This window comes from Telmatherina bonti, assembly GCF_933228915.1.
Source record: "Telmatherina bonti genome assembly, chromosome: 14".
Taxonomy (NCBI): Eukaryota; Metazoa; Chordata; class Actinopteri; order Atheriniformes; family Telmatherinidae; genus Telmatherina; species Telmatherina bonti.
The window spans coordinates 32,693,284-32,765,372 of record NC_136612.1 but is presented as its reverse complement, the minus strand read 5'-3'; the positions used below and the strand labels follow the sequence as shown (position 1 = coordinate 32,765,372).

Below are 72,089 nucleotides of genomic sequence, written 5' to 3'. Positions count from 1 at the left end.
ACATTTAAGATCACAATATTAAGCAACTCTGTCTGCGCTCATGAGGATATTTTAAAAGAATGTTAATATTTCTAACCAAATGTGTCTGTTTTACCTTTGTTTATTAATGTGTGTTGACAGTTATGGTTATTATCAGGATCTTGTGTCAACAACTGTCTGAGTTTAGAAACTTATTAGTCATGGATAAAATTTTTAAGGATACTGTCTTGCCAGTTTGTCAACTAAGATAGCATCCTTACACTAGTAAACCTTTAAAATTATGTGGTAACTGAACACAAGCAAAAGAAGCAACATTTCAGTTTCTTCATGCAAAAAAATGTTTTTAGACAAATTAAAAAGAAAAGTTGCTTTTTTCCATTATTGAATGTTCTGTGCCTTTTTTTGTTTGAATCTGTTATATTTCAGTTGCTTTCTTTTTTTATTTATTTATCTTTTTTACATGAAACTGACAGACTTGTGGGATTAGAAGTTGCTCATCAGCCCAAAGCAGCTCAGTGGAGAGATAACAATAATGCTGTTGTCAGTACTGAAAATGAAAATAATGCCTCATTTCTTTTCATTTGTCTTTTGGACAACTTCGAGATATTCCACTCATTCAGACAGAGTTTGGTAGCTCTTGGCAACCATTCATGTCAAGACCTGGTTGGCATAATTTAAGTTCTTGTGTGGATTTGATTGGTTTGGCATGCCATCAAGTCAAAAAATGAAACATCTGAATTCTTATGCAGCTTCATTGTGAATGAGAAACCCAACAAAACATAGCAACGTATCAGATGCTGAACCTGACACATTTTACCATTTCATTTAAAATATGAACTTATTTCAACAAAAGCAACAAAAAGCTGGAAAAGTAACTTGTACAAATTAAAGGGAAATAACTGGATGAGCATTTGACAGCTAATTAGGTTAACTAGCAACAGGTCAGTAATATGACTGGGAGTAAAGTGAGCATTTCAGAGAGGTAGAGCCTCTCAGGTGTAAAAACGGACTGCTGAACTAGCAGCAGTTTAGTACATTACACTAGGAGTTCATGCTTGTAACATATCAGCATCAATAATGAAACAGAATTATGTATCGTTCTGCACCTCATAACCTGACGGGACACTCCAGCTTGTGAAAGATGTTAAAATTTTCACATTTGTGTTTTTCTGCAGTTTCAGTAGCAATAATAACATACTGACCCAGCGAGGGGCCACACAGTTGTTTGTGTTTAATTAGAGCACTACTAGATAGAAGTAATTCTCACACACTGGAGCTTTAAGTAGAATAATGTAATGGTAATTCCATCTTTCAAAACTATTTACAAACACAAAAGCTTACACCAGTGGTGGGTAAACCACAACATAATACAGGAATGTGCCAGGAACTAGTCCTGTATGACAAGGAAGGCTGTTTACATACAAGCTGTCAACCAAAACATTTACCTGGATCACATTTATTTTGTGTGTGCGGTCAATCAACATACTGTTGTCCAATAAACACTTGATGTTATTTATGTAAAATGCGAACAGCTGTGGGCCCAGGATGGAGCCCTGTGGCACTCCATTTCTGTAACTGCACATGTGCACTGAAAAGTTGTACATGTGCATTCAAAAGTTTAGAGAACGTCAAATCAAGTTCATCTTTAAAGGTTTTTGTGTATTTCAGGTACTTTCTTTCATCATACAAAAAGAATATCCCTAACCTAATGTAAAAAGTGTACTTCTTTATGACACAAAAACATCCTTTTATCTCTGAACCATTTATAACAAAAGCATGGTCAGCTGTCACCAACCTCTTAAACACTTTTATCTAAAAACAATCCCAAAATTTAAGCTACATAGTAGCAGAAAAAACAGAATTCAGATCTTTCTGCATGTAACTGCATCTATTACACATCAGTTCATTTTTTGTGGATGAAACTCTGATAATCCAAACATGACCATTTGTCCCTCTCTGATCGACAAGAGTGAAAATTCTGCCTTTAGAGGAAACATAATTCATTCTAATGGGAATATTTGATGTTACAGAGAGATATCAGTGTTCTGGTGTGCAGTTTCATGGATTCTTGTAAGCGAGCCAAGAGGACATGAGATTGCATGTGCAGTTCAGTTAAAAGTTATGAAATGAAGCTCTGCCTTACTTAAACAGCTTCCAAAGAGTTTTTCCTTTTTATAATTGAAAATCTGTTAAATTCCCACAGTTAAAGTCGTCACTGGGCTCACCGTGGGCTTCAGCAATGAGCAAACTTCTGGGGTTTTAAAGGAAAAAAGGAGAAATGACTCAATATTTCAACCTGATATGAGGGAAAGGAGAGTTTTATGTGTCTAAAAATCATCTCAAAGTTTAATTAGATGTTCTGATTTTGCTACACTGAAACAGCCAGGAGGGGCTTATGTAAAGGAAACCAGAAAAGATGGTGATGGAGGCATTTAAGAGCTAAATTCTTTGACAAAGATTCAGTCAGTGGACATATAAAGAAAAAAAAAGACAAGAACTAGAAGCCTTCCACACAATGCACAGGGCAGGCCATACCAGGAAGAAATAAGAATTATTACTTTGTGTTTATCCGGCAGAAGGCGAGTCACAGAGAAAACATAACTTCCTCCAAGGAAATGAAAACGCTCCTTGTTTGTCAGTAAGGAAACATTGTTCAGACCTCAGTGAAATCTGGCAGATGGTTCAGGCGAGGATCAGCTTCTCATACCAAGCCAGAATGTCAAAAGCAACATTATAAATTCAATTTCAGTTAGTCCTTACCTAATCTGGTGAGATTACAATCTCTCCTTTCAGCAGACTTTTAAAGAGGAGAAAATATTAACAGGAACACGACAACATGAGAAAGAGAATAAAACTCTTCGGACTTTGTCTCAAACCTGAAAAAGGTTTCAATTTCAGCTTCGAACAGCAGTTCTGCTCGTATCTGTGCTGACAAGGGAACATGGACATCTGTGGTTCAGAAGCTGCTGGATTTTATGCTGCAGTTCTGAGTCTGAAATGATGGAAAAAACGATGTGAGGTAATTTAAAGAGGAGTTATAAAACATGAATGAGATTCTTTATCTTTGTTATCAGGAGGTTTATTCATCCATCTGACTGTGATGTTATTCAGAGTAGAACTGCATGATGGCACACAACACCTCTATCAAGGCCAGACGTGAAGGCTTGCTGCACGGAGTTTGATGCTTGGAGCAGGAGTCGATGGTTAACGGAGGGAAAATGGCCATGTTTACATGGGAGTTTTAATTCCTGTTTAATTCCGAAGTTAATTCTGCTTTAAACTTGTGAAAAATCATCATGTAAGCAGCTATTTCTGAATAAAAAAGGGAATTTGGAAGTAAACTTATTCAGCTCTAAATGAATCCCGATCGTTCTGCGCATGCTCCCCAAGACGCACATATTCCGCACGTTGTTTTGCCTCCTGTGTTTGGTAGTCTATCTCCCTTCTCCTTCTCAGTTAATGAAAAAAAGCGAAAATTATGCTCAAGTCGAGCTGCTGCTTTAAAATTACCATCAAAATAATGGCAAAACTGGTACTTATTATGTAGTTTTCTGTGTGACAACTGAAAAGATGACAAGCAGGAGGTAAACTTTGTTTATTTCCTGTAAACTTAGGTACGTCACGTCGTCTGTCCAATCAGAACCCTTCCCAACCCGCTGATCTAAAGCAGAATTAAAAAATATCATGTAACTGCTCCCAGACTTCTCTGTGCTCAGCAACATATGACATATTCAAATCAATTTTTTGTTGGAAAATCTTTTTTTTTTTTTTTTTTTTTTAAAATAAATAAATATAGTCCATTATAAAATTTTTGTCATTTTTATTGTTTTTATTGAACTTTTTACTTGTCTTCTTGAGCATTATAGCAGCAGAATGATGGTCCGGCCTATTTGTGTTGTTTTTTTTTCTAATTGAAATCAAGAAAAATGATGTTCAAAAATAAGGTTTGATACATTTTTCTTTTAAATCCACAAATATTAACAATATCAAAGAATTATGAGAATCGCTATTTAAATTGAATTGGCACCTAAAAAGTCGGAATCGAATCGAATCGGGACAAAAGCATATCGTCACAGCCCTACTGTTTTAATAATATGTAAAGCACTTTGTGTTATATTTTATTGCATGAAAAGTGCTTTATACAGATTGATTTGATCTGATTTAAGGTATTTTATGTTATCTGCATTTCTAAAACCAGCCTATGATGAAGGAGTGTTTTTGGGGTAGTAAGTAGCTAAGGCATAACGAACAATTTCCACATGGTCAGAGTGTGCCGCGGTGTGACACCTCGCACCAGGACCATGTTACACACAATACAACATGCCCGCAGGTGTGGACTGCACAACTGCATCTGCGAAATGATAAAATCCCATTTTCTTTAAATAAATATCACTAAATGGCTCTTTTCAGACCGCCTCCTTGTCCAGATGGGTATTATGCATTAAAAAGAACATACTTTTATATTATTCAGTATGTTAAAGTCACCCCAGAACTGTTTAAATGTAAATCGGAGTAATCAGCAAATAAATGTGTTATTTGTGTAAAATGTAAACAACTGCTGGCCTAGGATAGAGCCCTGTGGCACTTCATTTATCTTTTTGCCTTGCCTGATTTAGTTATTTCTTTATTAAAGCTGTAAAAGAGTTAATGCATATTAATGAACATGAAACTGTAAATATGCCAGAATTAGCAAGTGGCTACTTTCTATCTGTAGTCCTTGCAGACAAAGAAAATGTGCGTCAGAAGCAGAGTACAGCCGTAATGACAGAGTCAAAGTGTGGCTTCTGTTTGAGATGTAGGAGTGGAAGCACATTCAAATCCTAAAATAAAAATAAATAAATAATTACAATATTTTTTTAATGTTCAACATTCTGCTCATCTGGCTGAATGTGTAGTTACAACATCACACAGCAAAGTAGAAGCTAAACACTTGTATTTGCCACAAAATGTTTCAATTAAAAAAAAAATTAAAAAAAAAGAAACTATAACAAACTAACAAGAAACTACAATCAACTAAAGATTTTATTAGATGTTCACCACGACGCATCACATAGGTCTAAACATGTGAGAGGGATCTCATCCTAAAGATAATCATCAGTGAGACTGACTTCCTGTCATCCGTAGGGACACAAGCTACAGCGCATCACACACCAGACCTGCTCTGAAGACTATGTATGTGTTTTCATTCTGAGCAACTCGGCTACAAAGGGACCGCAGCTTTGTGATGTCATGGCAACAGGTGTGATGTGTGAGTTATAAGGTGTGAAATGGAGGATGATGGGTACGGCAAAGCAAAGGACTCTACAAGCAGCATCAGTAAAGAGGTCGAAGCATCTTTATCTGTCTCAGGTGTGTGAAAGGAAGTGTGACTTTAGGTGTGATAGAACTAGAAAGGAAATCAATTTCTATATACATTATAGTGGTTGCACTCAGTTTGGGAGTAATTGTGTGTGTTTTCATAATTAAATTGAAAAAATGATATATTTCTCATTTGTATGTCTGTATACTGTCAGTTCTTGCTGTAAATATAGAATATAAAACAATCTGTGAGAATTTTTTTTCTTATATTTTACTGTTAATGAAATTTTTCTCATACCCTACCATCTAAGTTACTCCAGTCAGTCCTATATTTATCAACCACTCTGTCCTGTGTGATTTAAAATTTGATTTCAGATTAATTCCCAATCACACACAAAGTTGATGATGTCATAAATGATGGTTTGTGTATGATCTATTTGAATTAATTAAAATGTGAATCATTTTATCTCACACTGTCGTTAAGAGCAAACAACAAAACCAACACCAACAGTCACAGTATAAATTACATTACCTGCACCCTGCTGTTTCACATAATCTGTAATCATAGAGGTTAATAAAGAGATTAGACCACAGGAACACTTTAACTACTGGAGGTAGTTATTTGGTTTTAAATCAACACTGCATGAAGTACATTTTCTGAGCAGGAACTTGGCTTGAGAAATGCAGATGCACAACAATTAAACTAAAACAATGCCGTGGTGTGAATAGTGGTTGAGCACACAAGCAAGGAAACCTGGTACTTTACAGGAATTAGGGTATAATTTTCACCAGTTTAACACCTGTTGACTGGTTATTACATCATCTGGGAGTTCCTCCAATTCAACCAGAAAAAAAAGAAAAACATGAAGATTTGCTGTCATTCAGGAGGAACTTCTGTGCTCATAATAAGTCTTCAAACCCGATTGGTCCAAATGTGCCTGGGACCCCGCTGAAGGCACTAGTAGGCTCCCTTACATATGTAAATTGGGACGTTTGTTTCAAACGTTGTTGTACATTCATATTTCCGCACACGTTTTACGTTCCCATTGTTGTGAACTCAGTTCATCCACTAGTGGGCAGTGCTGAGTTCAGAGTTTACTTCCATGTTTTAACAGTAGTTGGTAGCAGTAAACATGGATACAACCATCCAAAAACACCACAAGTAGAAGAATAAAACCAGGAAGAATTTTTTTTTACCATGCTCCACCTGTTCTTCTTCTTCCTCTCTGGTTTGTTCTTTTCGCCGTTTGCATGTCAGCTATCCAGCTCCACACTGCCTCAACCATTTCCGAGTATTTCTTTGCTTTTTCTGTCAAGTGGACCAAATCACACGCGTAATTGTTGTCAGAAGTCGGACAACATGTGCTTATCCGTCCTGGAATCACCGTAGCCGATGATGAAAAACCAGATCAACACACCTTGATTTCTCTCCAATACTCTGATGCCGTGTACATGTACGCATGTAAACCCGATTTGTTTTTTTCCGAAAATACAAAAGAAAAGCAAAAAAGCACTTGGAGAGCACAAACCTCCGCCAAGGCCTATAAAAAGTTCCTGGATACAAACGGTGATCCGAATCACCACCTAAAATAAATCTTCTTTACATTTTCAACAACTCTTGAAAAATTCATGAAAATCCGTCCATAACTTTTTGAGCTATGTTGCACACAAACAAACAAACAAACAAACAGACAAACAGCAGTAAAAACATAACCTGCTTGGCAGAGGTAATGACAGTAAAGTGAAGTAGTTGGAAGTCAGAGTAGAAACAAAGTGAAGCATTTGCAGCTGGTCTGTTCTGCAGCTTATGCTAAAGCTGAAACTGGTCAGGTTGTCATCAAAACCCTGTCCAGAGTCCATAACTTAAACAGCAACTTACTGAAGAATTGGTCTGAGCACCAAAAATGGAGTTAAATGGACTAAACTTTTCAAATACTGAGACTTTGTTGAGTCAACAAGGCAGTGGAAAAAAGAGGAGTACCCTCTCTGCAAGGAAGCGTCCTGTTCTCACCTCCTGGCGAAAACAAACTGTTTAGCATAGTCGTTGTTTGGAGGGAGTGGAGTAAAATACGCCCTCTCAGTCTGCCGGGCGTGTTCGGGAAAGTCTGTAAAAGCCTCAGTGGTCAGATAAACCTGCTGCTCTCCCTCTAAGGTGCCTCTCATTTGGATCCAAGAGGATCTTGTGATGTTTTCAAAACTCCTCATGACCCCGAGGCGCAGCTTGGCTGAGGCCCTCACACCTGCAGCAGACGAGTGAAGAAGCAGAAGCACCTCAAACTGTCAAGTGTTTTTTTTTTTTCCATCCTATTAGCATGCATCATCATCATCAGCAGGGTCTCTGTGTGCTGAGGCCTCTCAGTGAAATGCCTCTGAGTGCTCTCAGCATCCATTTGCAGCCGCTGCTGTTAGAGAGCTTTTAAAATCGCTGAGATTTGTGGGAGTGCTGCATGTTTGAGGGCTTTGGGATCTGCTCCAGGCCAGGTGTGGAGCAGCTGTTAGCCAGGGTGAAAGTCTCCACAGCGGGTCACGGACGACTCGGCTCATCCCGGCGCCCCGTTGCCGGAATTAAACACCCACACAGCCTTCTAGTGTAACGCATCCATCCTCTCTGCTCAGAACCACCCACCCACATGTCCCTCTCCCAGCTTGTCTGTGTTATTTTTGCTCTCCCACTCTGTCTCCATCTCACTCTCATGCATCTCTGTCTTCGTCCCATCGGCAGTAATGGCTGCCCAGCAGCTGCCGCCGGCTGTTGGGGCAGATGAGAGGATGCAAGAGGCAAAGGTGTCGCCTCTGCTGTGCTGTGTTGGCAACACTGATATCTGGTCCTTCACTTGTGATTACTGTTGTGTGTGTGTGCGTGTGCAGGAGTGTGTACATGCCGGATGGCATGCTTTGCTCTGCGCTGCCATCATGTGGTCACCAGCAGTGTGAATGTGTGAGAAGGAGCAGAATAAAGTGACTTTTTAACATATTTTCATTAACATTTTCCTGACCTCCACTTTTAACATAACTAAGGAAACAGTCTGTTGAAAGCTGTTCAGTGAAGAAGAATCTCACGTCTCTTGACCAATTTTACATGCAACACCATCGTTGGAGTAAAAAGGAGAAAGTTTTATGCAGGAAAATACTGCTTTCTTTCATTTTTTTTTTTTGTTTCGGTTGGAAGAAAAGCAGCTTATTTTCTCCAAAGACAGACCAGAAGATGGAAAACACTGCAACTTCCACTGAATTTAAACAACATTCAAACTGCTGTGAAACTGCAAAATAACTGTTTACACAAAAAGTTTCATCAAGAATTGGATTGTTCTTTGTAACACAGAAAACAAAAAAGACCAAATAAAGACATAAAAAAATCTTTGTGGGTTTTTTTTCCAACAAGACCAAATTACATGGTTACTTTCTCCAGGTGGGAATTTGTCTTTCACTGCTGAAGACACTAAATGCACCTTTATAGTAAAACCAATGAGAACAAATACAGAACTGGATCATTATGGACAGCGATGTTTCAACACTGGTTGAAATGTCGATGCTGCCTTGCAGCATCACTACACCGGTCCACAGTCCTCTTCGTTAGGCCATCTTAGGTACCTCACGATTTTATCAGGATGCTGCAATTTGATCATTAAACAATTATCAGAATTTTTATTTGATCTTTTTCCTCATTGAGGTTTTTTTCCACAAAATGGCAACATTTATTCTACTTTATACTCCATTCAGCATAAATATAAGTAACCAAACAAATTTATCTCCACTCTCATTTATTTATGTCAAATTAAAACTAAATTTGTTTGATAAAACACATCAAAACAGGTTTTTCATATGGTTTTTAAATCTTTCCATGAATTTCCAGGAAAAATAGTTTGGAACAACAAGCGCCTCTAACTGGGCTGGAACGTAGCTGCAGTCATATGTTTGTAGTAATCCTATTAGATTTTATTTTTGCTATAAAAAACATCCATGTGCAGTAAGTTTCATTTAGGTCTTGCATATTCTCACGTCCATAACAACCTAAATGTTTCAAAATGCTGCCTTCAACCTGATAAGCTAATGTAACGGCAGCTAATGTAACAGCAGCTGTAACAGCAGTTTCACAGCTGGACGGACACCCAGCAGCAACTCCTGTTTATCAGAGCTGAAGCAGCACTGATCAAACTCATCTGCAGATGCTGCCAGATAAATTAAATGTCATTTTAAAACCAAAAATATTTATTGTTCCATTTAGATAAAACTAATTTTTATTCATTAGAAATTAGGAGCTGATGCTGTTGTTGGTATTTATCTGTCTGTTGTTGTTACTTTTGCGAAGGATTTTCACGTGTTTCTGAGAACTGGTCTTGGTCTAACTCAGATGTTGTGAAGGATTCTTCCTCATTGTGAGATAGGACCTTTCAGTATATCTGCATATAAATCCATGATAAATGAGGAGGAAATCCAGAAGAAGTTCCCAACAGCTTTTCCAGGATATCAAAGATGGATGAGGGTCCTGGAAACATTCTGGTTACTACCATCCAGAACAGGATAAAACATTCTGGATACACCATCTAGAACAGGAACAACGTTGTGGATACAGGCATCCAGAATAGGAACCACATTCTAGATACTACCATCCAGAACAGGAACAACGTTCTGGATACTACCATCCAGAATAGGAACAACGTTCTGGATACTACCATCCAGAATAGGAACAACGTTCTAGATACTACCATCCAGAACAGGAACAACGTTCTGGATACTACCATCCAGAACAGGATAAAACATTCTGGATACACCATCTAGAACAGGAACAACGTTGTGGATACTACCATCCAGAACAGGAACAACATTCTGGATACCACCATCCAGAACAGGAACAACGTTCTGGATACTACCATTCAGAACAGGAACAACGTTCTGGATACTACCATCCAGAACAGGAACAACATTCTGGATACTACCATTCAGAACAGGAACAACATTCTGGATACTACCATTCAGAACAGGAACAACGTTCTGGATACTACCATCCAGAATAGGAACAACGTTCTGGATACTACCATCCAGAATAGGAACAACATTCTGGATACTACCATCCAGAACAGGAACAACGTTCTGGATACTACCATCCAGAATAGGAACAACGTTCTGGATACTACCATCTAGAACAGGAACAACGTTGTGGATACAGGCATCCAGAATAGGAACCACATTCTAGATACTACCATTCAGAACAGGAACAACATTCTAGATACACCATCTAGAACAGGAAAAACGTTGTGGATACTACCATCCAGAATAGGAACAACGTTCTGGATACTACCATCCAGAATAGGAACAATGTTCTGGATACTACCATTCAGAACAGGAACAACATTCTAGATACACCATCTAGAACAGGAAAAACGTTGTGGATACAGGCATCCAGAATAGGAACCACATTCTAGATACTACCATTCAGAACAGGAACAACATTCTGGATACTACCGTCCAGAACAGGAACAACTTTTCATCACTGCAAGAAAACAAACATGGAACAAACCCCACAATATAACCAAGACACCATGGATTCATGATCAATAGATCTACAATCTGATAGTGGATCCATATAAGATAAATGTAGGATGAGGACGCAGATTGGAAATTACAATCAGCTTGGTGAAAATTTGTGCTTTCTGAATGCTCTTTTACTATTATTTATTTCTTTCAGGATTAATTTAATGGTCATAGCCAATCATATGGTGATGAAATAAATCTTGGATTTTCTTATGATTTTAACATGATGTTCCTCCGAGCTAAGGACAAGCTGCAGCCCTGACTGAAACCTTGGATGGATGGATAGGAAAATAGACATTATGAAATACTAAAACCAATAATATTAGGGATTAAACACTACTCAATTTAGTACTAATGTATTTGTTCTAATCTGGCCAAAAACGAGGGAAACGGTGACAGTGGAAGCTGGAGAGCAGCTTTTCTGCTCCGGTTGGAACTTCCTGGGTATAAACTTGTTTCTGGGATGCTGAAAGACTGAAAGGCTTGTTGTTTTTCCTGTTATGTCAAGACAAGGAATGCAATAATTACCAAATAATTAGATTTAGCCTCTTTAAATAGAGGGATCACAAGAAAAAAAAAAAAAGCCACGTGGAAAGAGGATTTCGCTGAAGCACTCAGCCCAGATTGGATCTCTTCATTGTGTGTTTTCCTCCGTGTGATGGAAGAGCCATTCCCGCTTTGTGTGCACTCACGTCTGCGTTGCACGCAGAACACAGATATTACCAGAGGATTAAAGTCCTGCAGAAGGTTTTGTCTGGGAACAAAAACAGTCAGCGAGCCCCTGACCCCCAGAGACAAGCCAATAACAAACATCAGGCTCCAGTTTGGGGTGTTTTTCCTCATCTTTGATCATTAAAACATTAAAAATGGACTCCAAGAAGAATTTTCATGAACACAAATCATTCAGGTCTTTAGTAGCTTTGTGGGCAGACGGCTCACTTTTCGTCATCTCTCTAAAGCCTCTCCAGCTTCCAGAGTATCAACACTCGATACAGCCAGTCGCAACAAGCTCTGGTTGCTATGGAGACGCCGCCTACACAGCCAGCAGCAGAGGCAACACAAATGTGTTCATAATGCCAGTCTTCACCCACCCTTCCCAGAATTTTAAATGCTGCTGCTGCTGCCTCCTTGTCTCCACATCGTTAGTCACCTTCCCCTGGTGTGTGCAGCACGCTGAATGCTTACACACACACACACACACACACACACACTCCATGTCCTTCCTGTCTGGAGGATCACCAGCCCACCAGACTCGTTAGTCTTACAAGCGTTACGTAACTTCTTTCAAAAAGTTTGACAATAATGAGCATCCTCTGCTGGAGGTGAAACCTTACGGAGTTAAAAGGGAGATTTTAAATGTTTCGCTGGACTTCCTTTGCATAATTTAACTTTAATTGATTTCTGGAATGTTGATGGGCACGTTGAGAGTTAGTCTTCATGTTTTGTTGACATGGAGGAAGGTTGTGTCTTTCAGGGAGTCCTGCAGGTAGTTTTTCAGTAAGAGCTGGGTGATCCTGCAAATTATGGTAAAAGTCCCATAGCAAGAAAACCCAGGTCAAGCATGGCTGATACCGATACCTTTCACCTTGAAATTTCACATTTAATGATTTTGCCTTTCTTTAATGACAATAATATTATTGAATAAGTACAAATATTTTTATGAAATAAAACTTTTTTAACAAAATAAATTTTAGTTTATGCTTGTTTGTAAACAATGTAACAAAATAAGAAAGAATAATGTTATTCCTTTTTTAATCACATAAATGTTTGAGAATAATGAGGTCAAAAGCAAAACCTACTATTATTAGTTCTTATTTACATTTTGTGGCTTTTTGCCACCAAACCTCCCTGCAAGAAGAGTACTGATCTCATCTTGCTGGTATTGACTGATACCAATACTAGCCCTGGTATCAATACTTGGGTTGAGTTTCAGCAGCAATATTTCAGGTCTGGTAAAACTGATTTCAATGCAAAATACGACACTCTAATTTTATTTCTTTCTCTAGTCCACTCTTCATTGCTTCTGGACTAAAATAAATAAATAAATGGACTGAACTTTGAACAAATTCAATATTCATCAATGCAAGAGGTCTCTGGCACCAACAAGCTTGAGAACTAGTGATGTGTTACTCAATGCTGATATATTGATACCTCCAATGCCTGTTGATCATGTTCTGAAATCGATTTTCTTATCAAAATATCCATATTTCAGTGAAGAGTACATCAGTAGATCTGAAATTTTCTAATGCACTAACACACAACAAAAATATCACTTATGTTACTTTAAAAAATGATTGGAACGAGAAGTTGACTTTGGCCATATAGGTGTTTTGTCTTGAGGCTTTTTTCGGCACCACATCGCTGCATTACAACCTCCAGCAAAACAGTCGTCGCTGCATGTATGTGATGTCTGATTGTGGCCAGAGCAGGATGGAAGGAGGCTGCTTTCCTCTCACATCAAAACCTTTGTTTTGTATCAAACTCATGAATATTTATTACTTTTTAAACAGGAAAAAAAGCAAAACAAACATTAAAAGTTTACTCTGCTGTCAGTTTAGTGCTTTATCATACAAATAAGGGATCATTTTAAAGACCCAGTTCACCCAGTCCACTTATCTTTTCACAAACACATTTTTTTTCTTCCCATTTTTGATCTCATAATTTAATAAAAGACTCTCAACACACACCGAGGTCTTCCACTTATAACCTGAGGGCATGAAGAGATGTAGTTGTTAATGAGAGCAGAGGCCTTTGGGGTTAACCTGTGGCTTTCCATACAATCATACTGGTTTACTTCTGACTGAAGTTAATCACCACGGTCACTTACAGTGAATGGCTAACTTGCTCCGGAGCAGGGTATGCTCTGCTTAACAGATCAACGAGTATAATGGCATCACCTCATGACCAATCAGTCTTCTTGAAGGCAATGCTCACATGTGGTAGAACTGAAGCACAACTACTGGTGCCGTCACGGCGAAGAGGACCAGTGATTGGATGACAAGTAGCATTTTCAGTCACCAGTAATGGATTGGATGTCAGTGGGTTTCCAAAACAAAAGGTGCTCACTTGCACGTGCACACACGTGCATGGCTGAGCCTTGGATGATCTGAGTGGGAACATAAAGCAAAGGACGGAAAGTTTGAGTCCTAATAAAGTAAAACCAAGTGATCAGATCGTTGTTTGTTTGGCTTTACAGATGAATTAATATCGTGTAATATCGCAAATTTACACATTAACAGAATCTGCTATTTAATGCCAGCATTCCTTACTTGCTGTTGCTGTGGCAACAGTGTTGTCTTTGGCCTGTAGGATGTATTTGAATTCTTTGTATTATGGAAGAAGAGTTGTCTGCTCCTCCATGATGGAGTTGCTGCTCTGCAGGGTTTCTCCACGTCTGCGATTGGTCAGACGCTGGAAACTCCATAATAAAAACCTTGGGTTGATCTCCCGCCTTGAAAACGTATCCTAGGTATGTTAATCCTGCTTCATAGTGCAGGCCTCTGCTGACATGCCAGCGTTTATTTCATAGACCGTATATGAAAGATGGATGGACCCTCCAGCGGTTAAAAGTGAAGTCTATGTGGAAGTGCATAAAACTGCAGTTCCCCCCTCATCCACTAGGGGCTCCAAAACAAAGCGAATCTCCAAAGACTCCCATGTTAAAAAGACCAACTTCCTGGCAGAAATAAACATGTTTACAGCCTGGTTCAAAAATCCATTTCCTGTTTAATAGGTCAGGTTTACCTTCATGACAACTGTGGGGGGAGTGAATTTTTTTTTCTAACTCGCCCGTTTAAGTCTTTTATTGTCAAAGTTTGGCATATTTAGGGACGTGTCCTTTTGATTGACAGGTATCCGATCTCCGGCTTCAAGTCAGAAGAACGCAGACCAACTGTGGTTTTTAGCCAGTTAACAACATGACTTAGCTTTAGCCCGCTTGCCTCCATTAGCTGGTTGACTCGGAGCTACAGAAAGCTCAAAGTTCGCTTAATGTCAATCATCCACCATGATGCTAACAGCCCCCCTCTTAGCTCCACCTCTTTGCCCATATTTGTATTTTCCGGATGACACGACGCGCACGCCTCTGCCAAGATGGAGATGGTAGGAACCGCCCACCGTGCTTCAATTCAGCTCTTCAGAAACCTACGGGTGACGTCACAGAGGCTCCATCCATCTCTTTATATACAGTCTGTGGTTTATTCCTAGCGGATCTCTGTGTTATACGTTTTAACATTTGAGTTTCTTCAGAAAACATGATGAACTAAATCTGCATCCATTTTGTAACAAGTTCAGAGTTCTGCGAAGTACTGGAAGGAAATTTAAATTCTTACGAATCTTCCATAAATGTTTTGATATTTAAATAAAGGAATATTATTTTGGCTGTATACCAAAGATAGACAGAGCCTCCGTGACGTCATCCATAGGTTTCTGAGGAGCTGAATTGAAGCTCATTGGACGGTTCCTACCATCGCTATCTTGGCAGCGTGTTGTGTGCCGTTATTCACGGAAAATACAAAAATATGCATTGCAGGCAGAAGCTCAAAGTGCCGCAAATGACACGAACATCGAAACAGGTTTAAAAAAAAATTATTCATTTTAGGTCCTTATTTGTTTATAAAATATGCCGCAGAGAAAGAATTAAATATAAGAAAATAAGACACTTTCACACTGGATTTGGTGGTTGCCATGGTGCTGCAACGAGGAGAGAAAAGCCAGCTTGGTTTCCAAATCACCAACAGAATCAGTGCCCTACATAGCGTGGCCTCATGTAGTAAATACAGGGTTAGGTCGGACAGGGCCCATGTCTACATGATAATGCACGGAGTTCCCGGCTTCTGATTGCCTTATTACATATTTGTGTTTGGGAAATTTAAAACCTGACCTAATTGGCTGGTGAGTGTATGTACAGTACATTGAAGACCTTTTGAGTCTTCCTGATGAAGCTGATATTTGGCATACTGGAGGGTATAAAGTGTTTGTGCTGCAGCTGCAGTGAGGAAACACCTTCAACACAGCAGCTTTTTTTTTTAGCAACTTCAACACAAAGGAGGAACGTAGGAACTCAGCAGGGTGCAAGCTGGGTAATTGTTTCACTGCTGCATGGGCGTCTGTTTATCCAGAAACACATGAGAATGACATCAACACTGAAACAAGACCAAACCATCACATCTTGCAGCTTTCAGCTTCGCAATTTGCAGTTTTTGTCCCACAGGTGATGTTTCACCTCAAGAAGCAGAACAAGAAATGTCTCAAAAAAATCATCAAGTTAAACGATGATTCACTATTTTACCGCCTTTCTATTCAAGTTTCACACAATTACAGAGAAATGTTGTGAATTAAGGACGGTCTAATGAGAGCTGGTGGACAGGAAAGTAGACTGGAAAGGGTTTCCAGGAACAAACGCAGTGAACTCGAGCTGCCGAGGAATGACGGAGCTCAGATCCGGTGGGACATGAAAGTGAAGACTGATGCTGGTGAGAGATGTCGCAACATTAGGAAATCTCATGAAGGGCCTGAAAACATTCAGGCGACAGTGAAAAGATGTGCGAACCAAAGTCATTCAAGGTTTTTACGAGTACTCGAAAGCATGACTCCAAAAGCAGTTGCAGCTTTTGAAACCATCCAAATGAGTCCTTAAGAGATGATTTTGCCTCTCCAGCTGTGGAAGGCTGACGCAATCCTTATTTTATCACCATGAACATCAAGCAATTTATAAAGCTGTTAACTTTTTATAAACTGATTAATAGTTGATTATTCCCACCCTCTAAAAATACAAATTGGTGTTAAATCATCATTGGAAAGCCTGATTAGTCGCCTCTACGAGGAGGTGCAACACAGTTGGACTTCCACTGCAATCTTCTCCTGTTGGTGTTCACTGGTTCTGCTTAGCTTCTTGGTACAAGAATAAAAAACACACACAGCCACTGTGAGGTCAGCAGGATGCAGGAGATCAGTGCACGGCCGCACACCTCCTCCTCATACTGGTCACATGTCGCTGTGAAGCGGCATCCCATCCCTCGCTCCAGCATGGTCAGCTGGTCCATGGAGGGTTTAGGTGGGTTGAGATCTGGATTCGCAGCAGAGATAATCCAGGCTCTGTAGTTGGATCCCAAATTCGAGACGTATGGATTATCAGGTAGCATCGTACATGTGTGTGACACACACCTGGCAGCACCTGAACCTCAGTAAGAATGAAAATCAACAGGAAGTTCTGAAACATTTTTAGGGTGTGTTGCACACACATCTAGCTATGTTGCTCATTCCACAGAAACACAGTTCTAGTCAGTCATACTTTGTCGTAAAGGTCTGTAACCAGGCTTTCCAACCATGTACAGTAAAACACCAGCTGGGATCATCAAAGGGAAGAAATAATCAACTTCATAAAAAATTAGTTTTCTGCATTGTGTCCATCACAGGAGGTTGCCTCAGCCAGCCAACTAAGATTTACTCATTTCTTTTGCTAAAAAGACATTTTTCCCCCGTTATTTTCTCATTTAAGGCAGCTTTTGTTCAGCTTTTGTTGCTACTTGAAGGGAATATCCTGCACCTGAACGCACCACCAGGATACAACCTATTGTATTATAGAACGGGATACAATGGTCCGCTGCTGCCACCTGGTGGATGTGAGCAGAACAACGGGTGGAGCAGAAAAAGTTGAGCCATTTTCACACTGAAGCATGAAGAAAAATGAATTTAAATTAATTTATTAAAAAAAAAAAAAAAAAAAAAAAAGAAAAAAGAAAAAAAGAAAAAAGCATTTCTTTACTGAAGCAGAATGAACATCAAAGTTGTTTTCATACTGTGGTTTGGAACGTGTACAATCAGAAAATACAGACTCGCCAGGTTCCCAGAATAGAGCAGAGCAATCAGTCGAATAGGTGGGGAAGGTTAGGAGGGGGGGGTCTGCCAACACCACAACATCAACACAGCCTGAGGGAGGAGGGGGGAAGGGGGTGAGAGAGAAGGGAAACAAAAAGAAGAGGAGGAGGAAGGGGATGAAAACACAAACATTTAATTCGTTAAGTGCAGGTCAGGTTTTGGACACAGCGGATCTTTTTTCTCTTTATATCATCTTCTCTGTTGTCGCTTACATGCAAGGTCAACATCTGGAACTACACATGGAGATTTGCTTATATCTGTGGAAGTCATAAAATATGTAGGTATAACGAAGCGATTTCATACGGATATGTCAGCACGAGGTGGGCGTGGGGGTTTGGGCAGAAACTAATACGCTGTTTCACCGAACAGGAAAAGAAAAAAAAGTTCACATGAAAAGATTTCTAACTCGGTTTACCAAAAATGTCACCAACCTCACCGTTTTGTACGCTTCCTTTCATTAAATATTACTTTTCTAGATAAGTGTAAATACATAAAAAAAAATCCTATGCTCCACATTTTGAACAACAAAATACTGCATATCTACGTACAGCTGCGATTAAGGAAGGTCAGTATTGTGAGAGGCTAGCTGCCAGAACTTTAGGAATATTGGCTCCAAGTTGATCCCTTTCTGATTTTTTTTCATTCATTAGAAAACAATTTTAAAAAAAAAAGAAAAAAGGAAGAAAATGAAGAATCTTGCCATCGGATGCTCGTTGTACTTGTCGCTCGGTTGGTCACGTCGTCCACATAGGTTGGTGGGGGGGTGTTTCTACAGTCTGCTGGCTGCCAGAGTCTCCAATCTGCTCTGAGGTAGATGTGACAGAAAGGTGGCGTCCAGCCCGAGCTGATCCCGTCCCGCCTGGATGGCGCGAGGTCTGAGCTCAGCTCTTAAGGGTTACTTGTTGTTAAGGCTTCCTGTGGTCTTGCTTCAGTCCCTCTCCTGTTTCAGCGGCTCACAGGAGACACCTTCCAGGTCGTCTTTGTCCCGTTTCTCGGATTTGTTCTCAACCCACAGTCCGTTTTTTTTTTTTTTTTTTTAAAGGGGTGGACTTTAATCATCGTTATTCTACACAGATAACCCAAACTGAAAACAAGAATCTTCTCCGTTTGGCACCGCGGGAGTGAGTGGAAGAGGAGGAGAAACGAAACAAACGATGGGGTGACAGAATAAACCGTGGATGATGAGGAGGTGGTGATGAAGGTGGTGGGTGGGTGGTGGTCAGAACAGATTAGTTGTGTTGGTTGTTGGCTGCTGGCGATTCGGAGTCCGCTGCCGAGGCCGTCTCGTCCTCCGATTTCACGCGCTTGGCGTCGGGCTGTTCGCCCGCCAGCTGGTCGCCGTTGGGCCGTTTGGTGGGGAGGGAGGCGGAGGCGGAGGCGTGGGCCGCCAGCAGGTGGAGGGGGCTCGCCACAGCTGGAGCTGTACGGGAGGAAAATGAAAAGGTCACACCGTGGTTCAGCAACATCTGCACGCAGCAGAAGCGCCGAAAAGCTAAAATGTCTGAAGCTTTTACCGTTTCCTGTTTTCCCAAACCGCAACGTGTTGCATTTCGACGCCTCCCAAAACGTACGCGGACACTGCGAGACCAACGGGAAGACACCGGAAAGCGCCGGAGACTGGATAGAGTCACTACCAGACCAGTTTGGAGTTTGGATGTCAAAGAGGTTCAGAGCAGCAAAAAGCCCTGAACTCCATGGTGGGAAGGGGGGGGGAGTTAACCGGACGCCGGAGGAGCCGTTACATGAAGTGGACGAGGTGGCGGGTTGGGAGCGGGGCCTGGTGATACAATCTGCTGCGTTCTGGGCCAGCTGTCTACGCAATGCCTAAAAGTCTGTCAGCCTTTTAGAAGACGTGGACGATGATAAAAACGTTTGCAGACAGGGACGAAGTTTTCATGTCAACGTTCGCACGCGTTTGTCGATTTAACACGTCGCTTCTGCAGACTGCCAGCTCCACTCGGAAATGAGGCTGATGCACAGCTATCCTGGAACTAATCACAGAAACACTCAACAGTCTGACAGATATAAATATTATGTTACTGAAAGATTCGACTGATGGGGAGGAGGATGAAAGGACGTGGCGCCGTGGCAGACCGGCGAGACAACTGTGTGAGGAGTAGTGTTAAAGACACACTCCAGAATTAGCCGCCACGCGTCCCCTATCGACGGCCAATCCATCTTGCATCCTACCTGACCTGCTAGCGCTGTCCAGCCAGCAGAGGACGATCTTACGATGTCTCTCGTTTTGTCTCTTTCTCTCCTTTAGTCTTCTTGAATCCGAGATGTTGCTTGTTCAGAACATCTAGGTCCTCATTAAACCGTGAAGCGAAACTCTGCTGCAACGCCGCGCAGCGTCCCGGATGGAAAAGTTGTTTAGCGACGGGTTCAATGCCTTGAGACGCTGCACACGATAGATGTCACTGTGTCATCGAACACGCTCGGGACGCGGAGTTTTAAGGTCAGAAAGTTACGTAATGCGTCGTTAAAGGCTGAACTGGAATCCAGAAGGATGAAATGGTGTCTGCGACTGTTTAAGTGCTACAAAAGGAGCAGAAACCAAACCGGAGTTGTTCAGATCTGAGTCTGGATCTGTGTTTCAACTTTTCTAGTCCTCAGAATATAAATAACAAACTGGAAGCTGGATGGAAAGGTTTAATGTGACCTTTATATCACACTGGTTGGCTCTTATTGGTGCTAATTCCCTCCAGCCAAACAGACGAGTCTCAGCTTACACGTCCATGACGACGTCGGTTGCTAGGACAGGCTGCCGTCACCTTGGTTACCACCTCCCATTTTCACGTTGTCTGATGTAAGAAGGCCTAATAACTTTATAGTTTAGCAGAAATCCAAATGCAATTTCTCAGCTTGGTCGGCTCTTTAACGAAGTTTCGGAACAGCTGAGTGTGATTTCCTGACTGAACTGGAAGCGACACCGTTTGTGTGCAGAGAGAACTTGGCTGTGTGTTGCTGGTAAAGCATGGCGTCTGCAGCAGGTTGCAGCGCCTGCAGACATATTTACGTCCAGCTTCTGAACCTTTTCTCTGGTCCTAAATATAAAAGCATAACATACAGAACAAACACCTCAGAGCGTCACATGCAGTCAGAACTGATCATGTTGTCGGGCGTCCCTCCCAGTGCCATTAAAAAGCTGAATAGCAGATTTAATTTGATTGCTTCTGTGTACTTCAGTCCAGCTTTTTGCCGTTCTGCCGTTGCATGTCGGATCCATTCTGATTAAATCTTTCCTGCTCATCATTAATTTGTCATCACTAAGCCGACAATGTCAGATCATGTCCATGTTGTTTTGTTTTTCCTGGCTGCAAACTCTGCATCCATATAAGATCATTAAGTTCCTCTGACTTCTACTTCAGTTACATGAAACATCTGTTTTGGGATGTCACAATTCTCTGATTTCATGACTAAAGGAGGTGTTAACTCCTCGTTTTTCTCACTTTCTGCAGCACATCAGCTGATCAGGCTCCAAACCTGCGTCTCACCCAAGCGGCAACCTCCTGCGGTTAAAAGTGAAGCCTATGCGGAGGTGAATAAAACTGCAGTTCCCCCTTCATCCACTAGGGGCTGCAAAACAGAGCAAATCCCCATAGACTCCCATGTTAAAAAGACCAACTTCACAGCAGAAATAAACATGTTTACAGCCTGGTTCAAAAATCAATTTTAGGTTTAATAGGTCAGCTTTACCTTCATGACAACTGTGGGGGAGTGAATTTTTTCTCGCCCGTTAAAAAGTAATTCGGCATATTTAGGGGAGTGTCCTTTTTGATTGACAGGTACCCGATCTCCCGCTTCCAGTTAGAAGAACGTAGAACCGCGGTTTTTAGCCGGTTAACAACGTGACTTAGCTTTAGCCCGCTTACCTCCGTTAGCTGGTTAGCTCCTGTTATCTCGAGGTTAACTCGGTTAGCTTTAAGCTACAGAAAGCTCAGAGTTCGCTAGATGTCAATCATCCACCATGACCCTCACAGCCCCTCTCTCAGCTCCACCTCTTTGCCCATATTTGAATTTTCCAGGCGAGACGACACGCATGCCACTGCCAAGATAGCGACGGTAGGAACCGCCCACCGAGCTTCAATTCAGCTCTTCAGAAACCTACGGGTGACGTCACGGAGGCTACGTCCATCTTTTATATACAGTCTGTGGTCTCACCTGAGCTGGCGGGGCCCTGGAGGGCAGTGGTGATGCCGTGGGTGCCGTTCTGTGTGATGGCCTTAATGGGCAGCTGGTGCTGACCCACGGGGGCCTGCTGCACTATGGTAACAGTCTGCAGGGGCGTGGCTGACTGGGAGCTCTGGATGATGCGACTGGAGGCGCCGACAGAGCCGATGCTGGGAAGCGTCTCTACTTTGACTGCGAGGAAGAAGACAAACACAAACACGTGGACTTTAGACTCGTGAGCGTCTCTCCGGCCGGAGCACATGAGCAGATTCAATAAATCAAATCATGTGAACGCATCGGCATGCGGGGCATTTTGTTTTTCCCCGAAACACTTAAACCGCGTCAGAGAACTTCTGATATGGCGCATGAGACCAGCGTCTTAGTCTACATGTTAACATCTGTCAGGTTTTGCTTTCATCAACCAAACAGACAGAAACGCTGCGGCTTTGGACTTCGGTCAGGAGGTTTTTCAGCTCACCTTTAACCTCCGTGTGCTCCCCGTTCTCCTGCAGATCGCTCTTGATGATGGTGGCAGGCTGGGCGATGACGGCGGGGCTGAGAGACCCTGCCGGGATCTGCTGCAGGACGTGGACAGTCTGGACAGCGGGCTGGGAGGTGCTGGTGCTCACTGGGGAGGCCATAGTGTAAGTCACTGGCTTGATGGTTTGAGGTAACTGGCGCTGGACTGCTATGAGTACCGGCTGGTTGTTGACAGGCGAGCCTGGACCACGACAGGGACACACAGGTCAGAACCGAACGGGGTCATGGATGTCAGTCTGCGCGCATTGGCAGGCTCTCCTACCTGGTGTGTTTTGTGCAAAGCGAGCTTCCTGGATCACGGCCAGCTTGGGCTGGACCGTGGTGGTGGACAACGGGGTGGGAGCAGAGGAGGTCTCCAGCTCCAGGGGGACTGGGGATCCCTCTCGCGACAGGCTGTCGGGGGTCTGGACGCCGCTGGAGTGAGCGGAGAGCACCCCTGAGTGATTGGGAGACGCTGGAGCGCTCCTGAGGGTCAGAGAGAGAGAAGACATGTTAGTTTACAGCCTCAGAGGGTTGGTGGACATCCGTCTGTCCCGCTGTTCTGGGAGTCCCAACCCTGAAGGGAAAGTTAAAGTCAAAAAGTTTTCAGCCTTTTTTTCTACACAAAGTCAAAAAGCAGCCAGACCGCTGTGGTGGCGTCGTACTGGTTTCCGCTTATCCCAGCCATGTCTGGATCTCAAACTCCCCCAAAACCCAAGTGTGTGATCATGCTACGGACCTGGAGGACAGGGGGCCGTGCGGGGTCCTAAAGCAGGGGACTCCCCTGGGCCGTCGTTTCCTGAAGGCCTGCTCGATGAGCTTTCCCTCAGAGGACGGGTCTATCCTCCAGAAGGAACCTTTCCCGGGTTCCTCCTGCGACCGCGCCACTTTGATGAAATACCGGTTCAGCGACAGGTTGTGACGGATCGAGTTCTGGAAGACAAGAACGCCGCAAGTCATCCAAAGTCTTTGTTTCCTAGACGTCTCCATACGGAGGTTTGAGGAACCAGAACTCACCTGCCAGCCCTTGTCTGCGGTCCTGTAGTACGGGTAGTTCTTTGTGATGTGATTGTAAATGCCGTTTAGTGTGAGCTGCTTGTCCGGAGCCAGCGTGATGGCCTGGACAATCAGCTGTGCATAGGAGTACGGAGGTTTGGAGTCGTCCTGTGGAGCAGAAAGGAGGAATGAAACACAGTAAGACCTCCCAGCACGACTCAGGAGATGAAGTTGATGGTGGTTTGGTTCATTTTCGGCTCATTGATCAGCTGTTCGCTCCACGTTGTAGCTGTTATAACAATCAGGATGCAGGAAGCTGGAAAACAAACTGACTTTGCTGTTTATGTTTAATATGTTCATGATAAAGATGATGATTTCACAGAATTATCTCAACTTTAATGGTTTCATTTTGGCAGCTCTGTAAAAATCCACATTCTGATGAAATGATCTCATGACCCCCAGTGTGGGAACCAGTGTTCCAGTCCAACATGTCCCAGTTCATCATCTGGAAGAACCTTCAGAAATTCCAACAAACACTCCTAAACGTTGTGTTGAAGCCGTGACAGCTGCAGATGGGATGTTCTGCTGGTTCTGTTGCAGCAGATCTGAGAGATCTTCATACAGCTTAGCGCGTTCTTCCTTGTGTTGAAAGCAAACCGTGCAACATCTACGACCTTCACGCAGCCTTTCGTCCTGCTACTCCAGGCCTAAATACGTCCCACTGCCGTAGCAGAACCAGGCTGCTAAACATCCTCTTAGGCTCTGAAATGGGTCTGAATTTTTCCTCCTAAATAGTCGATAAACTGGAGAATATCCAGCAGAATGATTAGTTAAAACGATGATCTGTTAAATATCCGACTGCAGACCCAACGTCACGCCTTTTCCTGGTCTAAGTGGTGAAATGTGAAGCTGCGCGACGATCTCTCACCTTCGGACTGTCCCCTCCAGAGGCCTCTTTGTCGTTTTCAGGTTGGGAGTTGTCGTTTATGAGCTGCAGCTCTGCAGAGCTGACCATCCGACCGCCCATGCGGTAGCCTGAAGAGCCTGCACCCCGAGGGCTGGAGGGGCATGAGTTAGCAGCACTGCGGGGGGGGGGGGGGACAAACAAAGACCATCAGCTGCAATCAACGGCAGAAAAAGAGGCTTGAATCCAGTGTTTAAGACTGAAATAGAACCAGCTTGGCTTTTCCCAGAGGGGGCATGTCCTTGTTAGAGCGCTTGGCTCATCTGCAGTCTGTGCTGCAGTGGCACACTTCCGCTGTTCGCTGCCCTGACGGACACTTTGTCTGGAAATGAGCTCAAAAAAGTCTCACTTCCAGTAAAAGTCTGAACAAGGAGACTAAACATGCTGGTATAAGGGAGGATTTCCAGTTTTAGATGCTCAGGAGGAGATGCAGCAGCTGGATACACCAGCATGTCAAACATCTGCAGCTTTTATTTAACCCCGCGAGCCTCCAGAGAAGACGTGTGAGATGACGGGAGAAACCTGGTCGGGTTTCTTTCAGCCATCTGCTGGAGATCAAGCGTTGAGAGGATCTAAGAGTCGGCGATGGAGCCGCCTCCCTCTCTGAGCCCCGCCGCTGCAGAAGTAAGCCTAAGCTGATCGCTAAGCAAACCGGGGATCTGGAAAGGTCAGTCGGCGACCCGAAGTCTGGCTGGGTTGGGGTGGGAGGGGTTTTCTTTCTGACATGCAGCTGAGACATGACACGGCGACTTCAGGGTGTTAAATCTAAAATCTGGGTTAAAACTTGATTAAAAAAACTTGACGGATTACACTCCTACACCTGACCTCGGATGGTGGTAAAAAAAAGCTGCTTAATCCGCGTCGCTCTCCAGGAACGCGTACCTGATGGTGCCGGTCGGCGACGGCAGGGGGCTCATTAGGTGAGCGATGTTGTCTGGAATGTTGATGGTCAGCGGGGAGATCTGGGGCTGTACTGGCTTCACTGGGGACTCCGGCGCCTCGCGCTTCACCTTCTTCCCACTGGACAGGGCTGTGAAGGTGATCTTGATGTTTGTGCTGGGGAACCTAAAAGTGCACCTGCAGAGAGGGAAAAACAACCAGAAATAAGAGGAAAACAACAGCTAAAGCTCCAATCCAACACGCTTGCCTGGTTCTCTTCCCGATCATTAAGTTTGACCACGAATGTCTGACAGAACTTAAACATCCTCATATGAGGATGGAGAGAGATTTTAATCAAACTGGAAACAAATCATGCAGAGCGGATCGGACGACATTATCAAAACATTTAAAATGACATATTTTAAATTAAGGCTGGGCGATATGACCAAAACCTCACATCACAATACATCTCATTTTATATCCCCATAATGACATACATAACGATTAGGAGTCGGAAAATCAACTCGAAAAATCCAAAATCTGGATTTCTTTTTTTGCTTCACAATTTTAAAATCTATTTTTTTGTTTAAAGTAAAAAGTAAAAATAATCCATGTTTAAAATTTCTCCTTTTTCATTGTTTTTATCGATCTTTTTACTTTCTTCTTGGGCGTTAGCAGCAGCAGAATGATGGTCTGACTTATTGTGTTGTTCTTTTCCTGTTTTAAATAAAAAATATGACGTGCAAAATAAGAAGTTTGATACATTTTTTTCTTTGTTTTTAACCTACAAATATTAGCAATATCAAAAAATTGTGAGAATCGCAATTTAAATCGAATCAGCACCCAAAAAATTGAAATCGAATCGGGACAAAAGCATATCGTCACAGCCCTAATAACGATATAAAACTGTGTAATGTTGTGTCAGTCAGCAGTTATGTGTCAGATGTTGTCTTGGCAACGGCAGCAGTGATCTCCTTCCATCTGAGGGAACTATGGCCGTATGACGTTCCACAGGTAAATACCTGCTGCAGTGTTTACGTCTGGAGTTTATTCTGAGCTTTCGCCTCCACTTGACGCTGCTTTTCCTCGTTGACTCTATTCTTTATTCTTTATCCTGATTCTTGGCAGGTGATAAAATGAGTTAGTTGTGTCGGAGTCCGTTGTTGGGACTGTGAGCTAGTCTGTTGTCTGTTCCACGTCGGTCTTTTTATATCCAAACCGCATCCATGCAACAGAAATTTCTTTGATAAACAAGCTCATTGGTTTGGGTTGGCTGCTCATCTTTCAGTGAAGTATCCTGCTCTGAAACGCGCCTGCTACCGTCTTCCTCCATGTTTGTTTTACAGCGTGTCGTAAAGCGCATCTTGACGTAAAATACTGCAGTAAAGCATCTTATTGTGGCGTAAACGATAAAGCATCATAAGAAACGATTTTCTATCGTCCACGTTATATATATTATGTCAACCAGCCCTATTTTAAATGCAGTCTTGTTTATTTTATGCACAATAGGGCTGTGCATCTTCACTGATGTCATGATTCGAATCAACTACGATTATCTTGCCTGCGATTTGATTCAGCAACGCATCACGATGTGTTGCTTTGTCACTGCACATTGCAGCCTTCTTCATCAATAAATACAATCAGTCTGATCATTCTGATCTTCCTGCTTATTTCTAATTATATCAGCAAATCAATCATAATGTCCAGATATTGATAAACATCCTAAACATGTAAACAATTATGTCATTTTCAACTTCATTATTTAACTTTATTGTTTCTTGTTTAACCGACACATTGTGATATCACTGCATGAAAGGAGCTTACTGATCGGCCAGGCAGTGATTGGCTGTTGATCAAGCTTTTGATTTCATTTTTAGGTTCTTATGAAACAAGCAGATAAAATGAAAGTTATTGTCGATTGAAGCTACGACTGTGGCAAAGAGGCGACCACACAAATCAATCTACAGTATTTGCATGATAATGACAGTAAAATAATCATCACAGAATAAAATGGCATGCAGAAGGCAGATTAATGAACCAAAATAAAGCAATAACTATGGATGCAGCGATACCGATATCAGAATCAGCTCAATACCATGTGTGTGTACTCGTACTTGGTATTAATAAAAGTGTACCGATACCACAACCGATACTACACTAGTTAAGCCAGCGCAGATGTGTTTGATGACATGCTTCGGATGTGTTTTAAATAAAAAAAATGCCTTGAACGTTAAACTATGACATTTTTTGTTACACTAAAAGCGAGAACTTCGTTTCAGAACCACACATTTATAGTAGTATTTAGGTAAAATGTGCCAAATCAGAATAAAACTTGTTGAAATAGTGAGATCTGTAATGTTATTATATTTATATTGGTGAGGTAACTTCAGAAAGGACGGGTCATTTATTACAACCTAATAAAATCTTACACAGTTATAACAGCAATAATAACCATAGTCACAATAATGTTCACATAAACAGATGTGGTATCGGCAAATATCGATACCTGCAGATATTAATATTTCAGATATCGGTATTGGATCCCCTAAAAAGTGGATCGGTGCGTCCCTAGGAATAACATCTATGTTTAAGTTAGTTGCAAACTGCAACCCTGAACATCTCCATTTGATGCTGAGAGATGAAGAAAAAAAGGGAGGAAACTACAACAACCAGCAAAATGGACTCAGCAATGCAAGACCGTTGCCAAGGGAAACACAAAATGCAAGTTTTCTTCCTGTTTCTGTGTGTTTGCAGTGAAAATGTGGCCTTGATGCCCGGCTCATCTCTGGTCTGCAGCAGAGGTTCCCATCAGACAGCAGAAGGAGAGGTCTGCCAGCAGCTTGGGAGCCGTACAGAAACTGGTTTTCCCTCTGCTGCAGACGGCCAGAAACAGCAGGTTCTTCTTCCTCTCTCTCCTGCCAGACCCTCACAGAGCAGGCATCTGCTGAGACTCCTGCATCCCTGACACCTACATCTCAAATTAGCTTTGCTGCTCACAGGAGGAGGCTGAGACGCTTCCTGGAGCCAGACTGGTGAGGGGAGACACTTTCATTATGCATGGCCTCTTTTCACAAGAGCAGAGCCTTCTCTGTAGAGCTGATGAAGTTACAGAAGCTCCGGAAATAACATCCAACACGTCTGAGATGGAGCGACTGACAGCAAAGAGAAATCTAAATTTATCAGTAAATAAGTGGAACAGTTTGGTCTTTTATGTTCTTGTCCGACGAAAACAGACAAAAGTGGTTCATTGGAACGATTTAGCTTCAGATATCATCCATTTTAAGTCGAGGAGTATTAAAATACCGCATTTCTAATGATTTATGTCGAAATAAAAGCCATTTACAATCTGTAAACTAATCTGCAAACAAGCTGTGATGTTACTGGACAGCCTGCAGCACCAGTTAATGACACCAGTCCTGCTTCTGCACTGCAAAAACCGACATCTAAGTAAGATTAAAAATCTGAAGCTGAGTACACATACGCTTATTTTTTTTTTAAATGGTAAGATCATTCTTAGTTTTTATGTCAGATAATTCCTCTTGTTTTAAGAGTATTTTTACTTGTTTTGGGAAGTCTTGACAAGACAAATTTTCTTGTTCTGTTGGTAGATAATTTATCTTCTTTTAAGCAACATTTACCTCGTTTTGTATATTTTTTTTCTTGTTTTTTAAGGCTGAGTTTTTGCAGTGTGATCCTTTAAAACAGAGAAGAAACAGGAAAACGTTCCTCTAACGGGATGATTTTTACAGACATGAAGAGGAAACAACTTAACCTGACAGAGAGAGACAGCATCTGCTGTTTCAGGTCTGAACTGGGGAAAACGCTCCCATCATCATGTAAAACACCAGATATTCCCTGCTGGATGAAGAACTGCCCAGTCTTCAAAAGTCAGTGTTGGAGCAGGGAAACCGAGAACATGTGAGACTCTTCGTGGGACTGAACCGAGTAGCTGCGACTAGCGGATGACCACAGGATGACCCATCTCATATATCCAATGACTTCTTCTCACTCTGTGTGCAGGTTGCGCTGACTTGCCGTCACGCTTCAGCCGGATTTTATAGAAAGTAACAAAAACTGCAGATTTTTAAAGGTGAATTAATCGTGACATCTCCAACATGATTGTTTTCTGATTTCTGGACTTAGCTGGAAAACGATATAAACAGCTAAATCTGATTAACACGAGGATTTCTCCCCAGGACTCCATACATCTGCTTTATTTAATCTTTTAACATCTGCACGTGCTAAACTCTGCGTCGCCTCCATCTTTTCTACGTCTTTGGTGAAAAAGGTGGAAGCGATGCAGTCACAGGATGAGTGGGAGACAACAGAGCACGATGCCGAGCAGCAGCAGAAGATAAAAAGTAGAAATGAAGTAAAACATTCACCTGCTGGCTTATCTGCTATTAGCAGCTAACGCTAACGCCACAGCTGCCAGTCTGGAGATGGGATGGTACCAATACAAGCACTGGAAATACTCGCCAAAAGTAAAGCGATCTGGATCGACGACAACTGATCAACTGGATACGATACCAAAGAAACGGCATTGGAATATTTCCCTGCCCAGGCTGCAGGTGCACATTAATGTGAAATTAGGCTTTTTGTGAGGTGTTTGTTTGGAGCTGGAAGGTGAAGAAGCAGCTACATGAATCGACGTTGTACTTTAGCAATTTCACTATATTCATAATCTGACATAATTTCTCAATAAAAACCCACTTTTTTCTCTGGAATTTGTTCAAAACTCAGCTTGTCCTTCATGTGTTTTACTTTCACTCTAGATTTCACTGATTTCTACTGGAGTAGTATTTATTTTAAACCTTGGAGTGTTTTTTTTAAATTTTTTTTTTATTGTTCAGCGCTTTACGCAGCTGCTGTTGCAGACAATGTGCTTTATAAATAAACTCGGAAATCTCGCAATCCAACTGCAGCATGCCTCATAGACGGTGCTGAAGATTTACGTCTTGCAGCTGTTGTCACAGGATTATAGTTATTTAATGATTATAGTTTAATCTATGCCAGGCCTCAGCAATAATATCTGATATCAAAGTCTAATTTTGTAGACTCTTAATAAAATAACACGAATATTGTACCAGAGCTCACATCGGATCGATGCTCGGTGTCTGCAGATACCCAATTCCCAAGAATCAGACGGGAACGCCGGCGTTGGAACATCGCTAGCTGCCACGAAAACAGAAAGTTGTGTCACTGACAAGACTGTACGAAGACGCGTATTTATCTGATCACTCCGAAATATCTGGTATTGATGAGTATTTTCAGCAGTTCTGGCAAAAACTGAAGCAATCAAACCAGTTTCTTCTGCCTTTTTTTGCTTTAAACCTCCATGTTTGACACACTTTATACCAGCAGAGCGCGGAGACTGAACCTCCACACTGCTGCGGGGTCGCCAGCTAAGAGTCACCTGACGACCAGGGAAGCGACGACAACATCAGGTGACGGGAGATGTACCGGTAGTTCGCAGGAGGACGAGGCTCGGTGTCGACTGTCTGGTGTCTCATGCGCTTCTGGTTTGGAAGAAATTTGCTAAAACTAAGAGATTTTAACCAGATTGGTGGTGCTTCATCATCAGTTGGAACAAAAACTGGGATGGATCTCAGATCAAACCTATTAATTTGTTACAAAATAATTTAAAAAATAATCTTAAATTCTTATTATCTGAAAAATAAAACAAAAAAATAAACATAACAGTAGCAGCAAGGACAAAGTTGATTTTATGGGTTCTGCTTAAAAAGATTTACCAGTAGTGAAACTGTTGATGGTTTTCTGTGATGATGAAGTTTTGACTGCAAGCTTTTTGTGGAAAAACAAGAAATTATGGTCATTTCCCCCCTTTTTACCAAAGTACCTGATAAATAATATGTTACACCCCTCAAAACATACAATAAAGGTAAAAAAAACCACGTGATTTAGTAATAGTGCGAGCCAGCGTTGGGATGCAAACATTAAAATGTTACCAAGCATCCTGGGAGACGCAGCAAAACAGCTTCACAAAGAATTCTGATCAAAACAAACTTTATAAATCTGCAGCTTTGGATACAAAACTATCCAAAACTTTCAATGAATGCTTGTATTTTTAGTCTGCATAAGGCTCAGAGGAGTGGAAGCTGTGTGTGTGTTACCAAACACCCCCTCTCCTCCCCCCTCCTCCCCCTGTATGCAGTTACAGAAGCCTCTTTATAACCCCATTTTCTCCTGCAAGAACAATGAAGCCCAAAACTCCAAAAACATGCCGTTGCTACGCCGCTAAGCTCCGAGGACAGCAACAAAACAAAGCTCGCTCAACTGCAAGCTTTCCCGTGAATTTAACCCCCCTGCACGCCCCCCCCAAAGAGAGAGAATGTAAACAAAAGAGGACAGAAAGATAGCGAGAAGAACCCACTTGGAGAGGAGTGGTGGGTGTGGGAGAGGACAGGAATGGGAGGGAGGAAGGGGAAGCTGTTGCTCTCTGTTGCTTCTGTTTACGTCACCAAAGAGGAATCCCTGGAATACGAGCGACCTGTGGCCTGAGCCGCGGCTCGCCGAGCTTTCTCTCACGCCGCCAATCTGCCTCTTCAGCTGTACCCGTCTTATCAAGGACACCGCGGCGCGTTTAAGGGTCCTCAAGCTTTAGGATTACAGTAACGCGTGCTCATTGAAGTCCGCGTAACAGACACCGATTAAAAGCTCCTTTCTGGCGGGCGGCCTGATCGATAGGAGAACCCGACACCATCTTCACGCCTTCATGTTGTGCCTACAGACTGACATCTATATGCATCTGCACGTCTGAATGGCTGCACAGATGATTAGTTAACTTTCCAACTGGAGGGAGCATCGCAGATGCAGAACGTCTGCGTGCACAAGGCCCGTTCAGAAGCCGCATCAAGCCAAAACAAGTCGACTTCTTTTTCTTTGTGCAGTGTGAGAGAGCGGTTTCATGCTGAGGGATTGCACAAGTTCCGTGTAGTGTGCAAAGTCTGGCCAATGTTGGCGAAGGCTGGCAGGTTTGTTTACATTACGGAGCATATCTCTGAATAAGCTGAAGCAACTTTTTGGCATGCTAACATGCCAAACAAATCTGTCTGAACAAGACTAAACAATGTGGTTTGATTGAGCTGTGATCAAACTGTTTGCAGTCGCCTTCCTGAAGTTTCTTTAAGACACTGAAACGTCACTAAAGTGAATTTTTCTGCCGTTATTTTAATCCGAGTCTGAAGACACGGTGAGCTTTAGACATGAAAACTAAGCCAGTTACCTCACACGTCTGCAAAAAAAACTAGATATGCAACTGCAATGATATCAAAGACAATCCTTATTTGAAGAAATAGATGCTTAAAATGAGTAAAAAGCCACAGAAATGTGGGAAAAATGTAAATGAATCAGGTATGTGTGAAGAAAACCTGCCTTGAAACATAACAGACATATCAGATGTCAAAACCATTCATTGGATCTGTTTTTTTTCCTCCTGTTTGCCTCATGTATATGTTGTGCAACTGCAACTAAAAGTGCACGTGACAAATTAAAACAAGTACCTGCAATTCAGCATGCCGTGGGAAGATTTTTTGCGAAATTATAATTACACTAATAATTCAACTTTGGATACATTTGACAGCAAAAGTCAAGAAAACACTAAAATATATACAATCCAAATCTGTTAAGTTTAGCCTCAAAATTTAGCCTTATAGTTATCTTTAACATGTTTATTTGGTTGTTGCAACTTCATTTTAACCAAAACAAGCAGTAAACATTTACTAGTAAACAAAAAGCAAGTCCAGGGTTGATTATCAGTGTAAAAAAAAAAAGAAAGTGAAAGCTTATATATTCTTCAGTTATAAACCTGTTTGATCAGCAGTTTATATCAACAACTGCAAACAACAGGTACAACACATGCAAGCAAACCCAGACTTGACCTTAAAAAATAAAAGCTTACAAGCAAATATCAAGCTCCAACTCTCCGTTTATTGCAGGTAATTATTGATTAAAAGCCAAACAGGTTCAGTGGGACAGAGGTCATGGCTCCTGCAGGTTGTGTTGCTGTGAGCCAGCAGGGCGGAGACCGACTGCTTTGTTTACGTTTAGGGGTCGAGAGAAACTCCATTCACAAATACAGGGAGGATATCTAGCCAACACCAGCAATGTTTACAGTATCACGAGAACACATTTTTTCATCAAAGTGTGCGCGCGTGACAGTCAAAACCAACCCCAGTGCTCCCCATTGCTGGTAAATGTAGCTAACTGGTTTTAATGTCACCGCAAAGGAAAGCAGCTGAAGCTTAAAAAGAAATGGCAGGAATGTGGGATTTGGTCGGAATGACACAGTTGCTGTGAAGAATGTCAACAAAGAAAATGGCTTTGCAAACAGGATGCGGACTTCTTGCTAACATGCTAAAACACGTGGTCCTCCCGACCCTCGCTAGCCACTATAAACCCAATGTTGTCGCCTCTTAACTTTAGCTTTTTACTGTAGCTGGGCTCCACATGTCCAGATGGAAAAGAGGGGGGAACTTACATCCGAGGGAGCTGCAGAGGAGGGGCGCCCCGTCGGAGGAACACTCCGTCCACAAACACCCCGTTTTTCCCCAGACACCTCAGGTAGAAATCTCCGCTGCCGGTGCCGTCGTCGCTGGTGGTGAATATCTCCAGATGCCTCCGCGATATGAAGCTGGAGTGGCCCATGCTGACGTCCACGGAGCCCTGAGAGGAGTTCCGGCCGATGGTCACCGAGCGCTTTTTCATCATGTATTCGAATTCACGGCCCTCCAGCCGGGCAACCGGCCCGGACGACCCGCTCACAACAGCAGCCATGTTCGGGGGGTTTAAAGCCTCAAAAAAAGCCAAATGCAGGGGCAACTAAAATACCAGAACACGTAAACTGACTGCGGCCCTTCAGAGGCTTATAAATTAAATAAATCTACAATATGGGGCATTAAATTTAATGCAGGAATCTAGAGGGAAAAATGCGAGACCAGGGACAGCGGCTCCGACCCACCGCCGAGAGAAAGGGGAGCGGAGAGGTCCAACCAGACAGAGCGAGGGGCGGGAGTGACTCGACTGACAGGCGTCTCAGCCAATGAAAACCGAGAGAGGTGATGGAGCGCTGCAAAAGCAACCAATCATACGTGAGAATTAATCCGAGGACAGATTCAAGATCGGTTGGTGTGTAGCAGTAAGGCGCATATGCTGTTTGGGGAAAGCGAAAACGCGGCTTCTTACAGAACAGGAAAAGGACCGGATTGACTACTTTGCACGTGCAATCAATCGCAATAATTTCTACAATCAAAAAGATATGTGATAATCCGCCATGGTGCATCGACATGTGTGACTAAACCTTCATCCCGGCCAAAACAATCCGCCTGGATTCCTGCGAGTGTCTGACTGATGGAGCTGTCCTTGGTTTGTCACCGTGCTGGATGCTCTTCCTCCTCCACTACAGAATACACGCCTGGTTTTCCTCCACGCTCCCTTTGCAGCATCTTCTTACTTTGTAATTATATCATTTAAATGATCAGCACAAACAAACCTTGTTGCCTTGGCATTCAGACCTTGTCCACATTTCCCTGTTTGCTTTTAATCCCGAGCTGTACTGTACTGCCTGCAGACCTTGTTATCACGATGAAGGAGCCATCTGTGGGCCACTTGGTTATGAATTGGAGAAGTGGTGTGATCCTGTGGTTGACTACACCTTTGACAAGGAAGGAATCATCACTGCTAAACACAAACATTCAGTTTTGCATGATTAAAAGGAGAAGTTTCCTGCAGCACTAACTATGTCTCTTCACATTATTGCAAAAATAACACTAAAAACTGCCACTTTGAGGACATTTTGCCCCTCTATGTGGTTTAAAACTTGCTCAGCTTGATGCAGATCATTGATCTGATTGTACATTACAAAAAAAGACAACACTTATAATATATGTCATGTTTACAGTGCATCATAACGGCATTAGAAGTAATATCTACAATCTTGCATGACATATTAGAGCAATGTTAGAGTAGATATATAGTAAATTCCAAAACATTACATACCTTGTACAATGCTCTAGTATTGCCACATTTCAATTATTGTCTGCAATCTGAGAGGTAAATATGTTACAGAAACCGTACGCACGCACCGCCCTGAAAAGCAGATGTGTTTCCATTTATGGAGTAACTTTATGGAATAGACTAAGTGATTATTTAAAAAAAAAAAAAAAAAAAAAAATCCAGTTAGTGTACAAGAAATGGTTTTTGGATAAATATAAATAAGAAGAAAATCCATGATTTATTTTGCATCTGACTGATGACTTTCAGTATGTAAAGGCTGCCATATAACTGTAAATTAAAGACTGTAAATAAGTAGTATTTAAATAAGCCTTGGGCTTCCTTCTGCTCCTTCTGAAACAAGGTATAATGTTACAAAAATGTGCATCTTTGTTTTGTACTGTATGTGTGTTTGAGATGAATAAATACAAAATGTTATGCTATAAACATCCCTCATAGCACAGCCTGTGTGAACCATTTCTTTGGGGTATTATCACAACATATCTAACTATTAGGCGTACAAGACTGAGCTAAAACAGGTTAAAATCCCAGGACAGGTGTGAACATGCAGCATAATCTGGGTTAAATACTGTCAGTCAATACTGGGGAAAGTTTCTATATAAACACCTGCATGTTTATTATATGCATCAGTGGACCAATACCATGAAGTAAATAATTCCTGAGAATTAAACATTCCCATAAAAAGCCTTTTAAGATTTTGGGGTTTTTTTCCCCCAGAATTTCAACTTTCAGTGTTTTCTAGTTATGCTTGATGTTTCGCTTCAGTTTGTTACAAGAAAAAGCCTTTTACTGGCTGCTGATTGGACGACTCAAAACCAAAAAAGTGCTGAGAAATGTAATTATCAGCAGCAGCGTTGAATGCCTGACAAGTGTAACTTCAGATGTTCCTGACACTGAGACATAATAAAACCTCATTTAACCCCCATTGGATCCTCATTTTAAAGGCTTGACATCCCAACTATTGGCCAGACGAGTCCAGCTGGAGCAGGGGTGTCCAACTCCAGTCCTGGAGGGCCGGTATCCGGCAGGCCTTTGTTGTTTCCCTCCACCAACACAGCTGATTCAAATCAAATGGATCCAGCAGATTCTTGTCAGCCAATTTTTGGATTTCGGTCAGGTGGGTCGGCGCATGGAGACAACAAAAACCTGCAGGATAGCGGCCCTCCAGGACTGCAGTTTGACACCTGTGAGCTGGAGCGTCCTGGAGGGTCACAGTCTGGCAGGATTTCCATGTTTCTCTGCTTCAACACACTGGACGTCATTTATAAATGAATCCAACAGCTGATGAAGTCCTGCACAGGGAGTTTTTAGTTTGAGTCAGGTGTGTTGGAGCAGGGAAACAATGTGGTGACTATTTCTGGACATCACTGATTGAGGTAAAACTGATGTTTACTTGGCTGAAGCTCAGAAGACCGAGTGCAAGCGAATGCAGCATATGATGATGTTCCAACATCGCTGTGTTTTCTGATGGGATTTGGAAGTCATGGTGTCTGCAGGTGTTGCTCCAACGCTTTTCTAAACATCCGGCGAGCAGCGATTTCTCTCATGACGGCGGATTCTTTCAGAACCCATCAGTGAATTCTCTGATGAACTGGTCCTCACTCCAGTCTGGCAGGCAAACTCACTGGTTTCTGTTCATCTCCATCATCCCGGCAGTCACGCCTGAATATCCGCTCTGTGAGTTGTGCGTTCTACTGGTTATGTCAACCTCTTTCGGCCATTTTTCTTTTCACCTCTCTGCTGCAGACAGCTGGAAACATCCGCAGCAGACCGTGAAACTCGCTTCATTCAAACTTTTCTCCTCTTTCAAACATTCCTGACAACCGCTGTTATAAAACCACTGCACTGGTTTTTAGCCACTGCTGCTTATTTTTGTTTACATTGTGCTTGTTTTCAGCTGATAACTTATTTGCTGCTGTATTTATGCATTTCTCACTCTTCTTCTATCTTTTTGGAAATGTAATCTGGTTTTCTTGTCTTTTCGCTGCCTCTTGGCCAGGTCGTCGCTGTCGATGAGAACATGTCCTGAGGGGACTAACCTGGTTATGCATGAAGGTTTTTAGCATCACCATCCTCACCAGCCGCGTACATGGGCAAAGGAAAGACGTGAATGTAATGAAAGCACCAGATGTTGCCACTGTGCAAAGAAGAAGAAGAGGAAGAACTAAAAAAAATTGATTTTTATTCCTAAAGCAAGTTTTTACTCATAATCAGTTAAGTGTTTGTGCTGCAGAGATGAAAGCTGTGAAATGCAGGAAAATCTGAAGTAAACAAGAATTATATCGCTGGCTTTTTGCTTCTCCAAATTTGCTTTGATTTTTCAATCCAATAACCACTTTATTCACTATAATTATTATTATTCAACTGTATAATTCACATGTCTGATCCCTGGGAAGCCTCCTGTCTCCCAACCTGCCCCTGGCTGAATGTTGTCCTCTCATCCATCCACTCATCTTTGATTGATTGAATCAAAATGCTAAAAAAAGAAAAGACCATGCCATTAAATGTTTAACTTTTACACTAAAACTTTGCACCTGATTTAGCAGAAGTGTGTCTCTAAATGCAAACCGACTGCTGAACAATTTTAGCTGCATCCAAGGCCAGATTATCCAATGGGCATTATGGGCACAGGGGCCCACGCCCTCTTGGGGCCCATGTAGGGCAAACATCAGCAGTTTGGACATGAAACAAAATGTACAAAAAAGCCAGATAGTTACACCAAAGTGTCCAGTGTATTGCTATTGCTACCACTGGCTGAGAGATGTTAGAAATGTTGTCTTAGTGTAAAATTCACAATTTTCACAATGTTGCAGTGGGAAACGGGGCCCCTGGAATACTATGGCCCCAGGGGCCTCTGCACTTTTAATCCGGCCCTGGCTGCATCTAAAGCTCGAAAGAGTTTGATTGACGACACAGATCAATAAAACGCTGCCGCTTCATCTCTATAGCAACCACTAGAGGGAGACATCCACCTTCTCAGCCCTCCAGACTCTAGGATGACATCACAAAGTTTTCAGCCATTTCAGGCTTTCAACCTGCACCAGTCAAATAATCTGCATTCAAGTGACAGAAAATAGTTTGGAGGATCAATGTGAGCTGCTGAAGCAGCTTGTTTGTTATCTGACATTCTTCTGGAGCGTAGTCACACCTGACTGAAAGCCTTGACGATATTTCTAAGCCTTTACTCCTTAGAAAGCCGTTTACCTTTATTTATACTCCTTTATCTTTGCACGTTTGCTTCTCAGACTTCCTGTGTGTTTGTGGCGAGCTCTTTCTGTCCGCTGGCGACACACAGTCCCACTTCCACTCCCGTCCAGGAAGAGCAGCAGCCACAAATGGATATCAGCTACAAGTCAAAGCTCTTTCCAACCACATGCTTGGGATTCACGCAGCATCCGCTTTCTGGAAACGTGAGCCTCGTGTTCTGGCAGCGAAGCCTCTTATAACCTGCATCTCTCCTGGGAGCTGCCGTGAGACCCTCATGTGTACAGCTGTGATTAAGATTGTGACGACGTGCAGCATCAAGGCATCATCAGAGAGAGAGAGGCGCTGAGCAGCAAGGTTTCCATCTCCCTGCAGAGACCCATTACGCCTCTTCTCCATTTCCTCTCTCAGGAGCAAATGGACGTATTAAAACACTCCGCCTGTCTGAGGGAGCTAATGGTGCCTTGAGTGCTGATTAAGGTGAAGATTTGGGTGTGGACGAAGAGTGTTTGTTTCATTCTCTTCTCTTTTGCCACCACAAAAGCGTTAAGATGTGCTAGATGGAGCTGTTTCCATCAGCCCTAAATGCACAAAAAGCTAAATATCGTCATAAAAAGCTGGAGGTGGAAACAGCTACATGTTGGAAAACCTCTGAAATATCGCTAAAACGTTTTCACGCTATCATGAGGGGGGGGTTTCAGACGTGTCCATACGGAGATGTTTTACAAAAGTGTGATGGAAATACTTTGTTTTCGTATTTACGCGTCCCTAGACGTTACGACGGGGGTCACGTGACCAGGTGAAGATAGCGTGGACGGAAAAGAAAACGGAAATCTTCTTGTTAGATAGTTAAAATGAAATAACCTCCATAATTGGCGACAAACAGCAGGAACTAGAAGGAGACATGAGGGTAAGAGGGCTTCGAAAAGACGTGGAAAATCCTCCGCAGCAAGAGGAAAACCCGAAACGGCGCTACCTTCCATATGCCGCCATAAGCAGCCATAAGCCGCCATAAACCGCCATAAGCCGCCATATGCCGCCATAAGCCACCATAAGCCGCCATAAGCTGCCATATGCCGCCATAAGCAGCCATAAGCCGCCATAAGCAGCCATAAACCGCCATATGCCGCCATAAGCCGCCATAAGCCGCCATAAGCAGCCATAAACCGCCATAAGCCGCCATAAGTAGCCATAAGCCGCCATATGCCGCCATAAGCTGCCATATGCCGCCATAAGCCGCCATAAGCAGCCATAAACCGCCATATGCCGCCATAAGCAGCCATAAACCGCCATATGCCGCCATAAGCCGCCATAAGTAGCCATAAGCCGCCATATGCCGCCATAAGCTGCCATATGCCGCCATAAGCAGCCATAAGCCGCCATAAGCAGCCATAAGCCGCCATAAGCAGCCATAAACCGCCATAAGCCGCCATATGTCGTGACTCTCAGACGAGATCTTTTGAGAACCACGGCCTATGCGCATTTTTAACTGCATTCAACGCAAACACTTGCCAGTCACAACTGTAGCTTGTCGGAATGATAGAAACCTTGCTTTTATTTGACTGTTTCCTGCTTCTCGACAGGCCCAGAAGACGAGCGTCGGCTGGATCGGGCTAAATTTATCTCACCAGAAACCTCCAGTGCGAGTTTATCTGGTTTGGTCACAATAAAGACACAGCAGCGATTCTTAAAGCATGTTTAGTTTCAAACTTACATAGCAGCTCACAACAGAAAGCTAAATCAGGCACAACTTTTCATCCTCGGCAGTTTTTAAAAGCTTCCTTCTGATAAAGTGCAAATAAATACATTTTTTCACTCCACCAAAGTCTGAGAATCTCTGCCCTCCCCCCACAACTCTGCTGACAGGCTGCTTCTGCCTTCATGTCAGAGGGATTAGTCAAATGTGTCCTTCCTGGATTTTAATTTATTCCGCAGTGGCGCCAGAGAGTCACAGGTTGACAAATTCAGGCCTTTTCGTGCTTCATTTTTCTGTCCAACTTCATGTGAGAGTCTGCTGCCTTCCACAAGCTGCTCCATCCCGTCACAAAATGTCATGCTTAGGCAGGTTGAGCTCCTCCTCGGACACCGTCAGGTTCCCTATGTACCAGAATATCCAGAACACCAGGCTGAGGAAGATGAGCAGAGGTCCGGACAGCACGAAAAAGTCCCAAAAACTCAAAGGCGCAAAGATCCCGATGAAGAAGAGGAGGATCCCCACCACGTCCAGGAACATGGCGAGGAACAAGAAGACGATGGTGCACTTCCCCTGCTCCATGGCTGGAGGTGAGACGGAGCTGCTGGATGTCGCCTGGCGGTGTGATGAGACTGAGAGCGACTCATTCCTTTCAAAGGAAGGCTTGCATTTCTTTCATAGCGACAAGATCGAGTGGAAAGACCAGAATCCAACCAGAAGAGTGGGTTGTGGAGGAACTTCATTCCTCTGCAGGGCTGACTTCATTTGCACCTTTTCTTATGGCATCTGTGACTCAGCAGCATTGTCTGCGAGCAGCGTGGGGCTTTTATGACCACAATCAGCTGCGATTACGTGATAAGTTGCCTGGAATTAATAAAGAGCCAATCTTTCTTCATCCAGCTGATGAAAAGCTTCTTTTATCAGATCAGAAGTTCTCCTCTGAATTCAGAGCTTTGCTCAGTCTGCTGGAAGCTCTGCAGGGATGGGGGGGGGGGGGGGGGGGGGGGGGGGTTCACTGCATTTGAGTTTTCCTCCAATCTTTTCATAGTTCCCCTCCCCGCATGCGTCACAACCGACTTTGAAATGGCAACAAGGAAATGCATGTAATGGAACTTCGAGTTGTTTGACCAGTCTGTTTGTCTTTCCTCGTGTGTCCGGGGTGTCGATCAGACCTGGTGTACACAGCAGAGATGAGCTGTTGTGTACTGTAGCAACGTCTTCGCTTTGATAAAGGGAGCCGAGCTGTCCGTCAGGCTGACAGAGTTTCAGCCTTTTCCATCAAACGACGGCGCTGATGTTTGCATAAGGTGTGCCGTGACTGTAGGTCACACCTGCAGCTCAGGCTGCTTTCCACACATAGCGATACACTTTTCACATCATAAAAAGCAGAATTTCATGAAATATTAACCTCGTCTTAGCGAATATATATACATATAAAACATCTTTATAGGTGTCAGGCCATGTTGAGGACTTTTATATTTGTTTAACCAACACCACACCATGAAGTCAAACCAGTCTAACCAGTGTTTCTACTGCTTTGACAGCAGATTAAACAGCAAAACACAGGTTGACTTTCTGTCTAGCAGCAGCTGTGAAAAGACAAAAAGGACATTTTTAAATTGTTTGACAAGCAGCTGTGAAAAGACAAAAAGGACATTTTTAAATTGTTTGACAATCTTTCTAGAAAGTGAAACTGGAATAAAGAGAATTCCTGCTAATATAAGTGAGTATCAGGACTTGTGAACATTTTGTAGCTTTAAAAGACAGAAAACTTTTAGCGCTGCGTTAAATCATATAATCACAAAGTGCACTAAAACTCTACGCTTCTGAATAATGAATCATAATCCCAACAATGCTTTCAGCCTGTAATGTGCAGCTTTAAATCAATTAAATGACATCAAACTCAACAGCCTCACTTAAAGCTGAATGGATGGGACTCCATCACAATGAGAGTTAAATAAAAACTACATGAAATGTTGCTTCTCTTCAGGGGTTTCTGTGCAGTCGGAGGAGAAAGAACCTCTCAGGTTGGGTTTTCATGCCCAGCTGACCAGCAAAGCCTGCTGCTTAAATATATCCAGAATTTAACCAGGAACTAAGAAATATATCCAGAATTTCCCCAGGAAATGTTCAAACATCCCTTTTTGTCTGAAAGTGCAAAATGATCATTTAAAAGCTGCAAAATGAGGAGTGTAGAACCGTTTTAAAAGGGGATCGCTGGTCGTACTGGTCATGCTGCTTATTTTATAGAGAATTAAACTTTTTTCACCCTTTGGTTGGTCTGACCAAACATTCTTCAGCATCATACTCCCCCCCCCCCCCCATCACATGAAGTTAAACTGGGCCTTCACCACAACATGCTCAGATGTCGGAGTTGATCTTCTCCACATCAGGAGAGTCCATGGAGTCATCATAGCCGTCGTTGGAGTAAGCCGTGGACTTTCCCCACGTCACCCTGCCGGATTTGCGCGGAGGTGAGTCCACCTGGCTGCGCTCCTCATCCTCCACGCACTTGGCGCGCGCGCCTCCTTTCAGCGTCTTGCTGAAGCTCTCGGATATTTTCCTGGCCAGCTGCACGATGCTGCTCCTCTTCCTCTGCATGTCATACTCCAGCACCCGGACGTTCCCCACGTGCCACATGATCCAGAAACCCAGGCTGAAGAAAATGAACAGGGATCCGGTGTAGATCAAGAAGTCGCCATAGAAACGGCCGTCGATGCTGACGTTGGCGAAAATCCCGACGAAGAGCAGAACCAGGCCGACCACGTCGAAGATGATGGCCAGCAGAAATAACGGCAAGCAGCTCCCGACACACTTCCTCACATCCATGGTGAGCAGAGAGCATAGCAGCATCTGCAGGTGTCTAACGGCGGGATGCGTTGTCCTGCACCTGCATGCACACCTGCGCGCACCTGGGCAGGCACGCCCCACCTTCCAGCCAGGATAAACACACCCACACACACACACACACACACACACACACACACACACACACAATGAGCGTCGTTTTAAAAAGGCACTTTCCCCTTTTTCCTCCCCGTGCAGAAGCAGAAACTGAAAGTAACAATCATTTAGTTTAGCAGGAGGAGCTGCAGGCTCGTGAACACGCCATTTGCTTGTCAAATCCTGGTGCATGCTGCACCTTCCTGATCCTCACACACCGAGGCCAGCTGGAGGAGGCAGCCCTCTGAGCCATCACTATGTCAGACATGCTCTTATTCTTCTAAATGACCTTTCCTGAATCCCAGCTTTCGTGCCTTCTGGGTTCATTTAGTGATCAGATGAAGCAGCACAACATCTGTCAGCTTGACATGCAGTCAGAGACAAACAGGAAGTTGCTGTCATTTAGTGAAATGTGTGTGTGTGTGTGTGTGTGTGTGTGTGTGTGTGTGTGTGCATTAATGTAGTTTATGAGGCAAAAAGTTGATGATGAGCTAAAAGTCATTATTTGGTTTTACAGAAGATTGTGTCTTGGTTGTGTGTTCCAGAAGGATAAACACGCTGCTGAAAACACACCCGACCATGGAAATGCTACAGATGTGTGATAACAGCTTGCTTCAAGGGTGTCCAAAGTCGGTCTCCGAGGACCGATGTCCTGCAGGTTTTCCATGTATCCCTCTCTTTTCTGACACACCTGGCTCTTCGGATCAATACAAACAGCCAATGAAGTTCTGCACAGTGAAAGATTCTTTTGAACAGGGATACATGGAAAACCTGCAGGATTGTGGCCCAGAGGACCAGAACTAGGCGCTCCTGTTCATCTAAAGACTGCATGACGTTTGTAGGGTTCAAAGATCAGATGTACCCTCATAGAGCCCAGTGGGACATATTTGTTTCATGCAGACATTTTACAAGACTTTATGTTAAAATCTTTGCTCAAAATCCAGTTGAACACAACCTGATAGTTGTTTTCTGTCCCCTAAATGCTAAATAGCACAAAAAAGTGTTTATTTTATCTTTTACATTTCATTAAAGAGACCAATAAAGACCTCATTTAAAATTAAAACACTGTTTTTTCACACGTCTGGTAGCAAGACCCCCGGCTTCGGGTCCTGGTTGGTGATACGGTTCTGACCTCCAGGGAATCAGTCAGCAGCCTCTGTGTTGTCACCTGTCTGGGGCAGCCTTAAAATCTACTTGCCAAAGTAAATCAACGAGTCTGTTTCTTGTTTTCGGAGGAAAACGCGGCGTGGATGCTTGCTGGTGCTTTCATACAGCCCCTTCTGCCCCCATTTTTATTCTTTGGCTTTCAGCCCAGTTTGAGACTAGCTAGAGTTTGGTTTTATTTATTGCTTTTTACAATTTATTTTGTTTTTATTGATTTAATCTGTTATTCTTTAAAATTGTTTATTGTTTGCAAAGTGTTTCAGAAGCAACGAACAATTATTTTATTGCATTATTTATCTCCTTTTAATCGTTTTATTCTCTTGTGTTGCTTTGGCTAAACATGTGCAGCACTTTGTCTCCACTCTGGCTGTTTTAAAGGGCTTTAGAAATAAAGAAGAGTTAAGTTGAGAATCGCCTGTAGCCCATCGTTGTCTTTGTTAAATATAAATTTTTTTATAAAATAACAACGGTGAGATGTTGTTGATAATTACTTTTTTTTAGCAAAAGATTGCATCTAAATTTGTGGTTTATTGATCATAATCACCGACATTGGCTGGTGTTTCCATGGCGACATTTTAACAACGGGTTTGGAGAAGCTGTAGATGCTCACAAATTGGCTATTTTGAAGGCGCCCATTTTTTTCCCCAGTTGGTGCAACTGGAACGCCAACCTGGTAATGACATCACCAACTGGGACTTGCCATAACTGCTGCTTACTGCAGAAACTTAATGACAACAAAATATATTACAGAGTTTTAACAAAGACAACGGGCAACAAGTTGGGCTGGTACAGCCATCTTTAAACCTGGAATATCAGGTTCATCTGAAACTTGTGAGTTCCAGCTTGGAAAAACAATGTCATGACATCTTTTTCCTGGAAAATTCCTCATAATGCCAAAGACAGCTGGACCACATGATAATGTTGGCCAGACCTGTTAACTCTGTCAGCTGAGTGACAGCTGGGAAAGCCTATCATGGACACAAAAGAGCAGAGCCAATTATAACGCACATTATCTGAAAAAAGTCTGTCTTTAATTTTATTTTCATTTAATCCCATTTCACAAGTTAAATGGGTTGTAAAGTAGGACTTTCAGCTGATTCATGCAGCAGCTGAAAAAATCTTACTTTCCTTTGCATTGTCATTTTTTGTGATCTCCATAAGATGCAAATGAAGAAACTGGAACAAGCAGCGTTTCTTTGTGATGCTGGAAGCAAAACACAACCATTTAAAACTGGTCGAATGTTAAGTTGTCTCTTATTAGTTAACACAACACTGGTTCAGACCTTGAGTTAGGAGTTATTTTTATACCTAAATGATTCATAAGTCAGTGTAAAGTGGCTTGATAGACAAACAACAACAATTCTCTGAAAATAATCGAGTGAAAGGACTGAAGCGAAGAAGCAGAGAGAGTCAGAAAGCCTGAGGAACTTCAGCAACGCGTCACTTAAACAAACTCCAAGAAACTCTGGTAGTAAAATATAAAGAAATGAGGGATGGATCAAGGCTTTCGCACAGGACTGCACGGAGCTTCTGACATTTACATAGAATTTACATAAAGCATCAAGACAAACTCAAATGTAAACGCATCACCGGAAAGTCAAATCTGAAATGTGCATAAATATGTAAAGCTTGTTCCATCCTCCACCAGAAGCGAGAACATTGTACTTGTTCTCGAGGCCCCGAGAAGAAAATGACGTTGTTTTGTTCCTGTGGATGTGTTTGAAGAAGATGTTAACACATCAGGTTGGCAGAAGTTTCGACATGCGTGTCTCCGAGAAGTAATATGTGATTGGTTGGACATTTGAGGTGGGCGTGGTCAACACGGAAGAGCACGAAGTGGAAAGCAGGGGCGGACTTACCATTAGGCAAAACTAGGCAGTTGCCTAGGGCCCCCAGTTCTTTAGGGCCCCATAAAACTTGTCATACACTTATGGTTATTTATTACTTACTTGTTACTAACAAAAATTAATTTTTTGATTAAAATGCATTTGCTAAACTGTCAGCAGAATGATTATTATATTCTGTGTGTTGCATAAATACACATCCTCCAGACAAAGAACATAATTTTTCATGAAATATCAGTGTATTTTCTACATAGACACTTGATTTCAAACAAAATTTTAAAGCAAACTGACCTTTACCTGCGTGGGGTAAACCTGAGATGCCTGAGTGGAAGCAAAAGCAACATGACAACAGCGGAGGAGATCATAATGTCCCTTCTCAGAAAGAGACATAAAAAGAAGTTGTGCAGTGGACGCTGGTGGTCCATGCAGCCATTAAATACAGTCTTCTTTGTTCCTTTGACTGGTTGCATGTGAGCTTTACTGCTCAACACTGCCCCTACTGTTTTCTAATCACCCTGCTCCATTGGTTTCATCTGAGAATCCAACTGTTTCCACTGTAAGCTCTGTGTTGGTCTGCAGAGGCCTAACCCGCACCTCTTCAAGACCCGATGTGCACCCCTGCAGCGCACCCTTGTTAGTGAACCACTTATTTCCTAACATTCCTAAAATTTATGCCCTTTAAAAAAAAAAAAAATTTCTCTGTGCCACTGTGCTTGGCCCCCCCCACCAATAATACTCTAGCTCCACCCCTGGCCCAGCACTTTTTTTCCTTAAAATCTGCCTCTTTCTTGTGTAGTAGAGTGAGAACACTGGGAGAGCGTCCATCCTCAAGCAGCCTGGCGATTCTGTGCTTGTGCACAAGTATTGATTAGCTGTTTTAAATACAACCTCTGCTGTGCTAAAGAGAGCGTTCTGACTGGACCAAACTGCTTAATATTGCATGCACGTTACAATGGATGCTGGGTCTGGAGGGGTTACTTATAATTTCCAGCCATGTAATATTTAAATCCTATTTAAATGTTTTTTTTTTTTTTGCAGCAGCCAAATTTATCACATTTAATTCAAGGTTGAAAGCATTCAGATTGAAAGTATCCCTTCCAGAGGCTCAGATTCACCACAACCAACTTAGCGGATGTAACCAGAGACAGTAAACCGGAAAGTGACAATTATAAGCTCTTTTAATAATTCATGAATCAACACTGAACTGTGCCACACAGCTTTAGAAACCCCACATTGTCCATTTCTCCCTTTCATAAATATTCAGGAGGTCTCTTTGCTCTCTGCCCTCTTTGCTAAATTGTGTGTGAATGTGTGAATAATTGCATTTTACACACCACCTCGTTGTTCTTGTGCTTCCACATTAGTTGCAAAAGCTAATGCAAATGTTGTCATGCACTATTAAGACTGCGATTGTGTTGTCAATTCTGGTAAATCAGGGCAGTAAACATGAACATCGCCAAGCTGAGGCTCAGAGTAACTCATTCCCATGCTGAAAAGATTAACTTCAATCTGGTGTGCCATTTAAGTTGTTTCCTCTGAGGAGATTTTTAGGCCTGAAGTTTCCTGGAAAAACATCCACATCGATACCATCACACATTAAACACTGGAGGTCTGTAGTAGCTGATGGGCCTCTTCATACCCGACCGCTTCCTGTTCTCCTTGGTGATCGGAATCAGGACCACGCCCACTACGAAAACCATCAGCCCAATGGACAGCAGGGCCGGTCCCACAATGTTGGTGACCTTCTTGCAGTGGCCGGCAAAGTACAAGGCGCTGATGATGATGCCGCAGACCAGGAAGCTGCCCCCGGTGGACATGAAGTGGATGGGGAACCAGAAGACCTCACATTTTTTACTGGAGTTCTCTGTTGTCCAGAGCGACTCGCTGCGGGAAAGACTAAACACGGTGCTGGCTGTGTAGCTCGGGGGCGTCAGCTGATCCTTGGACTGGGAGAGCGTGCACTCTCCCAGGGGGATGTTCTCCGGGCTGCCTGGCATGACCTCCTGGGTGATTCTGTGAATGTGATATCATGTCAGGATTAGTCTCCAGGAGAAACTGTTTCTGTGTTTCTAAAACAAGAAAGGGTGGATTACAGGTGAAGGCAGTGAAAGCTGGCAGAATATTGAACTTATTAATGCTAGCAGGACTAAAGCGTAATCATTATGTCAGTGTTGCCTCATTTTATGGATTACTTTTCATCTGTTCATTTTAAGGATTTTAAGGCAAAGAGCTTTTCCTGATCCTAAATGTTACCAGAGACGGCTGCATCTGATGGCCCGTTTATGCTTGAAGCAGGATACACAGATAGAGGGTCGGTTTCGTCCCTCTCTTGCGACAGTTGCACGCAGAATTTGGTCCGTTTTAAAGGCGTTCAGCTAAACGTTGCTGGATGCAGAAAGCGAGGGAATGCCAGCAGAAAATGCTGGGGCAGTGTTGAGTTGGAAAGCTGACACGCAACCAGCAAAAGGAACAAAACAGAGAAGAAGAAGAGCAACAGGAAGAAGACGATGCAGAAAATGTCAAATAAAAAGCTGAGAACAGCAAAAAACGTTGTCGTTTTATTCTTCTACTTCTGGTGTTTTTGAGCTGAGCTTTACTGCGACCAACGGGTGTCAAAACGTGGAACTCGACTCTGAACTCAGCACTGCCCTCTAGTGGATGAACTGACTTAGCAAGCATGACAACATAAAGGTGCATGGAAGAATGAGGGCGGCGACGTATGACAACGCTTGAAACGGACGTCCCCATATGTACGTGAGGGGGCAGAAATGTGTGAAAGGAACTAAATCCTTCTTGGCTTCTTTAACATGAATTCAGAGGATATGAAACAACCAGGCGCTGCTAATCTAATGTACTTTATTCATCATTAATCCTTACTGTGAGCTCCTTTATGAAAGTTTCAGTTTGCAGCATTCAGACATGTTAGCAAAATGCTACGGAGGAAAGACATCAGCAGTGACATAAGAGAAGCAACTGTTGCTTTCAATCCGTTTATGTGCTATAAGGTCCAACATTTCCAAACTACTGCTAATCTTCTAAAACTGGAAATCCCACCAAGATTAGTCCAAAGTTAAACTGTGAGAAACTACAAATATAAAACTCCAGCGGCTGTATCTCAGACTCTCCAGAGCTCAGTTAGCATGCTAAGTTGCATTTCATGACAGTCAAGTTGGCAAAAGACTGAAGAAGAGTTGCTTGTTTGGAAGGGTTGCAGGAGAAAACCTGTTCACTCTGAGGAGGAGTTGCTTCAGTTTGCAAAGCTACATCTGATTAAACTGCAAGACTTTTAGAAGAAAGTGGAGATGTTTGGTCATCCTGCACAGCTGCATGTTGGGAAGAAACCAAACACAGAAAATCAGCACGAACACCTCATGCTAACTGCCGAGCACGGTGTCGGAAAGCTAATGATCTGGGCTTGATTGCAGCCGCATGATCCGAACTCTGCGCAGCTGTCTGATAGCTGAAGCTTTGCTAAAACTGGCTCATGCAAGAAGAAATGGCTAAATTTACATGGAGAAATATTTCTTGTATCCAGTTAAAATCAACCAAAGAGATTCCAGTTGACATGTTTACCTGGACGATAGATGAAGCGATCCGATCAGATGCACAGATTTAACAAGATTATCATGCTTTTAACATGCACAGTGTTTTCTCAGAAGATTTGTTTTCTTTTTTTTTACCGTCAAGATGCTCAATAATCCTGACTTCATTCAATTTCCAACAAAAATGCATCCGACACAGTCCACATGTGTCTCTCCTGAAAGCCCTTACATCACCCAGCATGCACAGAAACACCAAACACCACAGAAACGATCAGGATTGGTGCATACAGGTTTGTTTTTCCTGTTGAAAGGTTTACAACACGTCTCTCCAGGTTGGATTGAAAATTCTTTCGGATCTGACAAGCTGAGGTGTTTACATGACGTGTTTTTTATTGCGATTGGAGGTTTGATCGGTTCAAAAGTGATCCGTGTGAACAGAGCTAATGATCCTAAACACAGCAGCAGATCTGCAGCAGAATGACTGCATAAGAGACGACAGAAGGTGCTGCAGTGATCTAGTCGAAGTCCAGACCTCGACCTGGTAGAACTGCTCTGGTGGGATCCTCAGAAAACTGAGCAGAAACTGGTACTGCAAACCTCAATGAACCGAAGCAACACTGCAAGGATGAGTGGACCAAAAGGCCTCCACAACTCATAAAACCGGACAGAAAATGACAATTACTTCACTTTAATGCGGCTATGATGGTTCTCGGTCATGGAATGATGAAGCTTATTGAAATTTTCACACAAATTTTTATGCAGTTTTCATTCAAACGGAAATACTGTGATAAGTCTTTTACTGATGCGCCACTGAGGATGTTTGCACTTATTTTAAAACCTGCCGAGGACCAGATGAGATTTATTCTGTTTCGAGTCACAAACTTTATCACATACAGGTGGATTGTGCACCGTTCATATTCACTAAGAACGTTTGCAGAAGTCATCAGGCTAATTTTAAAATTTGTGGAAAAAGTTGACGTCCTGAAAATCCTCAGATTTCAGAAAAGAGGATGTTTGTTGTATAAATTCTGAATCATTATTTGGTGAAATGCACTGACCAATAAAACCCCCACTTTCTCTGCTGATCAGCTCTTTCTGCTGTTAAAGAGGTGTAAATCTTTTCACTTCAGTCAGGAGAGGATTAGATCATTACTCGGACATATTTTACTGACAAACAGCTTAGAAATTCACTTTACTTGTCACTGAAGGACGATGAGTACGACACATTAAGTACTGACCTGTGGACGGGACATGATGATGATCTGACATGTCTAAAATAATAAATAATAATTATACTTTTTATTTAAAGGGCCTTTCAAGAAAATCAAGGTCACTTTATAATACTAGGTGTCAATATCAATAGATAAAATGAAAAAATGTGTGTATTGGTTAAAAGCATCAAAACTATTAGAAAATAAGATTTAAATAAATAAATGTACACATAATGGTAAACTGCAAACCTAAAATGCAAGATACAATATACAGGTTTATTAAACGTAATGATTTTAATACTTAAATTAGAGTGAGGTATGAGAAGTAGCATAAAAAAGTGAAATAAACACAACAGTTATGAATGTATGTGCACGTTTCAGGGGAAATATGAATCATCTGTTGCAAATATTTCTTGCATTCAGATGCAATAGATTCTCCCTCTAACTCTGTACCGAGAGAGTATCTTCCAGTATGTGCAGGTTTGGGAATGGATCTCCAGCAAAACCTGCATATAAAACACCCAAACCTGCAGTATATGTAATGACCAGCAGGGGGAACCTTAGTCATGGTAAAAATAAGTCAGATTTCACTAAAGTCTATGAGAAATGACTCAAATTTCTTCCTATTCTGAGAATTAAGTAAATATTTTCCTAAATAGATAAAAGTCTCAATCACTCATTTCACTTCTTAAAGAGAATTTTTTTTTTTTTGTAAAGTATGTCTAAAGTCAAATAGAAAGACATGGAGAAAGATAAGCTGCAGCCTAATGTTGGATTGTAATCTCCACCGTGTGTTGGGAGATCTACAGGTTACTGACAGGTTCCAGTTTAAATACTGATGAAGATTAAAAATAAGTATAAACAAATCAATGAACTAGATCACAGTGCCTACGCCCATCTTAGTCTCTGATGTCCTGTCAATATTCAATCCCAAAAGGTTCAAGGCTCATCTTTAATCCTCATAAAATGATCCGCTTTCATAAGCTGTATGTCTAAACGAGTAGATATAACTAAGAAATTAGAAATGATTTCCCTAAATTAAACATAAATCACCATTTTCCCACGTTTTTCCTCTGCAAGCAGGCAAACTGGAGTAAAGACAAACACCTACCTTTAAAATCTGTATCAAGCCTGAATCAACAAGGTTAAAGCCACATAAAGACGAGGAAACATCCAGAAGTGAGAAGGAGAAGATGAGCAGAACTTTCACCCCCCCCCTCTAACCAGAGAAACCAGTAAAATGCAGATTCCCACTGAACAACAGCTTACCCACCCTCCGACGCTTTCTCCACCTCCTCAAGAAACACCATCATCTCACCATCGCACACCATCGCAGGCGGTCTGTCCTGATGTGGCATCCAGGGCGAGAAGCCTGCCTTCAGGTCCCCAGAGGACATCTACTGACCTCAAACCACTTAGACATCTTCGTTGGGCTCGAAAATAATTTCTGTGAACTCCACAAACGGTTCGGGTGGTGTCTTTCTGTTAAAGATGCCTGATATTTTTCCGGGACACCACAGTGAGTGGAAAATATCTGCCTCTGTTGGCCGGAACAAGAGAAGCAGGGCAGGGCACCGAATAGGAAATGATTCTCTGTTGTAGTTGGATCTATGCAGGTGCCCACACACAAACTTTCCAACATTGATTGCAAAGTACCCCAGGCAGTAGTTTGGCTCATTGAACGTAAAATCAATTAAATGTTTGTAGCAGAGATCAACCCTCAGAAAGAGGAGAGCATCCAGGTTGACTTCAGGATGCTCTCCACGTCTGGTTGCTCAGCTTCTAACATTTCCTGCCGCAGACGACGCAGGAGGGAAGACAAGAGGGATGCTTTTTGCAACATGACACTCCTGCTTCCACTAAACAGCCTTGGGATTATATATGTGTCTTTGCTGGCGCGTACACTCTTCCAGAGACAAGTGTCAGTATGTGGTCATTGATCGGAACATGAGATCACGCTTTAATGCAATCATGTCCTACAGAGAGCCGCTAAGCTGTGAAAATGGCTCCTCAGCACATGTACTTAGCCAACACCGAACCTCCTGAATGATTTCATTTGATTACTGTTTTAAAAGCTCCATCCTGCAGAGCCATCTGACATTGTGGAGCTTGTGATGAGCTGCTTCCTCCAGCAGAGGGCAGTGTGGTCATGCGATGTGGTATGTGGGCGAAGAAAACTTAAATCCAGGTTTGGTGTCTTGAACCGTTGCTGCTTTTAATTGTTTTATTAATAACCAGACGTCACTTCATTTTGATGTACCATGAAGCTGCACATGAGGAATTCATTTCCATCCAATGCGACGTATCTGCCTAATTCTCTGTATTTTATTCACCGTGCCCCATTTGCTTGATCATCTTTATCATTTCAGGGAGTTTTCTTCTGGTGAAGCTGAAGGATCATAAATGTGTGTTTGATCAAGTTTACATGTATAAGAATATTTTCATGAGGTTTTAGTGAGAACCCAGAAATAATTGACTGAAAATCTGAAAGTCCACAGTTAAAACAATTATTCTTTTTGATTTCAGCTCCTCATTTGGTGTATTCTGTATAATACTGTTAAGATTTAATTATTAATTCAGCATTTTGTATGTATATATGTATATATATACATATACATACATACATATGTATATATATATATATATATATATATATATATATATATACATATATATATATATATATATATATATATATATATATATATATATATATATATATATATATATATATATATATATATTTATATATGTATATATGTATGTTAAAGTAACTAATAATTTCTGTCATAAAGTGCGGCAGAAGTATGAGTGCTGTTATGCTCCTGTCAAACATTTTCTCGTGTGTTGAAAAGAGATGGAAAACAGGTATCCTGTGCAAGACGAGAATAAAGATTTCATCATAAATAGGACGAAGTATCAAAAGCAAAAGTCAAATTTATCCCGGCCCTTGAATTTAGCCAGTGTTTGTAATATTACATTTACTTTCTAATCATATAAAATCTAAATACAACAAAAAGCTTGCCTGAAAGAACCTGTGTGAAAGCGCTATCACATCACAGGCATAGGATATCTTGTTCGCTAGTTAAAAGTTGAGCCAGTAAAGTGGTAAAACAAGATCCAGGTGTTTGTCTAATCCTATTTGATGATGCAAACACTGAGAGTTGCCAGGGATTAGACATAATAAGCCACTTCTTCACTCAGAATGCTGACTTTGTTGGTTTTGCAGAGGGTTTTAGTCCTGGATTCAAATGAACTGTGGACTTGGAAGTGCAGCGTGCACACCCTCCAGTTAAAGCCACCAGAACTAAGATGCTCTAACAACTCCAAAACTAGCATTTTACTTAGTTTTTTTTCAGGCTGTGGATTAAACTGAAATGCTTTGGCCAAATGAAGCCTCACGAAGAGCCTTGTTAACTCCTGAGAAAATTATCAATAAAACTTGTGCAGCCATCGAGAGACAAATCACATTTCAGCGAATACACTGCTGATTTATTGAAGCGTGGAGACCCTTCCTGCACAGGAAAGTAATTAATCTGCTTTGCATATTTACAGCTTTTTGTTGAGTAAATCCAGAGGTGAAGGCGTAGAACTGCAGCATGAAGGGTCTTCACCCCTGGTAATCCAGATAATGTCTTGTTTGCAGTTCTCTCTGTTTGTCTGTTTTCATACCAGCTGCTCTAATCTAAGATTATTCTTAACAATGATTTCCTTTACAAAGCATGGAACAGATAAGCTTTGCCAACAGGTTTCTAATGCAACTTTCCTGAGAAGTGTCACTCCCTGCGTTGCCTAGTTAATCTCCATGATCCCACTGTTAATGTCAGCACATATAGAACAAGGGATCTGGAAATGTACAGCAAATTCAACTAATCCTGCTGTTTTTATATCAAAGCAAATACAAATAAGATCTGTTTACTTTTGATTGAAACCATTTTTGTTGCAGAATAAATTAAACTAAGGCAGGTCGGTCAAATTTAACAACATCCTGTCAATTTAAAATCATTATAAGTGTTCCTGTGTGGTTAAAGCAAAGCAAGCTAATCAGTACAACCTTTAGCATACAGACATTCAAGCTAAAATCTAATGAACACATTAAATAGTTAGAATATAGCTTTCATTGCTCTTAGCTTTAAGGAAGGTGGTAAACCTTTATCTGGTGTATGCACCCGTCTTCAGCCTCCTTGGTGTCTGTTTGTAGCGGAAATATGTAAAATCATAAAAGCAAAAGAAAAGAAAAAAAAGCCACTGAGTTCATCCTCTTCTGGAAGAAAGAGGAGGACTTCATGCGTCCAGTAGCTGAAACTGGACCACGGCCGCTTCAGGATGGACTTTAGGTCGTCCGTTGGACAGTTTGAGGATTTGCTTCAGCAGCTAGCAGCTAGCTGTTAGCTGCTAGCTTGAAGAAGCAGAGAAAAATAAAAAGACGCTCGGCCATGATGTTACAAAGTCTGAATGACGTAGTAATGATAAAGTCATATCCCACGAGGTGAGGAAATGATAATACATGGTTTTAACTGCAGGGCTGTGGTTCACAGTCCCACTACCCAGAGCAGGACAATCACCATGGTAACAAAACATGCGGTCAGAGCAGGCATAGCTCGCAATGTGGAAACAACGCCACGAGGAAAATATGACAAAATGAATAAAAACAATCGACAAACACAAGCAACAAATAAGACCAACATGTGTCAATATGCCTAACAGAATTAAAAAGGCTTCTTCATCAGCTTGCAGTTTGGAAATAAACAATTACATAACTAAAATAATAAATACAGAATTTAATAACTAAAAGGTGAAAAAGGTTCATTTCACGAGGAAAGAAATAAAAACCAAGAATTAGTTATAAGCTAAGGTAAAAAACATCAACTGTTCAATTAATCAAAAAAGCTGATTCTGTGGCATAGCGAGTTCCACTGGGCCCGGCCAAAAGAAGTGAAGTGAGTATAAACCAACACATATGATTCAAATCAATGTGTGTATAGTAGACATGTGCAGAGCTTGTTTAGAACTGTGTCAAGTGTTTTCCAATTTTCCAGGGTACAGACCCTCCACCCTCCAAGCATAGGTGCCCTCTGTGGGCATACTGGGGCCTCAGACTTTGTTTACTTGTTGTCCACACTTGGGAAGGGTTGTCACCAAGCGGCAATCTCCGGCAGTTAAAAGTGAAGCCTATGCGGAAGTGCATAAAACTGCAGTTTCCCCTTCATCCGCTAGGGGCTGGCGCCAAAACAGAGCAAATCCCCATAGACTCCCATGTTAAAAAGACTTCACGGCAGAAATGAACATGTTTACAGCCTGGTACAAAAATCCATTTTCAGGTTAATAGGTCAGGTTTACCTTCATGACAACTGTGGGGGGAGTGAATTTTTTTCTGACGTGTCCGTTTAAAAGTAATTTAAAATCGAAGTTCGGCATATTTAGGTCCTTTTGGTTGACAGGTACCAATCTCCGGCTTCAAGTAAGAAGAACGTAGAACAACGGCGGTTTTTAGCCGGTTAACAACGTGACTTAGCTTTAGCCGCTTACCTCTGTTACCTGGTTAGCTCCCGTTATCTCGGGGTTAGCTCGGTTAGCTCTTAGCTACAGAAAGCTCTGAGTTCGCTCGATGTCAATCATCCACCATGACGCTCACGGCTCCCCTCTCAGCTCCACCTCTTTGCCCATATTTGTATTTTCCAGGCGAGACGACGCGCATGACGCTGCCAAGATGGCGATGGTAGGAACCGCCCAACGAGCTTCAATTCAGCTCTTCAGAAATCTATGGGTGATGTCACAGAGGCTCCGTCCATCTCTTTATATACAGTCTATGGTTGTCACAGAGCTACCTGGTGGTGATGGGTATGATGTGGACCAGTTCAAAGCAACAGCAGAAAGTGGAAACTGTTTTGGGTGATACTTTCCACACACATTTCTAATAACAGGCACATATGCAGTCGTTCAGACTAATTCTCTGCACATATTACAGGAATTCTGCAGGACTCGTGTGAAAATGCTCATTTTGTTGCATTAGATTGAATATGAATCCATCAGCTGCTGTAAAATGATGAAAATATTTTGTGTTTGTGATATCACCTCTCACCCTTTTAGCTTTGTTTCCCTGCTTTGTACACCGCAGCTCATTTAAACCAGTCTGAGAGCCGTCAGTCATCACTCTCATTCGAAACACGCCTGCATCTCAGAGAAGAGGTTACTTCTCATTTCATCACAATTTTACTCCTAATTTTATTTACTTTTTTTTTTTTAAATCATTCATATTTGACTCATTGGTTAATGGTTTTCTGTGGTGTGAAACTCATCTAATGCCAATTTAAACTGACTTTAAATGAATTTCACCAACTTAAAATGCTGAAAAGGAGGCTGTAGTAAGATAAAAGTTATTCAGTTTGGGTCATTTGAGGTATGATGGCAGAAAATGGTCTAAGATGAACTCTTGAAAGTACACAGAGACCAGATGAAACTGGTTTAGGTCTCTCTGTGTCGATCAAGAGTTTTCATAAGTGAATGTGACGGGACCCTCCTACCTTACAAAGTTTGTTCATGGAGCAGAGTCTCCCTCCGGGCATCTTCACTCTTACACACTTTCCTGATTGAGAGGAATGATAAAATTCTTCTACAAGGCATAAAGCAGCAACTGGTCCAATGTGATCTCTGCACATTAAGCATCTCTGGTATGAAATAAAGCTGCATGATAGCACACCAGTTCCCGACTAAAGGAATTACCAAAAGATCAGACAGATACATGCTCAAGTTGTTTGTGTGATTTATCCATTTTCTACCATGCTTGCAGAGTGGAACGTGAAAGGTCGCTTTTATTCTAAGCATTTTCATTGTTGGATAATCACAACACCAAAACATTGGAATGAGGACACGCGCTTTCAGCAGTTATGGAAAAACGAAGCATCTATGAGTTGCTGTTGGCCTCCGAAGGGACTTTGGGCCTTCTTGACGTCAATGATCTGCACTGTTCCTTCCCTGCTGTGGCATGACAGAGACAGAGGCAGTGCTTAGAGATGCTGGGGGAAAGGCAGAAAGTTTGGACTGCATAAACAGATCAATAGTGCAGCCATGTCTCATTTCTGACAGATTTGTTCTCCCAGTCTGATAATTGGACAAAGAACAAAGAGAGCCACACTCCAGCAGATCTGATGGTTCATGGTCAGTGGCTTCTCTGGGCTCACTGCTTTATCGTTTTGGTCACAGCAGAGAAGTTGCTCGGTGCTGATGGACTGCAGGGAGAGAGGAGGATTGCTGGTGGTTCTTCTTTTAAACATGATGGTTTCCATGTTCCATGCGGACCAGCCTCTTTGGGGTCCTGGAGGGGGCATGGGAATTTGCCCAACCAGTCTACATGTGCTTTGACTATGAGAAGGCATTCAACCATGTCCCTTGGAGACTCCTGTGGGGGGTACTTCGGGAATATGGGGTACCAGACCCCCTAGTATGAGCTGTCCTTCATCTGACCGTGATCTCCAGCTCTCCCTTGAGCAATTTGAAGCCGAGTATGAAGCGGCTGGGATGAGAATCAGAGCCTCCAAATCTGAGACCATGGTTCTCAGCTGGAATAGGGTGGATTGACCTCTCCGGGTCGGGAGTCAGGTCCTGCCTCAAGTGGAGGAGTTTTGGCTCGACTGGCCTGGGAACACCTTGGCATCCCCACCGCCAGTTGGCAAATGTGGCTGGGGAGAGGGAAGTCTGGGCTTTAGGCTGCTGCCCCAGCGACACAACCCTGGATAAGCAGCAGAAAATGGATGGATGGATGGATAGTTTCCATGTCTTTCAACTTTGACTTTAGTTTGTCAAGTATAGTTTTGACTTTTGTTATTCAAACGTTGAGATATTATGGCAGGATACAAATCATATGAAATTATATTATTTGACATAATCTGGTTGGATGTGATAGAACATCATACATGATGCAATGCAACTTGTTTTTCTGACTTAACAGTGGTCTTCAGCAATGTTGATGTTTTTTAATGTAGCGAGTCCCCGGGATCCACAGGAGATGATTTGAGTGGGTCCCTGGAGAATTCAACTGGTGCCAATAAAAAAAAAAAATCATTCATTTTATATCCTTATTTTTTTAATAAATATGCTACAGAGAAAGAATAAAATACAATATAAGAAAAAACATTTTCGCACTCATTTGGACTGGATTTGGAATGACATGTAGTGGTTGCCATGGTGTCAGTCGGTGGTCACTGATCTGCTATGAGTAGAAAATATCAAGCTTTGTGTCTGAATTGCCGACTGAATGAGTGCACTATTGTGGTGTTGCCCTGTGTAGTAAATGAGGAACTAGGGAACATTTCAGACATTCAGACACAGTCAGGGTCTGTAGCCCAATCAGAATCCCCGGGCGAGGGGAGGGTTGGGGTGGGGTACTGAGATAGTTGAAGCAGCAACTACAGCTGCAATAATCAGCTGACCAGCAACGGCTTTTATATTTTACTTCAGTGGCAGTTTTGCGTTCTCCTTTTCCTGCTTACTTGAGTAAAACCGGATCTTGTCGGAAGCAGGATGCAGGCGCAGATGCCGTCTGAGCATAACAAAATGAGTGCTTTCAAAGTATTTTTCATTGCCACTACCAGAGTAGCTGTGTTTTATTTATTTCATTACAACTCATCCGCTAAAAAGTAAAACTATCACATGAATCAGCTCATCATCGAGGAATAGAAACGTGTGTTTACATACGAGGAAGTTTCTATCTTTAATTGTTTTAAGTAAAATCTGCGGCTAGCTGCTTTGGTAGCGGTTGGACTAGCATGTGGCAGATTGTGTCCACAGGGATCATGTCTAATGCGGCACCTGTCTGGTCTGGCGACAACAAAGTTTCTTTTGCTAGTTACTGGGATTTTAAACACGAGTTGTTCTTTACCGTGCATCGTTTTTCATGGAAAGAATGCGGTGCGTCTCGGGAAGGCGGTTCATTGCCTGGATGCATGGATGTTAATTTCAGGGTTTTCTTGGTTTCCATCCACATCCACATCATGCCTTGATTGTTTCTGCTGTATTTTAAGCTTCTCATTTAGTTGTTTTTATTTTATTCGAACTTTCCACACCTTTAATTGCTTTTTACTTTGATTGCCTGCCTCAGTCCCATGCTTGTGTTTATGGCCTTTTAACTAAATGAGAGATTTTAAACCATTTTTTTCCCTCTTTTCTTATTAAAGATCCTCTGAAATCCCATTTCTATGTTTAGAATAATCAGTACTGTAATTGTGCATGAGTGTACAGCTTTTCAGTTTGGATGTGCTGCTGTTGTTCATCGTGAAGCTGGATGTATTAAATGAACTGAGAGGAAAGAGAGAAAACTCAGCTCCAGTTAAAAACTCAGATCACAAAGAGTATCATTAATGACCTGCTGCAGATTTAAACTTCAGTCTTTTTCCACTGCTTATGATGTGTTGTGTCAAGACATACATAAAGCATCAAACAGAAAAAGACGGTGCTGGACTCCTCATATGTGATCTCTGATGTAATTTGATTCCCTGTTGGTTCGGAGTTTGTGGTTGTGGGGCGTGATGGGTATCCTAGCACACATTTCTGAGACCTATTGCATCACCATGGTAAAAAAAAAAACTTTAATCCAAACCCTGTTGTTTGTAATATGATACCTGACTACTGCCCTCTGGTGGATATATTTTGCACTACAATGAATCTGACATTTCAATTGGTACAATACCATTTTGATTTGCAAATTCTGCTAAATTTTTGTACAGTTTGTTCAACAAACAAATAAAGACTACAGATTAAAAACCATTCTGTACATTTTTTGGGTCAGTTGTTAAAGGGTTAATTTTTCACCTTTGTTGTTGGGATTGCTGGCATAGGCTCCAGCTTCTCGCAGCCCTGAAATGGACAAAGCAGTGAAGAAAATGGATGGATGAATTTTGTTACAGTTTTGTCTTTTGTTATAATATAGTTAATTTTCATTGCTGTTCTGACCTTTGCCCACCATGGTGTCAAATTTAGCTTACTTTAAGACTTTCTTTAGATGATATTTGCAATTAAAATGATACTTAGTTTGTTGGACACTTCTAAACAGGGCAAACACTCCAGTGTTTTGTATTTTTTCATATTTCAGGCAGGTGATATTGGATGTGAGCTCGAGGACCCGCTGAAATGCTTGTTTGTTATGACTTGATAGCTGTAGATGTAATGGATATATGCTTGCATGGCCAACACTGTGGAGCATTTCATTGATATTTTTGTCTGTGTACTGCCTGGGCAAAGCCCTATTAATGTAGATTAATGTATTTTTTTCTGCCAGCAGGATAATGTGGTCTGAATTAAAACATATCCCGCAATTTTGTTTTTAAAAATGGCATAATTAGGACTCATCTGAGCCTTTATTTGCTTCAGTTTTCATGACAAAATGATGCCACTGCTTTCATACTGGGCTGCATACTCTTCCTGCATGCAAACATTGTCTCATAGATGTAACATTTGTGAATTCTATTTAACTGCGAGAGGATTGTTTTAGATGAAGTATCTGATGAACATTTTGTAAAATATTTGGTAAAAATATGTTTCGGTGCTTCAGCAGCTTCATCCTTACATCTCCCATCAGTTTTTACATGTCTTTATCACGCTCTGAGGTTGAATTAAGAGCTAATGGGAGGCGGTTTGATTATCATGTTGTCTTCTTCAGGCATTTAAAGGTAATTTATACTCTGCATGATGGGGCAATGGCTTTCCACTATCTTGTTCTGAGAGGTTTGGAGATCCAAATGAAGCATTCAGAACTCTGCCTTTTACTATTTATATTAAAGGGACTTAAGAATTACTCCCATCTTATATTGAATTTGTAGATCACATTTAAACAAAAAATGCATTCCAGCACCTTACCTTATTCAACACCTACTGTAGCAACAGCAGTGTATTTAAAAGCCTCGACAACACCGGTGAAACCATATCATCTAATACTGGAGTGCATGAGCAGAACAGATTCATGGCATGAAGATGACTTGTTAAAAACATGATTGCTCAGCAGAACACAACATCCAGACCATCATTCTGTTTGCTTAAATGCTGGACAAGACAAAAAAAACAAAACAAAAACAAAACATTATTCCATCCTGGGCTATCCAATGAACACATATATGCCATTGTCAGTTTTCATTATTTTCATATATACACCGACAGAGTTCGGCGAGTTAAATTACTGTAAGCTCAATCTATTACGGGGCATCACCATAGCAACGTATTAATCAACGAGTTCAGATCAGCTGGCTTTTGACAGGTAAGAAAAACAGAATTGTTTACTGGACAGATGTGGATTTTGTCCATTAAACAAAGAAAATGTTACATAATGCCCCATTTGAGAAATCAGCACAACTGACTTTGAGTCAAATTACTTTGACACAAAAGTGTCTTAATCTTACCGGAAAAACTGAGGAGAAAAGAAAGAAAAAGACAGTTTAAAACAAAAAATCTGTGTTTTAGGCTACCGTCGTTTTAAGATGTTGAGAGATGTGATGCCTGTCATAATTGGTAGTGGAGGTACGGACCCAAAAGCAGGAGAGCAGACCCTGGCTTGCAGAACTAAGAGGTTTTTAATTTCAAAACAAAACAGACTCGGGGAGTTAACACTAGAAAGTAACACAGGGAACTAAGGATAAGTTAACACAAGAGACTATGGGTTGATTAACACAATGATCCAGTGACAGGGAACAGAAACCAAGGAGTTCATACCCACACACAAACATAACAAGACACAGGTGGAATGATTTAACTAATGAGACCAGGTGAGCTGATGAAGAGGAACGTAAAACAGGAAACTGGACATAAAGGAAGTAGGAAAACTACAAACTAAAACAGGAAACTAGAACTAAGAAACACAACAAGAAACCAAGATCAAAAACACAGAACACAGAATATGAAAGTATCCCGTATTATTGCCTTTCTTTGCACCTGTCCAGAGATTCAGTGAATGCAGGCTCTTGTGCAAAAATAAAGAATAAAACAACCCAGCAGAACATAATGTGGGCTGATAAAAATCACCGCCTCCATTCTTTCTTTCTCCTTCCATTCAAAGTGGCTCCTCATCTTTGTTCACTGGTAACCAGCAAAGGGTGATGACTCAGTCTCATGGTCATGATAATTCATCAGTCAGACATCTTCTCCAATTTTGTTTGAAAACAATAAAGTCGGGACACCTGCTGTAATTGTCCATTTCTTTTGCACTTTGTACACAACCTTACACATGTAGCAGTGGTTTGGTTTTCCCAGCAGGACAGTTTCTTTTAATCACATCCGAAACAACGAGGGTCATTTTCACATGCAATGCTGGCTATTACATAAAAAAATTTCTTCATTGTTTTTTAAATAAATTTTTTGTAGTTGGTAAAAATTGCAATTGTTCATTCATTTATTCATTCATTTTCGGAACCGCTTAATCCAATTCAGGGTCGTGGGGAAGCTGGAGCCTATCCCAGCAGGCTTTGGGCGACAGGCAAAATTGCAATTGATTTAATTTATTTAAAAATTTTGTAAAACATTCTGTTGTTTATGGTCAGAAAATGTATCATTAAATATAGTTATCAGTGGTTTATTACGATCTCTTCAAATCTGCAGGGGCAGCATATGCTGCAGCAGCGCTGGAACCATTTTCACCACTGCCAAGAAAGAGGAAAATGACACTTATAAGGTAACATGACAAGAGCATCCAGAAAGGAGGATCAACATGGCGCTAGCTTTCCCCAAGTGGATGGAGCTGAAGAAGGAGAAAGATTTTAAAAGGGATGCTAAAGTTGCAGCTTTTTCCCCCACCAGTAAGTCAACTGTACTGCCCAAGTTAGCCTAAAGCTAACTGTTTTTATTGTTTTGTTAGATAATGTTGCTCGTTAGCATGGGCAGCCTCATTGCTACAGAAATGTATGTTTATGTGGCTTCAATATCTTAAAGTCACACTAAACACGTAACCATAAATGCAGCTTATAAAGTCTTCCCACATGCAAGTTTCATTTGTGTTGTTGAGGCTTTTTGATCCATGTCAGCCAGTTGTTGCAGTTGGAACTAGAATACTTTATTTGTTTGAATGTGAGACATGATTTCAGCATTAGATGGGAGTATTTCTTTCACAATGTCCCTTCAAATAATCAAAGAATAAAATAATAAAATGATTTCTTGTTTTTTGTTTTTTTTTTTATTAAAAAAATGTGTAAATTGCATAATTAAATTCAAACAACTAAATTAATCTAAATAACAACAACAATAATAACAACAACAACAACAACAACAACAACAACAACAACAACAATAATAATAATAATAATAATAATAATAGCACAGCTGAAATGGGCACATTTTGAAGATGGAGACCCAGTTAAAATGTAATTTGACTGTGTTGCTCACATCCATGAGTTTTCTGTGGTTGCCAGGCAACCAGACCTCTGCTGCTTATACCTTACTCACTGGTATCAGCCTCCTTATTTAAGTCTTTGCATGAAAGCAAATGAGCATATTCACATGGATCTCAAGCAATTTCGTTGAGAACTTGCCTCATTATATGAGCTTTCAGAAAGACGTGTCACTGCTTTACACAACATTTTCCTTCATATCTGAACTTCTAGATTATCTGCATGTTTAAAAACTGAGAAAAAACTCGATTTTAATAATTCTACAAGACGAGAAAAAGAAACTGGAAAGGTTTTGTTATGCAAAATGTTATAGAAATAAGATACATTTTCTAGAGCCTGCTTAAAAGGGTGAAGGTGTGATATCTGACCTAGAGGAGTGAGTTTGATCTCTCTGCATGAACATGGTTCTTTAGGTGAGAATTCAGCCCAGAGAACAAGTCCATGGACATATTTGGCTTCTCCTGCAAGTCTTTCCACAAAAGAATCCACTTGGTGGCCAATTTTCACACTTGCAATAAATAATTGAATGATATCTAATGATGAGTTTTTTGCTGAGTCATATATGGTCCTATTTTGATTTAGAGAAAACCACTTAAGAAAACTCCAGCAGGCCTTTGAGAGGAACACAGCAGAGACAGCCTCTCCTGAAGACAAATGCAATTAAGGAAGCTGAACAGGGACCAAACACCATTTTGTATTTCAGTGCTTGATGTTTCTGAGATTGATTTCAGTATATCTGGCCGTCTGCTGCCACTGAGAGCCGGGTGATAAAACTCTGCTTCTAAAAATAGCAGCCGATACATTTCAATTCACGCTTTTATGTAGAACTCCACACAGATTTCATCAAAGAGCTGGAGATATATTTTATATATGGAAGACCAGCATCTGCTCCTGTTGTCTGCAAATGAAAAAGAGACTGAGTAGAGTATAGTGTAGTTAAGGTGAACAACCCTCTAATTTGAGCTATACGAGAATGTATGTCGATAATGTTAACTTCTGAAAAAAACAGCTTCCTCATTCCTTACATAGTCATTCATGGGGTCATTGGTGGAGTCCTGAGTTTTCTACATGAGAAGTCTCTTCCTCCCAGCCTTCAACTGCGAGATCAAACAGATCATTTTGAATCTATACTCATTTTCTTCTAAACCTTTAATGAAACTTCAATGGAGCAAATGTGTATCATTGGCCCACTCAGTACTCTCAACAGGGTCCTGAAGGGAGTGTGGGAGTTTTGCTTTGTGGACTCAGAGAATGCATCTAACCATGTACTGAAAGCCTGGTTCCCACCAGGGTCTTCTGGGATGCATTTCTTTGTGTTTCCCCGCATGAAAACTGGGAAGAGTAGCCTGATTTCCAACCTGACCCATCCAACTTTTTTGGGACCCTTCTGTTGGGCGACCAATCTAACTGATCTGATCCAAAAGGGTGGAGCTTGACAAATTGTAATCCTCTGATTTGTTGAAAAAAAAAAAAGTCACTTCCCATGTGACCTGGCATAAAAAACAAAGCAGAATAGGTTTTTGTTTAGAGCAACAGATATTTTTTGTTGTTGTTTAAAATGGTGATATAAAGCACTTTTGTATGCAAGAGCACTGGGGTCCGCACTTTCCTTGGGATCATTGGGGGTTAGGAGGTCTTGAGAGAAATTGATCAAGGAAGGTATTGCAATGTGATGGTGTCATCATGTAGCTGAGGCATTTGTCACAATCCACATGATACTATGCCTCCCAGGTTGGCAGCAAGAATGTAACAAGGATACAGGTAATTGTTCCATCCTGCAACCCATTCCTTTTGGTGGAAATGTGGCATAAGGTTGGGGGTTGCTTTGGGATTATGGGGTTCGGGACCTGGTTTCATTGGCCATGTGAGAGCACTGCTTGCAGTAAGTTTGATCTGTTTCTGGTGAGGGTTGGATTCCACCAGGACTACCCTTTGTCAACAATTCCATTCATAACATTTACTGGCAGCATTTCTTGGCACAGATGTTGTGTTGACAGGGTCCAATATGGTGGACTCAGGATTGTGTGCTTCTGTGGGCTTCATTGGGCAATGATCTTCAACTCCCTCACTGAGATGGGAGTTGAAGCCAAGTACAGCCAAGTATGAAGAAGCTGCAGATAAGAATCTGCACCTAGCTGGAAAAGGGTTGAGTGCCCAGGTTGGGAAAGAGATCATGCCCCTAACAGACAAGTTTAAGTATCTCAGGATCTTGCTCAGGAAGATGAGAAGGATGGAACAGGAGGCTGACATCTGCAGTGATGTGAACTCTGTATCTGTCTGTCATGGTGGAGAAGAAGCTAAACCTAAAGGCAAAGCTATTGATTTTCTGGTCAATCTACATTCCAACCTTCACCTCTGGTGAGGAGCTGTGGGTAGGGACTGCAGAAGGAAGAGGTGGAAATAAGTTGCTTTCTTCCTTAGATACAGGACAGCGTTGATACCGGGATACAGGGTAGAGCTGCTGCTCCCCCACATCAAGAGTAGCCAGATGAGAAGGGTAGCATATCTGGTTAAGATGCCTCCTATTGATGTATTCAGGGTATATCTCATAAGAAAAAGGGCCAGGGGAAGACTTAAGACACACTAAAGGGACTATGTGTCACGACTGACCTGTGAAGATCCCAAGATCTCTCTGGATGAACTGGAACAAGAGGCCAGAGAGAAGGAAATTTAAACTTTTCTACTTAATCTGCCTCCTCTTCACTTGACCTCAGATAAGTGGAGGTTATGGACAAATATTTACATGTTCTAACATGCACATTTCTAGATTTTCGGAGTACCCAAAGATAATGTACACATGCAAGAGGAAACATGGAAATACCACACTCAACTTCCTACCCAGGGATGAGCCAAGAACCTTTGCACTGTGCAGAGACTCCACTGTGCAGCGCAGGTTTAAGCTCTGCATTCTTGTGGTTTAGGTTGCTGTTGACTTGGTACAATGTGCAATACTGACAAGCAGACAGTTTCTTACCTACATCAATTAGACGAGGCAGTCAGAGCACTTTCAGTCTGCAAAATCAGAAAGAGGCAGAAGAACAACCCATCTAAAACATCTCAAACCTCTAAGTCTTCCAGCGGGTTGAGAGAGAACTTCATCATGGATCTTTACTCTGCATCACTTTTCCATCAGACAATTACATGAATGCAGTCTGCAGCTGGGAAAATGTAGCGACACAATGAATAATCGTCTGATGCAAAAAGTGACACAGTGTAAAAACTTACAATATTACATTTGCTCTATATGCAATGACATTTTGACACTTTGACAGAACACAAGCACAAATTCAACTCATGAAAAATACATTTTGTTTTTCATGACTATGTCCTGAGTTCTGAAGAGCAAGAGTTTCAGATATATTAGAAGCCTTTGCTGTTTATCAAAACTGTTTAATTTTGAAGTAAAGCGACTCAAAGTAAAGTAAACAGGATACTTTATTAATAACAAAGCTGTCTGTTGAATTGATTTTTATCAACAGGGCTTATTTCAGTCATTTTCCTCTGTGTTATATGGATGCTACCTGACCAGTGTGTGTCAAAAAGGAGAAGGAATAGCATCTGACAGCTGAACCTGTCCCGCAAATATCAAATTTTCAAGATGTCATCTGACATCTCGTCTTATTTATAAAGTGTGAATGCCCCTTTTTCTGCACAACTTAAAGGCTTGACTTGAGAGGAAACGCTGGAAGGAGGGATGACATGACTGTTGCTTCACAATCTCTGTTTTTACTCAAGATTTGGACAGTAAATGAAAGAAAGTGAGATAAGAAAAGAAACTGGAGGAGACCTTGTGGCGATATGACCCCTTTCTGTGGTTAAAAACCTTTCACGTTACCTTGGATCCTCTCAGTGGCAATAAAGCTCTGATGATGTGTGCCTTGAAACTGAGTCGAGAGGCTTTTTGTACCAAGCAATATACGGCAAGTTATGACTCCGCTTCACAAGTGAGAGTCTGACATGTAATTTCAGGAATCAAGAGGGGTTGGCTTCCTCAACCACGGGAAATAAGAGCAATCTATCCGGGGTCCGAGGGATAAAGTCAGTTCAAACCAGACCCCTCTCCTTGCTCGTATAGATGACACAAATTTTTCAGTCAACATGCTATAATGTATGTGTTTCCATGGCAACTGAGCTGTAAGGCTGTGTGATGTTTGGTACAGTCTGCCTTTGCTCGAGCAAAGAGATCAGGGTTCACAGCTTAGACATGCCTTTGATGGAGAAACCCTTCAGTAGATGTGATATCACAGTTGTAGCTTTTGAAATGCTAATCCCCCCCCCCCCCTCTGAGCAGCAGAAACAGATCAATGGCATTGATTTCTATGTTCATCAGTAGTCTGGAGACAATCCTGCAAAATCAGATGAGTGTTTTACATGCATGTTGTAGACGCCCATATATACTGTGCAAATGCTAAGTGGGCTAACCCAGGCTAACGTTCACCGCTGCTTTGATGCTTAAGGCTGTTACAGATGTTCTGGCTTAATCAAGATAAATGAGAGCTTTCGGTGAACGCTGCGAAGTCGATACGGTGGTCCTGCTGAGCTACCAGGAGGAACTCCCTGCGGAGCGCTGAGGCCTCGCAGACTTTAGATTATTTAGAGGAAACAGTTGAGGAAACTGAACAAGCAGCAATTAACAAGTTTTACTCCACTTTGCTCTGACTGTGCTCTCAGCTGTGGGTGGTGGTTCAACACTGTTCTTATCTATACGGAACAATGTGGAGGATTCAGAAAAATAAGCGGATTTAAAATATATACTCACCAATCATTTAATAACGTCCACCCTGTTAATACCGCTTGGAACCCCCTTCTTCCCCAAAAAACTGCCCTAATTCTTGGTGTCATCAGCTGTGTTTCCGTTATGTTTTTTCTCAAATTAAAAGCGATTTTTATAAGTTTTGACAAACAGTTGGGATTTGCAGGTGTTTCCATTGAACAGTGTTCAGTTCTCTTAAAATCTTGTCCGGCTGACCAGATTTTATGAGAATTGCGGCCTATGCAAGGTTGTCACATAGCGTTATTTTGGGGTTTTCTACTTCCTGCTGAGAATTTGCTCCGGCTTTTCAAAGCTTTTCTCCCTCATTTTCTTTTCTAAAACTCTAAATTTCTCTGTTGTTTGTTCCACACTGTGCTGTCTTCACTTGAAATGAATTGGTCATGACGCCCTACGTCACATCCAGCGACACGTAAATGTGAAAACAGGATTTCCATTTCAAAACTTCTGAAAAACTCTCATAAGAGCGTAAAAACTTTATCACTATTTCAGTCCTTTTTATAAATGTAGGATTTTTCCATTAGCGTTTTTGCTATAGATTCAGCAAGGTGTGGAAATATTCCTCTGACATTTTGCTCCATATTGACATGAAGCATCACACAGCTGCTGCACATCATGATGAGAATCTCCTCTTCCACCACATCCCTAAGCTGCTCTGTTGGACGTAGATCTGGTGACTGTGGAGGCCGTTGGAGGACAGTGAACTCATCGTCATGGAGATGATGTGGTCTTTGTGACATGGTGCATCATCCTGCTGGAAGTTTCCATCAGAAGATGCTACACTGTGCTCAGAAAGGGATGGACATGGTCAGCAGCAACACTCAGGTAGGCTGTGCTGGTTAAACCATGTCATGTTGGTACTTGATCTCGACGGCAGGATGGATCGATGTTCTCATGATGTTTCCAGCAGATTCTGGATTCAAATAGGAATGGATCTTTATATTTAATGAGAAACTTCATCCGGGGAATGGCAGGGTTTGGCATGTCGTGGGGTCTGTGTCTTTACTGCCACATATTGTCTGAGTTTTCAACCTTTCTCACTGCTTCAATCAGCTGTTTATTGACGATATCGATTCAACCCCTCATCAGTAAAAATCCAGAAGCAACAACCTTCCACTTCAGAAACAAATTCTTTGAAAAAAAGAAAAGGTTTTCGCTTCTCACAGAGATTGTAACAGGCTTCAGTCATAAGAAGTCTTTTACTGACTGGTGGTGACTGGAAAGCTTATTGAAAGACTGAAGATGAGTCAAACCAGCAGTTCACAACGGAGTCAGTTTTAACACCGGACCTGTGAACTCTCAGAACTTAAGCTTTTATAGAAAATCAAACTATTTTTAAGACATGGCTGAGTTTCTTTCTGTGATTCTCTTGTGTAAGAAATTGTGCTGCTGTTTATCATTCAGGGTTCATGGTGGGATGTCAGGACTGAGGTTCATTTCACATGTCAGTGATCACATTATCCCTACTCTTTTAGCACCATGTGAAATTTTCATTTGCCAGCATGACCATGAACTGCATCCATAGGGACCATCTCTGGCAAACAAGCAGTGAAACAGGCCGCTCTGGCCTCTTGTGCCCTTATGAGGCAATTTCATTAATTTCTCCCTCAGCGGAGATGGCACAGCGGTAGATGAAGTCGGACCCCCTGTTCAACTTGGTCCATTTACGTGTCAGTCTGAGCAGGATATAAATTGCTTTTATGCCGTTTTGCTGATTTGGTTGTTTTTCTTGACCATAGGTGAGGGTAGGAACGTAGATCGACTGATAAATCGAGAGCTTCGCCTTCTGGCTCAGCTCCTTCTTCACCACGACAGACCGGCGCAGAGCCCGCATTACTGCAGACGCCGCACCGATCCGTCTGTCGATCTCACGCTCCATCCGTCCCTCACTCGTGAACAAGACCCCGAGATATTTAAACTCCTGTTGAGACTTTGGTGTTTATTTACTTGACTTACTTATCATCGTTCTGTGTTCTGTTGCTGGTGTAATAAATACTCAAATATAAGGCTCTTATTATAATTTTTTAGGGGAAAAACATTACTTACCAACAGACAAGCCACTTAGAATTTCTAAATTAGACTAAACTCGAAAGCTCTGAGTGACACTAAATGAAAAAACATTTGGAAACAGAAAGAGCCGACTCTTCTAAAAGACCTGAGTCAAAAGACCCGACTCTGTGAAAAGACATGAACTTTCCATCACTACTTCGTTAAGAACGCCCCTCTTAAACATGCATGAAAAAACAAATCAGAGTGGCTTTGCAGATAAGTTTAGAAAATGTTCTATCTTGATAAATAATGTTGATGTGTGGTGTATGTTCTGATTCTGTTTGGCTGCTCTAAGCAGCTTAAAGTTTAACTACTTTATACTGCGTTGTCCTTTTTTGTTTAGAGACCTCCAGCGGACACTGGTGTTCTTTATAGACCACATCCTGAATCAAAGGCCTGCAAAGGGATCACTTCAATATTACCTCTAATATTTTAATAATCAACTTCACTGCCAAACATCCATGCCTTCCTTGTTTTGGTAAATCCTCTTTTCACCAGCACAAATGCTTTCTCCTCCATTTAAGCAGCAAACTGCTCCTCCTCTACCCATCATCACTCCTCCCCACTGCATTTCCCAGTTTACCTAAAAGGAGCGGACCAGCAACTCCAGAGCTCTTCAAATGTATTTTTATTTATTCTGTATGTGTTGAGTCAATAGCCACATAGTTATAAGATACATGGATGTAAATTTGGTTTCTTTAGCGATTTTTCAAATAGTTTTTTAGCTGTTGTTAAGAATTGATGTACGTCAAACCCAGTGGTGCATTTTTCTCACATGGAACAAAAACAGCTGGTTTTTACATTAAAGCCCCCGTGTTTTTGTTCATCACAGTTTACATTCTTTAATGTAGGAAAACGCATTATCTTTTCTCATGCTGTACATTCACAAGGCAAGGCTCATTTATTTATACAGCTCATTTCATGCATCAGGCGACCCAACATGAGAAACAGGCAACACATGCAGTGAGTATGTATAGGAATGTGTCATCATCGTCATTAAGGCAAAGCGAGTTTATTTGTATAGCGCAGGCTATGTCTCTAGATACCAGCGAC

The 72,089-nt window shown here is 41.8% G+C and overlaps 2 protein-coding genes across 2 annotated transcripts; both read right to left on the bottom strand.

The window, feature by feature from the left end:
• Positions 1-17,616: 17,616 nt before the first annotated feature.
• foxk2b (forkhead box K2b) lies at positions 17,617-34,185 on the bottom strand. Its single transcript, XM_079253290.1, has 9 exons — positions 33,720-34,185; positions 25,223-25,417; positions 24,305-24,458; positions 23,398-23,544; positions 23,120-23,313; positions 22,664-22,866; positions 22,340-22,582; positions 21,853-22,053; positions 17,617-19,108 (listed from the first exon to the last, which is right to left on the bottom strand). Exons 1-9 carry the CDS (start codon positions 34,013-34,015, stop codon positions 18,918-18,920), a joined length of 1,824 nt encoding a protein of 607 aa, XP_079109416.1. The 5' UTR covers positions 34,016-34,185; the 3' UTR covers positions 17,617-18,917.
• A 13,503-nt stretch (positions 34,186-47,688) lies between these two features.
• On the bottom strand, positions 47,689-48,099 carry pirt (phosphoinositide interacting regulator of transient receptor potential channels; the record flags this gene model as incomplete). The annotated part of the gene is made up of 1 exon (XM_079253139.1): positions 47,689-48,099. The coding sequence occupies exon 1, from the start codon at positions 48,094-48,096 to the stop codon at positions 47,689-47,691; it is 408 nt and encodes a 135-aa protein (XP_079109265.1). The 5' UTR covers positions 48,097-48,099.
• Between the last annotated feature and the right edge of the window lie 23,990 nt (positions 48,100-72,089).

Excerpts from the sequence above, each read along its gene's own strand:
- foxk2b (XM_079253290.1), bottom strand. The coding sequence starts at position 34,015 with ATGGCTGCTGTTGTGAGCGGGTCGTCCGGGCCGGTTGCCCGGCTGGAG. Across the intron at positions 24,459-25,222 it reads TCGCCGACCGGCACCATCAG|TGCTGCTAACTCATGCCCCT; the intron begins GTACGCGTTCCT and ends CCCCCCCCGCAG. Across the intron at positions 22,583-22,663 it reads CTTTGCACAAAACACACCAG|GCTCGCCTGTCAACAACCAG; the intron begins GTAGGAGAGCCT and ends GTCGTGGTCCAG.